Here is a 72,089-nt window from a genome sequence, read left to right as displayed (position 1 = left end):
ATTAACGAGTTCATATAATCAATGCATTTCGAAAAAATTGCACCTTCTTAGATTTAGACTCAAAGTCGATTTTCTTCCAAATTGTCTATTAACGACTTCAATAAGGTACCGCTTATTCTGAAAACTAAAAATTATTACTGAACTGCTCTTCTAAGAAAAACTTTGTATGTTATTACAATATTAACAAATTCATATTATCAATTAATTTCGAAAAAATTGCACTTCCTTATATTTTGAACTCAAAATCGATTTTCTTGCAAATTGTATATTAACGGTTTCAATAAGGTACCGCTTATTCTGAAAACTAAAAATTTTTACAGAACTGCTTTTTTAAGGAAAAATTTGTGTGTTATTACAATATTAACAAATTCATATAATCAATGTATTTAGAAAAAATTGCACTTTCCTAGATTTAGACTCAAAGTCGATTTTCTTGCAAATTGTACAATATATTAACGACTTTATAAAGGTACCGCTTATTCTGAAAACTAAAAAGTATTACTGAACTGCTCTTCCAGGGAAAAATTTGTATGTTATTACAATATTAACAAATTCATGTAATCAATGCATTTCGAAATAATTGCACTTTCCTAGATTTAGACTTAAAGTCGATTTTATTGCAAATTGTATATTAGCGACTTCAATAAGGGACCGCTTATTCTGAAAAACAAAATGTTTACTGAACTGCTCTTCTGAGGAAATATTTGTATGTTGTTACCGTATTAACAAATTCATATAATCAATGCGTTTCGAAAAAATTGCAATTTCTTAGAATTAGATCCAAATTCGGTTTTTTTTTTTTGCAAATTGTATATTAACGACTTCAATAAGGTACCGCTTATACCGCTGAAAAATATAAATTTTACTGATCTGCGCTAAGGAAAAATTTGCATGTTATAACAATATTAGCAAATTCATACAATCTAAGCATTTCGTAAAAATTGCACTTTCTCAGATAAGACTCAACTCGATTTTCTTGCTAATTGGATATTAAGGAATTTAATAAGGTACCGCTTATTCTGAAAATCATCAATTTTACTGATCTGCTCTTCTAAGGAAAATTTTGCTTGTTATTACAATATTAACAAATTCATATAATCAATGCATTTCGAAAAAATTGCACTTCCTTATATTTAGAACTCAAAATCGATTTTCTTGCAAATTGTATATTAACAACTTCAATAAGGTACCGCTTATTCTGAAAATCATAAATATTGGTGATCTGCTCTTCTAAGGAAAAATTTGTATGTTATTACAATATTAACAAATTCATGTAATCAATGGATTTCGAAAAAATTGCACCTTCTAAGGAAAAATTTGTATGTTATTACAATATTAAAAAATTCATATAATCAATGCATTTAGAAAAAATTTCACTTTCCTAGATTTAGACTCAAAGCCACCACTTCAATAAGGTACCGCTTATTCAGAAAACTAAAAAATTTAACTCAACTGCTCTTCTAAGGTAAACTTTGCATGTTATTACAATATTAACGAGTTCATATAATCAATGCATTTCGAAAAAATTGCACCTTCTTAGATTTAGACTCAAAGTCGATTTTCTTCCAAATTGTCTATTAACGACTTCAATAAGGTACCGCTTATTCTGAAAACTAAAAATTATTACTGAACTGCTCTTCTAAGAAAAACTTTGTATGTTATTACAATATTAACAAATTCATATTATCAATTAATTTCGAAAAAATTGCACTTCCTTATATTTTGAACTCAAAATCGATTTTCTTGCAAATTGTATATTAACGGTTTCAATAAGGTACCGCTTATTCTGAAAACTAAAAATTTTTACAGAACTGCTTTTTTAAGGAAAAATTTGTGTGTTATTACAATATTAACAAATTCATATAATCAATGTATTTAGAAAAAATTGCACTTTCCTAGATTTAGACTCAAAGTCGATTTTCTTGCAAATTGTACAATATATTAACGACTTTATAAAGGTACCGCTTATCTGAAAACTAAAAAATATTACTGAACTGCTCTTCTGAGGAAAAATTTGCATGTTATTACAATATTAACGATTTCATATAATCAATGCATTTCGAAAAAATTGCACACTCCTAGATTTAGACTCAAAGTCGATTTTCATGCAAATTGTTTATTAACGACTTTAATAAGGAACCGCTTTTTCTGTAAAACATAAATATTACTGATCTGCTCTTCTAAGGAAAATTTTACATGTTATTACAATATTAACAAATTAATATAATCAATGCATTTTGAAAAAATTGCACTTCCTTAGATTAAGACTTAATTTCGAGTTTCTAGCAGATTCGTTATTAACGACTTCAATAAGGTACCGCTTATTCTGAAAACTAAAATGTACTACTGAGCTGCTCTTCCAAGGAAAAATTTGTATGTTATTACAATATTTACGAATTCATATAATCGAAGCATTTCGAAAAAATTGCACTTTCCTAGATTTAGACTCAAAGTCGATTTTTATGCAAATTGTTATTAGCGACTTTAATAAGGTACCGCTTATTCTGAAAACTAAAAACTTTTACTGAACTGCTCTTCTAATTAAAAATTTTCATGTTATTACAATATTAACGAATTTATATAATCAATTCATTTCGAAAAAATTGCAACTTCTTAGGTTTAGACTCAAAGTCGATTTTCTTCCAAATTGTCTATTAACGACTTCAATAAGGTACCGCTTATTCTGAAAACTAAAAAGTACTACTGAGCTGCTCTTCCAAGGAAAAATTTGTATGTTATTACAATATTAACAAATTCATATAATCAATGCATTTCGAAAAAATTGCAATTTCTTCGATTTAGGCCAAAAGTCGGTTTTTTTTGTGCAAATTGTCTATTAACGACTTTAATAACGTACCGCTTATTCTGAAAACTAAAAATTATTACTGAACTGCTCTTCCAAGGAAAAACTTGTATGTTATTACAATATTAACAGATTCATATAATCAATGTATTTCGAAAAAATTGCACTTTCCTAGATTTAGACTCAAAGTCGATTTTCTTGCAAATTGTATATTAACAACTTCAATAAGGTACCGCTTATTCTGAAAATCATAAATATTGGTGATCTGCTCTTCTAAGGAACAATTTGTATGTTATTACAATATTAACAAATTCATGTAATCAATGCATTTCGAAATAATTGCACTTTCCTAGATTTAGACTTAAAGTCGATTTTCTTGCAAATTGTATATTAGCGACTTCAATAAGGGACCGCTTATTCTGAAAAACATAATGTTTACTGAACTGCTCTTCTGAGGAAATATTTGTATGTTGTTACCGTATTAACAAATTCATATAATCAATGCGTTTCGAAAAAATTGCAATTTCTTAGAATTAGATCCAAATTCGGTTTTTTTTTTTTGCAAATTGTATATTAACGACTTCAATAAGGTACCGCTTATTCTGAAAACTAAAAAGTACTACTGAGCTGCTCTTCCAAGGAAAAATTTGTATGTTATTACAATATTAACAAATTCATATAATCAATGCATTTCGAAAAAATTGCAATTTCTTCGATTTAGGCCAAAAGTCGGTTTTTTTTGTGCAAATTGTCTATTAACGACTTTAATAACGTACCGCTTATTCTGAAAACTAAAAATTATTACTGAACTGCTCTTCCAAGGAAAAATTTGCATGTTATAACAATATTAGCAAATTCATACAATCTAAGCATTTCGTAAAAATTGCACTTTCTCAGATAAGACTCAACTCGATTTTCTTGCTAATTGGATATTAAGGAATTTAATAAGGTACCGCTTATCCTGAAAATCATAAATTTTACTGATCTGCTCTTCTAAGGAAAATTTTGCTTGTTCTTACAATATTAACAAATTCATATAATCAATGCATTTCGAAAAAATTGCACTTCCTTATATTTAGAACTCAAAATCGATTTTCTTGCAAATTGTATATAATATTAACGACTTCAATAAGGTATCGCTTATAATGAAAAACATAAATTTTACTGTTCTGTGCTAAAGAAAAATCTGCACGATATAACAATATTAACAAATTCATGTAATCAATGGATTTCGAAAAAATTGCACCTTCTAAGGAAAAATTTGTATGTTATTACAGTATTAAAAAATTCATATAATCAATGCATTTAGAAAAAATTTCACTTTCCTAGATTTAGACTCAAAGCCACCTCTTCAATAAGGTACCGCTTATTCAGAAAACTAAAAAATTTAACTGAACTGCTCTTCTAAGCTAAACTTTGCATGTTATTACAATATTAACGAGTTCATATAATCAATGCATTTCGAAAAAATTGCACTTCCTTATATTTAGAACTCAAAATCGATTTTCTTGCAAATTGTATATTAACGGTTTCAATAAGGTACCGCTTATTCTGAAAACTAAAAAATTTAACTGAACTGCTCTTCTAAGCTAAACTTTGCATGTTATTACAATATTAACGAGTTCATATAATCAATGCATTTCGAAAAAATTGCACCTTCTTAGATTTAGACTCAAAGTCGATTTTCTTCCAAATTGTCTATCGACTTCAATAAGGTACCGCTTATTCTGAAAACTAAAAATTATTACTGAACTGCTCTTCTAAGAAAAAATTTGTATGTTATTACAATATTAACAAATTCATATTATCAATTAATTTCGAAAAAATTGCACTTCCTTATATTTAGAACTCAAAATCGATTTTCTTGCAAATTGTATATTAACGGTTTCAATAAGGTACCGCTTATTCTGAAAACTAAAAATTTTTACTGAACTGCTCTTCTAAGGAAAAATTTGTGTGTTATTACAATATTAACAAATTCATATAATCAATGTATTTAGAAAAAATTGCACTTTCCTAGATTTAGACTCAAAGTCGATTTTCTTGCAAATTGTACAATATATTAACGACTTTATAAAGGTACCGCTTATCTGAAAACTAAAAAATATTACTGAACTGCTCTTCTGAGGAAAAATCTGCATGTTATTACAATATTAACGATTTCATATAATCAATGCATTTCGAAAAAATTGCACATTCCTAGATTTAGACTCAAAGTCGATTTTCATGCAAATTGTTTATTAACGACTTTAATAAGGAACCGCTTTTTCTGTAAAACATAAATATTACTGATCTGCTCTTCTAAGGAAAATTTTACATGTTTTTACAATATTAACAAATTCATATAATCAATGCATTTTGAAAAAATTGCACTTCCTTAGATTAAGACTTAATTTCGAGTTTCTAGCAAATTCGTTATTAACGACTGTAATAACCGCTTTTTCTGTAAAACATAGATATTACTGATCTGCTCTTCTAAGGAAAAATTTGCATGTTATTACAATATTAACAAATTCATATGATCAAAGCATTTCGAAAAAATTGCACTTTCCTAGACTTAGACTCAAAGTCGATTTTCATGCAAATTGTTTATTAACGACTTTAATAAGGAACCGCTTTTTCTGTAAAACATAAATATTGCTGATCTGCTCTTCTGAATAAAAATTTGCATGTTATTACAATATTAACAAATTAATATAATCAATGGATTTAGAAAAAATTTCACTTTCCTAGATTTAGACTCAAAGCCACCACTTCAATAAGGTACCGCTTATTCAGAAAACTAAAAAATTTAACTGAACTGCTCTTCTAAGCTAAACTTTGCATGTTATTACAATATTAACGAGTTCATATAATCAATGCATTTCGAAAAAATTGCACCTTCTTAGATTTAGACTCAAAGTCGATTTTCTTCCAAATTGTCTATCGACTTCAATAAGGTACCGCTTATTCTGAAAACTAAAAATTATTACTGAACTGCTCTTCTAAGAAAAAATTTGTATGTTATTACAATATTAACAAATTCATATTATCAATTAATTTCGAAAAAATTGCACTTCCTTATATTTAGAACTCAAAATCGATTTTCTTGCAAATTGTATATTAACGGTTTCAATAAGGTACCGCTTATTCTGAAAACTAAAATTTTTACTGAACTGCTCTTCTAAGGAAAAATTTGTGTGTTATTACAATATTAACAAATTCATATAATCAATGGATTTCGAAAAAATTTCACTTTCCTAAATTTAGACTCAAAGTCGACTTTCTTGCAAATTGTATATTAACGACTTTATAAAGGTACCGCTTATCTGAAAACTAAAAAATATTACTGAACTGCTCTTCTGAGGAAAATTTTGCATGTTATTACAATATTAACAAATTCATATAATCAATGCATTTCGAAAAAATTGCACTTCCTTATATTTAGAACTCAAAATCGATTTTCTTGCAAATTGTATATAATATTAACGACTTCAATAAGGTATCGCTTATAATGAAAAACATAAATTTTACTGTTCTGTGCTAAAGAAAAATCTGCACGATATAACAATATTAACAAATTCATGTAATCAATGGATTTCGAAAAAATTGCACCTTCTTAGATTTAGACTCAAAGTCGATTTTCTTCCAAATTGTCTATCGACTTCAATAAGGTACCGCTTATTCTGAAAACTAAAAATTTTTACTGAACTGCTCTTCTAAGGAAAAATTTGTGTGTTATTACAATATTAACAAATTCATATAATCAATGCACTTTCCTAGATTTAGACTCAAAGTCGATTTTCTTGCAAATTGTACAATATATTAACGACTTTATAAAGGTACCGCTTATCTGAAAACTAAAAAATATTACTGAACTGCTCTTCTGAGGAAAAATCTGCATGTTATTACAATATTAACGATTTCATATAATCAATGCATTTCGAAAAAATTGCACATTCCTAGATTTAGACTCAAAGTCGATTTTCATGCAAATTGTTTATTAACGACTTTAATAAGGAACCGCTTTTTCTGTAAAACATAAATATTACTGATCTGCTCTTCTAAGGAAAATTTTACATGTTATTACAATATTAACAAATTCATATAATCAATGCATTTTGAAAAAATTGCACTTCCTTAGATTAAGACTTAATTTCGAGTTTCTAGCAAATTCGTTATTAACGACTGTAATAAGGAACCGCTTTTTCTGTAAAACATAGATATTACTGATCTGCTCTTCTAAGGAAAAATTTGCATGTTATTACAATATTAACAAATTCATATGATCAAAGCATTTCGAAAAAATTGCACTTTCCTAGACTTAGACTCAAAGTCGATTTTCATGCAAATTGTTTATTAACGACTTTAATAAGGAACCGCTTTTTCTGTAAAACAAAAATATTGCTGATCTGCTCTTCTGAATAAAAATTTGCATGTTATTACAATATTAACAAATTCATATAATCAATGGATTTCGAAAAAATTTCACTTTCCTAAATTTAGACTCAAAGTCGATTTTCTTGCAAATTGTATATTAACGACTTTATAAAGGTACCGCTTATCTGAAAACTAAAAAATATTACTGAACTGCTCTTCTGAGGAAAAATTTGCATGTTATTACAATATTAACAAATTCATATAATCAATGCATTTAGAAAAAATTGCACATTCCTAGATTTAGACTCAAAGTCGATTTTCTTGCAAATTGTATATTAACGACTTTATAAAGGTACCGCTTATCTGAAAACTAAAAAATATTACTGAACTGCTCTTCTGAGGAAAAATTTGTATGTTATTACAATATTTACGAATTCATATAATCAAAGCATTTCGAAAAAATTGCACTTTCTTAGATTTAGACTCAAAGTCGATTTTCATGCAAATTGTTTATTAGCGACATTAATAAGGAACCGCTTTTTCTGTAAAACATAAATTTTACTGATCTGCTCTTCTAAGGAAAATTTTGCATGTTATTATAATATTAACAAATTTATATAATCAATGCATTTTCCAATAATTGCACTTTCTTAGATTTAGACTTAAAGTCGATTTTCTGGCAAATTGTATATAATCGACTTCAGTAAGGTACCGCTTATTCTAAAAAACATAAACTTTACTGATATGCTCTTCTAAAGAAAAATTTCCATGTTATTACAATATTAACTGTTGAGAATAATAATATTACTGGCAACGCTGCATGTCCCCTATTATAAAATAATAACGTCTGGCAACCCCTGACTAGATCTTCGCTTTTGTGTAATAGATAAATTCTTTACTTTGTCCTAATTAATTGACCTCAAACAGGTTATGGGCCCAGTCACGTGTAAAAAAGAGTGCTTGTGAAATTGAATAATTCATCGGGAGAATATTCTGGAGTTTCATGTACATATATCAAATCTTGTGAAAGTGAATTGTTCGTGCGCGATTATTCTGGACTTTCTGATCAAGTGATGCTTAAGATGAATTCGAGAATGTTCGCCATAGAAAAGCTAGACGATGACAATTATAGTGCATGGGCTATTCAAATGAAAAGCGTTTTGATACATACTGAACTATAGCCAGTTGTATGTGGTCACTTAACAAAAAGCGAAAATGGGAGCAAAGAACAAAATGCACAGTTCGACGCCAAAGACGAGAAAGCGCTTGCGAGCATCATGCTGTGAATAAAGCCGTCACAAATAAATATTGTGAGCACTGTAAAAGAGCGTTGAAATTCATGTAATCAATGGATTTCGAAAAAATTGCACCTTCTTAGATTTAGACACAAAGTCGATTTTCTTCGAAATTGTATATTAACGACTTCAATAAGGTACCGCTTATTCTGAAAACTAAAAATTATTGCTGAACTGCTCTTCTAAGGAAAAATTTATATGTTATTACAATATTACAAAATTCATATAATCAATGCATTTAGAAAAAATTTCACTTTCCTAGATTTAGACTCAAAGTCGATTTTCTTCCAAATTGTATATAAACCACTTCAATAAGGTACCGCTTATTCTGAAAACTAAAATATTTTACTGAACTGCTCTTCTAAGGAAAAATTTGCCTGTTATTACAATATTAACGAATTCATATAATCAATACATTTCGAAAAAATTGCACCTTCTAAGATTTAGACTCAAAGTCGATTTTCTTCCAAATTGTCTATCGACTTCAATAAAGTACCGCTTATTCTGAAAACTAAAATTTATTACTGAACTGTTCTTCTAAGGAAAAATTTGTATGTTATTACAATATTAACGAATTCATGTAATCAATGCATTTCGAAAAAATTGCACATTCCTAGATTTAGTCTTAAAGTCGATTTTCTTGCAAATTCGTTATTAACGACTGTAATAAGGAACCGCTTTTTCTGTAAAACATACATATTACTGATCTGCTCTTCTAAGGAAAAATTTGCATGTTATTACAATATTAACAAATTCATATAATCAATGCATTTCGAAAAAATTGCACTTTCCTAGACTTAGACTCAAAGTCGATTTTCTTGCAAAATGTATATTAACGACTTCAATAAGGTACCGCTTATTCTGAAAAATATAAAGTTAACTGAATTGCTCTTCTGAGGAAAAATTGGTATGTTATTACAATATTAACAAATTCATATAGTCAATGCATTTCGAAAAAATTGCACCGTCTTAGATTTAGACTCAAAGCCGATTTTCTTCCAAATTGTCTACTAACGACTTCAATAAGGTACCGCTTATTCTGATGACTAAATATTATTACTGTACTGCTCTTCTAAAGAAAAATTTGCATGTTATTACAATATTAACAAACTCATATAATCAATGCATTTTGAAAAAATTGCACTTTCTTAGATCTAGACTCAAAGTCGATTTTCTTGCAAATTGTATATAATCGACTTCAGTAAGGTACCGTTTATTTTAAAAAACATAAGCTTTACTGATATGCTCTTCTAAAGAAAAATTTGCATGTTATAACAATATTAACAATATGTTATAACAATATTAACAAATTCATATGATCAAAGCATTTCGAAAAAATTGCACTTTCCTAGATTTAGACTCAAAGTCGAATTTCATGCAAATTGTTTATTAACGACTTTAATAAGGAACGGCTTTTTCTGTAAAACACAAATTTTACTGATCTGCTCTTCTAAGGAAAATTTAAAATGTTATTACAATATTAAAAATTCATATAATCAATGGATTTCGAAAAAATTGCACTATCTTAGATTTCGAAAATCAATATTTATTCGTTTCACTTCTCACTCACCTTTTTTCACTTTAAAGTAAAAACACGGCGTATACAAAAGGGTAGCACGGGCGGAATATCTCGGACGTCTCGTCGGTTTGATCGCTAACGAAAAAAGGAGCCGTTTTGTCCTCTGTTAGCCCCTTTTGAAGGTTGAGTTGTGTAGAGTTGTGTGATGTGATGTGTATGTGTGGGTGTCTGTGGGGTGTGATGTCTGCGTGGTGTGATGGTGTGTGTTAGTGGGTGGAGTCTTCTTGTGGATCGTGTTGGTGTGGTGTGTTGGCGCTCAGTGGCGCGTATGGAGGTGGGAGGCGTAACTCATTTAGCCATCCCGGCCCCCCTAGGCGAATTTTAGCCTAGCAATCGCTGTAGTTGCTGCAGCGTAGCAACAACACTGCTGAGGCCAGTGGAGCGGCAGTATGTTGGCCTGGGCTGCCGACGCCGCGTTGATGCCTCCTGTCGCCTTGGTCTGGAGGGAGGTGGAGCCGCCTGTCTTCGGGGGCGATCCTGATGGCTGCTCTGCTGCGATCTACGGCTTGGGGCGAGTTGTCGCCCGACGGTCCGCTTTGGGGTGCGGTGCAGAATGGTGTGATGCTGTCTATTGCACAGTTGGCACAGCGTAAACGACGTACACTCCTGTGTCGTGTGGAGCGTAGCCAAACAGTTTAGGCAGTGCCCGTGCGCTTGGGCAACCTGCTGACGTTGTGGTGGCTGCATGCTTCGGAAAATGCTGCAGTGTTGCAGCCGGTGTGTGCGTCGACACAGTGGGCATCGGCTGCGTTGCGGCACCGTTGCCGGTGCTGATGAAGGTGGTAGTGGTCGCGCGCCATTACGGGGAGCGGTTGCAGGGACGATTGCCGCTGCGGTTCGTGGTGTTGGAGCTGCCCCAGGGCGCGGCACATTCATGGCGGACCTCACAGCTGGCGTCGGTGTTGCTGCCATATCTACTTCCATATTGATCTGTATGAAGAAGTTGGAATGATTATACATTTGTGGCATGTAAATGTATGGCGAATGTGCCACGGTATGTGGCAGGAATGGATCGTCAATTTGATCGATCATTGCGGTTAGAATGGTTGGTTTATAACGGTTTTGTCGTTTGCGGGTTTATTGGTTAGTTATACGACTAATTCATTTGCGTCGCGGTAATATCAGCGGATTGTTTGTTGTTTGCGGTTTTGTCATTAGATACGGTTGGCAGAAAACATAATTTCACGAGCGGTCTTGTCAGCGTTCCGCTTTGAGTACGGAGATCAACTACTCGTATATAACCGTCGGAACCGTAATATAGTTTTTCTATGCGGCCAAGCCGCCATTCTGTGGGGGGTAGACAATCATCGTGTATGATAACACAGTCTCCAAGCTGTGGTGCCTTTTCTGGAGTTTTCCATCGGTACCTTTTATGAAGGTCCTTGATGTATTCTTCCTTCCATCGGCAGCTGAAATCATGATGGAGAATTTTGATTCTTTCCCATCGATTTAATAGGGATAGCGACCCCACGCCTGGCTCAGGTATGGCCAGAATGGGTGCTCCTTTGAGAAAATGCCCTGGAGTTAGGGCTGTGAAGTCGGAGGGATCTTGCGAGAGTGTTGTGAGTGGCCGTGAATTGAGAACGGCTTCAATTTGAGTTAATAAGGTAGTGAATTCTTCATAATTGAATTTATAATTTCCAGCTACTTTTTTGAAGTGGGATTTGAAGCTTTTTACAGCTGATTCCCATAAACCACCCATATGAGGAGCGCTTGGGGGGATAAACTGCCAATTAATGCCTTGGGGAGCATACTTCTGAACAATTTCAGGTGATACTTGTTTAATAAAATCCACAAACTGTTTTTCAGTGGCTCTTTGGGCTCCAATGAAGGTTTTGCCGTTATCGCTCATTAGTTTTGATGGGAAGCCGCGTCGTCCGACGAAGCAAGCAAATGCCGCGAGAAAAGCCTCCTTAGTCAGATTTGTACATAGCTCGAGGTGCACTGCTTTTGTCGTAAAACAGACAAAGACAGCCACATAGCCTTTCATTATGGTGGGCGACCTTAGCATGGACGCCTTTATTTGAAAAGGCCCAGCAAAATCGACACCTGTGACTGTGAAAGGCAGAGCGAAGTTACAGCGTTCCGGTGGAAGCGCTGCCATAATCTGCGTGCGCAACTTCTGCTTATGCAGAGTGCAGATCTTGCACATGAAAATGCATTTTTTTATTTTGGGCTTAAGTCGGGGAATATAGAACTCTTGGCGGACTATATGTTGCATTAGGCGATGTTCTGCGTGGAGCATAAGTAGGTGGATATAATTGAGGAGTAAAGTGGCAAGTCGAGATTTCTCTGGTATGATTAGAGGGTGGCGTTCATTATACGTGAGGCTTGAATTGGCAAGCCGACCATTCGCACGAAGCAGACCTTTCGTGTCTAGGAATGGGTTAAGAACTAAGAGTGAACTCCTTTTGTCAATGGGTTTTGATTCTCTTAATAGTGTTATATCGCGGCTGAAGTAGCGCGTTTGAGTTGATGCGATTAGAGCGACCTTTGCCTTTTGCAATTCTAGGTGCGTCAATGTATCGCATTGGGGGTACTCTGAGGGAACTCCCTTAACTTTAATTTTAAGTCGCTCTATGAACTTTAACATATAGGCGATTACTCTGATGGATGTCAGTATCCTCCACTGCTGTGTGAAAGGAGTCGATTTTTCGACTTTCTGGGGCTATTATATTGCGCATGGGTGATTGTGGCCAAGAATCGGGAGATTCTGTTAACCATCGGGGACCATTCCACCAGAGGGTGGTGGTGGTAAGGTGCAGCGGTTTGCACCCTCTTGTATCTAGATCGGCAGGATTGTCAGCACTGGCTACATGTCGCCAAGTGGCTGATCCCACTAGGTCAAGTATTTGAGACGTTCGATTGGAAATATACGTCTTCCATGCATGTGGTGGTTTTTCTAACCAGGCTAGTACAATTTCAGAATCGGACCACAGATACAATTTGTATTTTGCCATATTTAAATGCATTTGCACCATGGATACTAGTTTGGCTAGTAGTAGCGCTCCGCACAGTTCAAGTCGTGGCAGACTTATTGTTTTTAACGGAGCTACTTTTGCTTTTGCTACTAGCAAGTGGCTTGTGGTCGCAAAGTCGCTTTGCGTGCGAACATATATAGTTGCGCAATATGCCTTTTCAGAAGCGTCACAGAAGCCGTGTAGTTCGACTTTGTGCTCTGGGGCATAATTTACTCATCGTGGGATTTGTATCTGTGAGATATCGTTTAGATTGTTTGCAAACTGGGACCACTTTTCTAAACGAAGTGGTTTTACTTGTTCGTCCCAGTCGGTTCCATCTAGCCATAATTCTTGTATTAGAATTTTTGCTTGTATCATAACTGGCGAAAGCCATCCTGCGGGGTCGAAAAGTTTCGCCACAGAGGATAGAATTTGTCTCTTCGTTATGGCGGATAATGCAGATATTGACTCTGTAGTGTATGAAAACTGGTCAGATATCGCATTCCATTGGATCCCCAGAGTTTTTGTTGTACTTTCCTTTTCGAATTTAAGGAAATTGGTATCCAACAGATTTTCTTTAGGTATGTCCTTTAAGATATTAGGGTGGTTCGCCGTTATCTTTTTCAACGGAAACCCTGCGGTTTTGAGGGCTTTTACCACTTGTGAGAGTGACTCGTATGCTTGTGGAAGACTGTGACTTCCAGACAAGATATCGTCTACATATGTTTGTGTTTTTAACACTTTGGTTGCCAGAGGAAATTCTGACCTTGTGTTTTCTGCCAGTTCGTGGAGTGTTCGAATGGCTAAATATGGAGCACAGTTGACGCCAAAGGTAACTGTTTTAAGTTTATAGTCGCGTAGTGGACTATTGGGAGATTTTCGGAAAATAATTCGCTGAAAATCTTGATCGTCTTTATGTACGACTATTTGCCTATACATTTTTTCGACGTCTCCGTTAAATACGTATTTGAATATACGCCAATTTAAAATGAGTAGCATTAAATCTGGTTGGAGCGTGGGTCCCGTAAATAGAATATCATTTAGGGAATTCCCCGAGCTAGTAGATCTTGATGCATTAAAGACAACTCTTACTTTAGTTGTTTTTTTGTCTGGCTTTACTACTGCGTGATGAGGCAAGTAAAATGAGTAATATTTGCCATTTATGATTTTTTCGCATGGGCTTACTTCCTCCATGTGATCTAAATGGAGGTATTCTTCTAACACGCCATCGTATTCTGGCTTAAGCTCACCTTTTTTAAGTAAGTTTTTTTCCATACTTAAAAACTGCTGTATTGCAGAGGTGCGAGAGTGACCTAAGGCGAGTGTGTTAGGAAATTGTTGTTTTAGTGGTAGTCGTACGACGTACCGACCAATATCTGATCTAGTAGTTGTGGCTTTGTAAAAGTCTTCACAATACTGATCTTCAGGGGTTGTGATTGATATGGGGGGGAGTTCTTCTAACTCCCAAAATTTTTTTAATTGTGAATTGAGGTATTCGTTTGAGATTTCCTCAACCTGAGTGGTCATGGTGGTAACTGGTTCCGAAACTAGTCCACTTAGGATCCATCCAAAAATAGTATTTTGTGCCAGAAGTGTATTTGAAATTTTTTCAATACCTTCGAGTATTATCTGTGGTATGAGATCGCTGCCTAATAGAAGGTCTATTTGAGCGGGAGTGTTGCAGTTGGGATCTGCTAGCTTAAGGTGTGAAACCTTTTGCCAATGCTTGCTATTTATATGATAGCTTGGAAGCATATTTGTAAGTTGCGGTAAGACTATAGCTTCTGCTTGTATGTGCTTATCCGCTTGGGGGGAAATTAAGGTAATGGAGCAGATTTTATTAGAGTTTTGAACTACTCTTCCGCCCATTCCTGTAATTTCAAAGTTGGCTTGTTTTGTTGGCAGTTGTAGCCTATTTTGTGCCCTAGACGCTATGAAGGATCGTTGTGATCCTTGGTCTATTAAGGCCCTAAGTTTAAACAGTTCTCCTCGGTGTTCGATGGAGACAACTGCTGTGGGTAGTAGTACTCTACTTTGATTTTCGCTGTGTAGCGTTTGGGTTTTTAATGCCTTTGAGCAGCATGGTGCTTCTTGGCAATTTTCGGGATTTCGCACTTCGGGATTTGCTGTTGCAACTAAACCCGTGGCTCTTTTCATATTTGCGCTGTTTGGGGATGAGCTGGTAAATGTGCTTTAATGCAGCATTGAATGATGTCGTTTATGACAATAAACGCAATTAAATTTGCTTTCGCACTCTTTAAGTGTATGTGCATGTGAAAGGCAATTTGTACAAAGCCTTTTTGTTCGTACATAATTGTTTCGATCGGTAATATTAATTTTTTTGAATTTCTCGCAAGATTTGAGCTTATGCCCCCCTGTACACAGTTCGCATGACGTTTGCTTGTACTGTTCGGATGTGAACGTTTGATTTTTGAAGAAGCTTCTATTTAAATTGTTGTTGCTACTGGCTTGGGGTCTGTGGAAGCTTCTATTTAGGTCATGTTGAACGGGGTTCGTTCTGACCATTTTTTTATCTACCCTTTCTGCGATTTCATATTGGGTAGTTAGGAAATCTTTCATTTGTTGCCACGTGGGGCATTTTCTTCGTGATGAGAGCGATTGTTCCCATAGAAGTAATGATTTTTCTGGTAATGCGGCAGTGCATATGTTTACCAGTATTGGATCCCAGCTGTCTGTGGGAATATTTTGTGTCGATAAAACCGACAAACAATTTGAAACAGTGGATTGAAGTTTGATAAATTCCTCACTAGTTTCCCTTTGAATTTTTGGCAAGTTCATTAATATCGATATTTGTTTATCGACCAATATTCTTTCGTTTTCGAATCTTGATTTAAGAGCTTCCCAAGCCAAATTGAAATTATCGTCATTTAGTGCGAACTGTTTTACTATAACGCCTGCTTGACCTTTTGTTTTGTATCGGAGGTGATACAATTTTTGTGCATTTGTTAATTTTGGATGGTTTATGTAAACGGCAGTAAACATGTACCGGAAGGACGGCCATTGTTCATAACCACCATGAAAGATTTCTGTATCACATGTGGGCACCCTGAGATGGATGCCTGAACTTGCTTCATGACTTTGGATTTGTGGCAGCTCTACTCTTGGCTGTGGAGTAGGTGCAATTGCTTTGATTAATTTTAATTGATCAGAAATCATTGCTTTTGTTTCTTCGAACTGGTCTAAGCAGTTTTCGTATTTGGCGTAAGCCGAGGATTTAAAATTTTCAGGTAGATCTGAGTCGTCAGATTCTACTATTGCGTCATATGCAGCTTGGAGACGTGTCCAAAAATTATCAAGATTGTCTTTTTTAATTTCTAATACCGATTCAGAATTGTCCTGAATCGGCGAAGATGAAAATCGAGTGCAGTATCGTATTAGACTGTCACTCTCAGAGATAAATTTGGTGTATGAAATATCTTTCACCCGTTTTTGTTTTGTAGCACCTTGTTTTGAGCGTGTAGCTTCTGCAGGTGTACATGGACTCTTTTCTTCAGAAATCATTTTTGGAACTTTAAGCAACTGAGTTGTTTTCGAATCTTTCGAGTCTGAGCTCATTTAAGAGATGTGCCGAAATAAAATAAAATATTTAATGTAAGAAATATATGTATATGTATATTTGAAACCTCTTTTAAGAAAATAAGGGTTTTGGTTAACAAATTAATATCGTTTTTTAAACACGTTTGAGTAACTAACTCTTTTATGATAGTAAGAGTTTTTATTTAATTAAATGAATATATTACGCGTATTTCGGGTTTTTATCGTTTTTTTTTTTTTTTTATTATTTAATTAATTAATATTAATCGCAAATGTTTTCATTTTTACTTTTATTTGTATGTATAATGTGTCCGTAATTCCTATAGGGTATACCTATAAGCGGATCAGCTGATACATATGTACTTGTCGTTATGCACAATTGAGAGCTCGTCTTAGAGATCAATGCACTTTGTACATAAAGTATGTATGTAATATTGTATTTTAATATGCTTTGCGCAATCCTGCTTGTTTTTGTTGGTCAAAGAACAAGGGGTATTGCGAGTATGTGCCAATGTGGACTTAGAATATTATATGTATATATATGCAATCCTACTTGTTTTTGTTTAACAAAGAACAAGGGGTATTGCGGAATATTTGCCAATGTGGACTTTGAAGCGAAGTACTTATGTATGTTTGTATACCGGTGCGTGTATATATGTACGCAGTGCGAAAAGACCGCGAAAAGGAAAAAATATACCGCAGGTATTCTTGTACAATTTATGTATATATGTACATATGTATTTCACGTAATATATTTGTACGGAATATATGTACGCAGTGCGAAAAGACCGCGAAAAGTAGAAAAATTTACCGCAGGTATAGGATTAAAATTTATGTATATACGTATGTATTTCACGTAATATATTTGTACGGAATATATGTACGCAGTGCGAAAAGACCGCGAAAAGTAGAAAAATGTACCGCAGGTATACGATTGAAATTTATGTATATACGTATGTATATCAATTATTAATAATATATGTATATATAGCAAGTATTAGTATTATATGTATGTTGTAGGTTTTTCTCTTAATATAGTATGTATGTATATATTTATATATGTTAAATATAATATGTATATGTATGTTTAAATTTATTTTGTATGTTTTCGCTGTTTTTTTTTTTTTTTTTTTTTTTTTTTTTTGCTTTTGATTGCCTTTGCTTATTTTACGCAATCCTGCTTATACTTGATAAAGTATAAGGGGTATTGCTGGAAATTTGTGCAAGTAAATACTTGAATTATTTGTTTTAGAGATATTTTGTGTATTTGAACACAACGGTAAGCAGTTAGGCAATCAAGAGTTCGTTCGATATATATTTTTTACCAAACTGTTTTATCTTGTAGCGGTATTTCGGTTTTTACCGGAAAATAAACCGAAATATAGAAACAGTTTGGTAACCGCTCTTTTTTGTTATTGCCTTTATTAAGATGGGTTTTTGTAAAAAATAAACCGCAAAGGCATAAATTTCAACATACATACAAAAAGAGAATATATACATATGCAAAATGGAATCGATACAACTCACTTTGTACCGCCTCAAGGGTATTTGGGGGTATTTGTATGCGTATGTGCTTGTGCGTGTGCTTTCTGTGGCCCAGTCCTCTGCTGCTTGGCTGCGCTGACTATGTTGAGCTGGTGTGGTTGTTATTGTAGAGTGGCATGTTTTTTTTTTTTTAATTTAATTCGCGCCCGTTTTTTTTTTTTGTATGTAATTTTGTTGTTTTTTTTTTTTTTTTTTGTTGAAATTCGCGCCCGTTCGTAATTTTTTTTTTTTTTATTATTTCGCGCACGTTGTTGGTTTTGTTTTTTTTTTTCTATGTGTGTATGTATTATATGTATGCCACTCTGCACCGCACTTCTTTCATATATGTTTATATATGTATATATATATATATATCTTTTTTTTTTTTTTTCTTTTTTGTTTTTTTGTATGTGTATATGTTTTTCCACTGCACTGCACAGCACTTATGTTTTTTTTTTTTTTTATAGCTATGTATATATGTATGTTTGTGTCACTGCACTGCACTATATGTGTTTGTTACTTTTTTTTTTTTTTTTGTTTCTCACACTTTTTTCGTTTTTGTTCACTTTGTCACTGCACTTTGTTGTTTTTTTTTTTTTTTTTATGTTTAATTGCCCATAGTGCCGTCCACTAGGGCTCGAAGGACCAATATTTATTCGTTTCACTTCTCACTCACCTTTTTTCACTTTAAAGTAAAAACACGGCGTATACAAAAGGGTAGCACGGACGGAATATCTCGGACGTCTCGTCGGTTTGATCGCTAACGAAAAAAGGAGCCGTTTTGTCCTCTGTTAGCCCCTTTTGAAGGTTGAGTTGTGTAGAGTTGTGTGATGTGATGTGTATGTGTGGGTGTCTGTGGGGTGTGATGTCTGCGTGGTGTGATGGTGTGTGTTAGTGGGTGGAGTCTTCTTGTGGATCGTGTTGGTGTGGTGTGTTGGCGCTCAGTGGCGCGTATGGAGGGGGGAGGCGTAACTCATTTAGCCAAGTCGAGTTTCTTGCAAATCGTTTACCAAAGACTTTAATAAGGAACCGCTTTTTCTGTAAAACTAAAAATTATTACTGAACTGCTCTTCTAAGGAAAAATTTGCATCTTGTTACAATATTAACAAACTCATATAATCAATGCATTTTGAAAAAATTGCACTTCCTAAGATTAAAACCCGAAGTCGGTTTTTTTTTGCAAATTGTATATAATCGACTTCAGTATGGGACCGTTTATTTTAAAAAACATAAACTTTACTGATATGCTCTTCTAAAGAAAAATTTGCATGTTATAACAATATTAACAATATGTTATAACAATATTAACAAATTCATATGATCAAAGCATTTCGAAAAAATTGCACTTTCCTAGATTTAGACTCAAAGTCGATTTTCTTGCAAATTGTATATAATCGACTGCAGTAAGGTATCGCTTATAATGAAAAACATAAATTTAACTGTTCTGTGCTAAAGAAAAATCTGCATGTTATAACAATATTAACAAATTCATCTAATCAATGGATTTCGAAAAAATTGCACTTTCTTAGATCCAGAATCAAAGTCGATTTTCTTCCAAATTGTATATAAACGACTTCAATAAAGTACCGTTTATTCTGAAAACTAAAAAATTTTACTGAACTGCTCTTCCAAGGAAAAATTTGAATGTTATTACAATAGTAACAAATTCATATAATCAATGTATTTCGAAAAAATTGCACCTTCTTAGATTTAGACTCAAAGTCGATTTTCTTGCAAATTGTATATTAACGACTTCAATAAGGTACCGCTTATTTTGAAAAAGATAAAGTTTACAGATCTGCACTAAGGAAAAATTTGCATGTTATTACAATATTAACGAATTCATATAATCAATGCATTTCGAAAAAATTGCACCTTCTTAGATTTAGACTCAAAGTCGATTTTCTTCCAAATTGTCTATCGACTTCAATAAGGTACCGCTTATTCCGAAAACTAAATATTATTACTGAACTGCTCTTCTAAGGAAAAATTTGTATGTTATTACAATATTAACAAATTCATATAATCAATGTATTTCGAAAAAATTGCAATTTCTTAGATTTAGACACAAAGTCGGTTTTTTTTTGTGCAAATTGTATATTTACGGCTCCAGTAACCATTACTGAACTGCTCTTCTAAGGAAAAATCTGAATGTTATTACAATAGTAACAAATTCATATAATCAATGCATTTAGAAAAAATTTCACTTTCCTAGATTTACACTCAAAGTCGATTTTCTTGCAAATTGTATATTAACGACTTCAATAAGGTACCGCTTATTTTGAAAAAGATAAAGTTTACAGATCTGCACTAAGGAAAAATTTGCATGTTATTACAATATTAACGAATTCATATAATCAATGCATTTCGAAAAAATTGCACCTTCTTAGATTTAGACTCAAAGTCGATTTTCTTCCAAATTGTCTATCGACTTCAATAAGGTACCGCTTATTCCGAAAACTAAATATTATTACTGAACTGCTCTTCTAAGGAAAAATTTGTATGTTATTACAATATTAACAAATTCATATAATCAATGTATTTCGAAAAAATTGCAATTTCTTAGATTTAGACACAAAGTCGGTTTTTTTTTGTGCAAATTGTATATTTACGGCTCCAGTAACTATTACTGAACTGTTCTTCTAAGGAAAAATTTGTATGTTATTACAATATTCACAAATTCATATAATCAATGCATTTCGAAAAAATTGCAATTTCTTAGATTTAGACCCAAATTCGGTTTTTTTTTATTGAAAATTGTATATTAACGACTTCAATAAGGTACCGGCTATACCGCTAAAAATATAAAATTCATCTGATCTGCGCTAAGGAAAAATTTGCATGTTATTATAATATTAACAAATTCATATGATCAAAGCATTTCGAAAAAATTGCACTTCCTTATATTTAGAACTCAAAATCGATTTTCTTGCAAATTGTATATAATCTACTTCAGAAAGGAACCGCTTATTCTGAAAACTAAAAAATTTTACTGAACTGCTCTTCTAAGGAAAAATTTGTATGTTATTACAATATTAACAAATTCATATAATCAATGCATTTAGAAAAAATTGCACTTTCTTAGATTAGACTCAACTCGATTTTCTAGCTAATTGGATATTAAGGACTTCAATAAGGTACCGCTTATTCTGAAAATCATAAATATTGCTGATCTGCTCTTCTGAGTAAAAATTTGCATGTTATTACAATATTTACAAATTCATATAAACAATGGATTTCGAAAAAATTGCACTACCTTAGATTTAGACTTAAAGTCGAGTTTCTTGCAAGTTGTTTACTAAAGACTTTAATAAGGAACCGCTTTTTCTGTAAAACTAAAAATTATTACTGAACTGCTCTTCTAAGGAAAAAATTGCATCTTATTACAATATTAACAAATTCATATGATCAAAGCATTTCAAAAAAAATTGCACATTCCTAGATTTAGACTCAAAGTCGGTTTTCTTGCAAATTCGTTATTAACGACTGTAATAAGGAACCGCTTTTTCTGTAAAACATAGATATTACTGATCTGCTCTTCTATGGAAAAATTTGCATGTTATTACAATATTAAAAAATTCATATGATCAAAGCATTTCGAAAAAATTGCACTTTCCTAGATTTAGACTCAAAGTCGATTTTCATGCAAATTGTTTATTAACGACTTTAATAAGGAACCGCTTTTTCTGTAAAACATAAATTTTACTGATCTGCTCTTCTAAGGAAAATTTTGCATGTTATTATTGTACAATATTAACAAATTTATATAATCAATGCATTTTCAATAAATTGCACTTCCTTAGATTTAGACTTAAAGTCGAGTTTCTTGCAAATTGTTTACTAAAGACTTTAATAAGGAACCGCTTTTTCTGTTAACCTAAAAATTATTACTGAACTGCTCTTCTAAGGCAAAATTTGCATCTTATTACAATATTAACAAATTCATATGATCAAAGCATTGCGCTTTCTTAGATCTAGACTCAAAGTCGATTTTCATGCAAATTGTTTATTAACGACTTTAATAAGGAACCGCTTTTTCTGTAAAACATAAATTTTACTGATCTGCTCTTCTAAGGAAAAATTTGCATGTTATTACAATATTAACAAATTCATATGATCAAAGCATTTCGAAAAAATTGCACCTTCTTAGATTTAGACTCAAGGTCGATTTTCTTCCAAATTGTCTATCGACTTCAATAAGGTACCGCTTATTCTGAAAACTAAAAATTATTACTGAACTGCTCTTCTAAGGAAAAATTTGTATGTTATTACAATATTAACAAATTCATATAATCAATGCATTTCGAAAAAGTTGCAATTTCTTAGATTTAGACACAAAGTCGGTTTTTTTTTGTGCAAATTGTATATTAATATCAATAATCATATAATCAATGCATTTCTTAAAAAGTGCACTTTCTTAGATTAGACTCAACTCGATTTTCTAGCTAATTGGATACTAAGGACTTCAATAAAGTACCGCTTATTCTGAAAATCATAAATATTGCTGATCTGCTCTTCTAAGGAAAAATTTGCATGTTATTACAATATTAACAAATTCCTATAATCAATGGATTTCGAGAAAATTGCACTACCTTAGATTTAGACTTAAAGTCGAGTTTCTTCTTTTTCTGTAAAACTAAAAATTATTACTGAACTGCTCTTCTAAGGAAAAATTTGCATCTTATTACAATATTAACAAATTCATATGATCAAAGCATTTCGAAAAAATTGCACTTTCCTAGACTTAGACTCAAAGTCGATTTTCTTGCAAAATGTATATTAACGACTTCAATAAGGTACCGGCTATACCGCTTAAAAATAAAAAATTTATCTGATCTGCGCTAAGGAAAAATTTGCATGTTATTACAATATTAACAAATTCATATGATCAAAGCATTTCGAAAAAATTGCACTTCCATATATTTAGAACTCAAAATCGATTTTCTTGCAAATTGTATATAATCTTCTTCAGAAAGGAACCGCTTATTCTGAAAACTAAAAAGTTTTACTGAACTGCTCCTTCAAGGAAAAATTTGTATGTTATTACAATATTAACAAATTCATATGATCAAAGCATTTCGAAAAAATTGCACTTTCCTAGATTTAGACTCAAAGTCGATTTTCATGCAAATTGTTTATTAACGACTTTAATAAGGAACCGCTTTTTCTGTAAAACATAAATTTTACTGATCTGCTCTTCTAAGGAAAATTTTACATGTTATTACAATACAGAAAGGAACCGCTTATTCTGAAAACTAAAAAATTTTACTGAACTGCTCTTCTAAGGAAAAATTTGTATGTTATTACAATATTAACAAATTCATATAATCAATGCATTTTCAATAAATTGCACTTTCTTAGATTTAGACTTAAAGTCGAGTCTCTTGCAAATTGTTTACTAAAGACTTTAATAAGGAACCGCTTCTTCTGTTAAACTAAAAATTATTACTGAACTGCTCTTCTAAGGAAAAATTTGCATCTTATTACAATATTAACAAATTCATATGATCAAAGCATTGCACTTTCTTAGATCTAGACTCAAAGTCGATCTTCATGCAAATTGTTTATTAACGACTTTAATAAGGAACCGCGTTTTCTGTAAAACATAAATTTTACTGATCTGCTCTTCTAAGGAAAATTTTACATGTTATTACATTATTAACAAATTCATATAATCTATGCATTTTGAAAAAATTGCACTTTCTTAGATCTAGACTTAAAGTCGAGTTTCTTGCAAATTGTTTACTAAAGACTTTAATAAGGAACCGCTTTTTCTGTAAAACTAAAAATTATTACTGAACTGCTCTTCTAAGGAAAAATTTGCATCTTATTACAATATTAACATCTTCATATGATCAAACCATTTCGAAAAAACTGTAATAAGGAACCGCTTTTTCTGTAAAACATAGATATTACTGATCTGCTCTTCTAAGGAAAAATTTGCATCTTATTACAATATTAACAAATTCATATGATCAAAGCACTTCGAAAAAATTGCACATTCCCAAATTTAGAATCAAAGTCGATTTTCTTGCAAATTCGTTATTAACGATTGTAATTAGGAACCGCTTTTTCTGTTAAACATAGATACTACTGATCTGCTCTTCTAAGGAAAAATTTGCATGTTATTACAATATTAACAAATTCATATGACCAAAGCATTTCGAAAAAATTGCACTTTCCTAGATTTAGACTCAAAGTCGATCTTCATGCAAATTGTTTATTAAAGACTTTAATAAGGAACCGCTTTTTCTGTAAAACTAAAAATTATTACTGAACTGCTCTTCTAAGGAAAAATTTGCATCTTATTACAATATTAACATCTTCATATGATCAAACCATTTCGAAAAAATTGCACATTCCTAGATTTAGACTCAAAGTCGATTTTCTTGCAAATTCGTTATTAACGACTGTAATAAGGAACCGCTTTTTTTGTAAAACATAGATATTACTGATCTGCTCTTCTAAGGAAAAATTTGCATCTTATTACAATATTAACAAATTCATATGATTAAAGCATTTCGAAAAAATTGCACATTGCCAAATTTAGACTCAAAGTCGATTTTCTTGCAAATTCGTTATTAACGATTGTAATAAGGAACCGCTTTTTTTGTAAAACATAGATACTACTGATCTGCTCTTCTAAAGAAAAATTTGCATGTTATTACAATATTAACAAATTCATATGATCAAAGCATTTCGAAAAAATTTCACTTTCCTAGATTTAGACTCAAAGTCGATTTTCATGCAAATTGTTTATTAACGACTTTAATAAGGAACCGCTTTTTCTGTAAAACATAAATTTTACTGATCTGCTCTTCTAAGGAAAATTTTACATGTTATTACATTATTAACAAATTCATATAATCTATGCATTTTGAAAAAATTGCACTTTCTTAGATCTAGACTTAAAGTCGAGTTTCTTGCAAATTGTTTACTAAAGACTTTAATAAGGAACCGCTTTTTCTGTAAAACTAAAAATTATTACTGAACTGCTCTTCTAAGGAAAAATTTGCATCTTATTACAATATTAACATCTTCATATGATCAAACCATTTCGAAAAAATTGCACATTCCTAGATTTAGACCCAAAGTCGATTTTCTTGCAAATTCTTTATTAACGACTGTAATAAGGAACCGCTTTTTTTGTAAAACATAGATATTACTGATCTGCTTCTCTAAGGAAAAATTTGCATCTTATTACAATATTAACAAATTCATATGATTAAAGCATTTCGAAAAAATTGCACATTCCCAAATTTAGACTCAAAGTCGATTTTCTTGCAAATTCGTTATTAACGATTGTAATAAGGAACCGCTTTTTCTGTAAAACATAGATACTACTGATCTGCTCTTCTAAGGAAAAATTTGCATGTTATTACAATATTAACAAATTCATATGATCAAAGCATTTCGAAAAAATTGCACTTTCCTAGATTTAGACTCAAAGTCGATTTTCATGCAAATTGTTTATTAACGACTTTAATAAGGAACCGCTTTTTCTGTAAAACATAAATTTTACTGATCTGCTCTTCTAAGGAAAATTTTACATGTTATTACATTATTAACAAATTCATATAATCTATGCATTTTGAAAAAATTGCACTTTCTTAGATCTAGACTTAAAGTCGAGTTTCTTGCAAATTGTTTGCTAAAGACTTTAATAAGGAACCGCTTTTTCTGTAAAACTAAAAATTAATACTGAACTGCTCTTCTAAGGAAAAATTTGCATCTTATTACAATATTAACAAATTCATATGATCAAACCATTTCGAAAAAATTGCACATTCCTAGATTTAGACTCAAAGTCGATTTTCTTGCAAATTCGTTATTAACGACTGTAATAAAGAACCGCTTTTTCTGTAAAACATAGATATTACTGATCTGCTCTTCTAAGGAAAAATTTGCATCTTATTACAATATTAACAAATTCATATGATCAACGCATTTCGAAAAAATTGCACATTCCCAAATTTAGACTCAAAGTCGATTTTCTTGCAAATTCGTTATTAACGATTGTAATAAGGAACCGCTTTTTCTGTAAAACATAGATACTACTGATCTGCTCTTCTAAGGAAAAATTTGCATGTTATTACAATATTAACAAATTCATATGATCAAAGCATTTCGAAAAAATTGCACTTTCCTGGATTTAGACTCAAAGTCGATTTTCACGCAAATTGTTTATTAACGACTTTAATAAGGAACCGCTTTTTCTGTAAAACATAAATTTTACTGATCTGCTCTTCTAAGGAAAATTTTACATGTTATTACAATATTAACAAATGCATATATTCAATGCATTTTGAAAAAATTGCACTTTCTTAGATCTAGACTCAAAGTCGATTTTCATGCAAATTGTTTATTAACGACTTTAATAAGGAACCGCTTTTTCTGTAAAACATAAATTTTACTGATCTGCTTTTCTAAGGAAAAATTTGCATGTTATTATTGTACAATATTAACAAATTTATATAATCAATGCATTTTCAATAAATTGCACTTCCTTAGATTTAGACTTAAAGTCGAGTCTCTTGCAAATTGTTTACTAAAGACTTTAATAAGGAACCGCTTCTTCTGTTAAACTAAAAATTATTACTGAACTGCTCTTCTAAGGAAAAATTTCCATCTTATTACAATATTAACAAATTCATATGATCAAAGCATTGCACTTTCTTAGATCTAGACTCAAAGTCGATATTCATGCAAATTGTTTATTTACGACTTTAATAAGGAACCGCTTTTTCTGTAAAACATAAATTTTACTGATCTGCTCTTCTAAGGAAAATTTTGCATGTTATTATTGTACAATATTAACAAATTTATATAATCAATGCTTTTTCAATAAATTGCACTTCCTTAGATTTAGACTTAAAGTCGAGTTTCTTGCAAATTGTTTACTAAAGACTTTAATAAGAAACCGCTTTTTCTGTTAAACTAAAAATTATTACTGAACTGCGCTTCTAAGGAAAAATTTGCATCTTATTACAATATTAACAAATTCATATGATCAAAGCATTGCACTTTCTTAGATCTAGATTCAAAGTCGATTTTCTTGCAAATTGTATATTAACGACCTCAAAAAGTATCGCTTATAATGAAAAACATAAATTTTACTGATCTGGTCTTCTAAGGAAAATGTTACATGTTATTACAATATTAACAAACTCATATAATCAATGGATTTTGAAAAAATTGCACTTCCTTAGATTTAGACTTAAAGTCGAGTTTCTTGCAAATTGTTTACTAAAGACTTTAATAAGGAACCGCTTTTTCTGTAAAACTAAAAATTATTAGTGAACTGCTCTTCTAAGGAAAAATTTGCATCTTATTACAATATTAACAAATTCATATGATCAACGCATTTCGAAAAAATTGCACATTCCTAGATTTAGACTTAAAGTCGATTTTCTTGCAAATTCGTTTTTAACGACTGTAATAAGGAACCGCTTTTTCTGTAAAACATAGATATTACTGATCTGCTCTTCTAAGGAAAAATTTGCATGTTATTACAATATTAACAAATTCATATGATCAAACCATTTCGAAAAAATTGCACATTCCTAGATTTAGACTCAAAGTCGATTTTCTTGCAAATTCGTTATTAACGACTGTAATAAGGAACCGCTTTTTCTGTAAAACATAGATATTACTGATCTGCTCTTCTAAGGAAAAATTTGCATCTTATTACAATATTAACAAATTCATATGATCAACGCATTTCGAAAAAATTGCACATTCCCAAATTTAGACTCAAAGTCGATTTTCTTGCAAATTCGTTATTAACGATTGTAATAAGGAACCGCTTTTTCTGTAAAACATAGATACTACTGATCTGCTCTTCTAAGGAAAAATTTGCATGTTATTACAATATTAACAAATTCATATGATCAAAGCATTTCGAAAAAATTGTACTTTCCTAGATTTAGACTCAAAGTCGACTTTCACGCAAATTGTTTATTAACGACTTTAATAAGGAACCGCTTTTTCTGTAAAACATAAATTTTACTGATCTGCTCTTCTAAGGAAAATTTTACATGTTATTACAATATTAACAAATGCATATATTCAATGCATTTTGAAAAAATTGCACTTTCTTAGATCTAGACTCAAAGTCGATTTTCATGCAAATTGTTTATTAACGACTTTAATAAGGAACCGCTTTTTCTGTAAAACATAAATTTTACTGATCTGCTTTTCTAAGGAAAAATTTGCATGTTATTATTGTACAATATTAACAAATTTATATAATCAATGCATTTTCAATAAATTGCACTTCCTTAGATTTAGACTTAAAGTCGAGTCTCTTGCAAATTGTTTACTAAAGACTTTAATAAGGAACCGCTTCTTCTGTTAAACTAAAAATTATTACTGAACTGCTCTTCTAAGGAAAAATTTGCATCTTATTACAATATTAACAAATTCATATGATCAAAGCATTGCACTTTCTTAGATCTAGACTCAAAGTCGATATTCATGCAAATTGTTTATTAACGACTTTAATAAGGAACCGCTTTTTCTGTAAAACATAAATTTTACTGATCTGCTCTTCTAAGGAAAATTTTGCATGTTATTATTGTACAATATTAACAAATTTATATAATCAATGCTTTTTCAATAAATTGCACTTCCTTAGATTTAGACTTAAAGTCGAGTTTCTTGCAAATTGTTTACTAAAGACTTTAATAAGAAACCGCTTTTTCTGTTAAACTAAAAATTATTACTGAACTGCTCTTCTAAGGAAAAATTTGCATCTTATTACAATATTAACAAATTCATATGATCAAAGCATTGCACTTTCTTAGATCTAGATTCAAAGTCGATTTTCTTGCAAATTGTATATTAACGACCTCAAAAAGTATCGCTTATAATGAAAAACATAAATTTTACTGATCTGGTCTTCTAAGGAAAATGTTACATGTTATTACAATATTAACAAACTCATATAATCAATGGATTTCGAAAAAATTGCACTTCCTTAGATTTAGACTTAAAGTCGAGTTTCTTGCAAATTGTTTACTAAAGACTTTAATAAGGAACCGCTTTTTCTGTAAAACTAAAAATTATTAGTGAACTGCTCTTCTAAGGAAAAATTTGCATCTTATTACAATATTAACAAATTCATATGATCAAACCATTTCGAAAAAATTGCACATTCCTAGATTTAGACTTAAAGTCGATTTTCTTGCAAATTCGTTTTTAACGACTGTAATAAGGAACCGCTTTTTCTGTAAAACATAGATATTACTGATCTGCTCTTCTAAGGAAAAATTTGCATGTTATTACAATATTAACAAATTCATATGATCAAAGCATTTCGAAAAAATTGCACTTTCCTAGATTTAGACTCAAAGTCGATTTTCATGCAAATTGTTTATTAACGATTGTAATAAGGAACCGCTTTTTCTGTAAAACATAGATACTACTGATCTGCTCTTCTAAGGAAAATTGTACATGTTATTACTATATTAACAAATTCATATAATCAATGCATTTTGAAAAAATTGCACTTTCTTAGATCTAGACACAAAGTCGATTTTCATGCAAATTGTTTATTAACGACTTTAATAAGGAACCGCTTTTTCTGTAAAACATAAATTTTACTGATCTGCTTTTCTAAGGAAAAATTTGCATGTTATTATTGTACAATATTAACAAATTTATATAATCAATGCATTTTCAATAAATTGCACTTCCTTAGATTTAGACTCAAAGTCGATTTTCATGCAAATTGTTTATTAACGACTTTAATAAGGAACCGCTTTTTCTGTAAAACATAAATTTTACTGATCTGCTTTTCTAAGGAAAAATTTGCATGTTATTATTGTACAATATTAACAAATTCATATAATCAATGCATTTTGAAAAAATTGCACTTTCTTAGATCTAGACTCAAAGTCGATTTTCATGCAAATTGTTTATTAACGACTTTAATAAGGAACCGCTTTTTCTGTAAAACATAAATTTTACTGATCTGCTCTTCTAAGGAAAAATTTGCATCTTATTACAATATTAACAAATTCATATGATCAAAGCATTGCACTTTCTTAGATCTAGATTCAAAGTCGATTTTCTTGCAAATTGTATATTAACGACCTCAAAAAGTATCGCTTATAATGAAAAACATAAATTTTACTGATCTGGTCTTCTAAGGAAAATGTTACATGTTATTACAATATTAACAAACTCATATAATCAATGGATTTCGAAAAAATTGCACTTCCTTAGATTTAGACTTAAAGTCGAGTTTCTTGCAAATTGTTTACTAAAGACTTTAATAAGGAACCGCTTTTTCTGTAAAACTAAAAATTATTAGTGAACTGCTCTTCTAAGGAAAAATTTGCATCTTATTACAATATTAACAAATTCATATGATCAAACCATTTCGAAAAAATTGCACATTCCTAGATTTAGACTTAAAGTCGATTTTCTTGCAAATTCGTTTTTAACGACTGTAATAAGGAACCGCTTTTTCTGTAAAACATAGATATTACTGATCTGCTCTTCTAAGGAAAAATTTGCATGTTATTACAATATTAACAAATTCATATGATCAAAGCATTTCGAAAAAATTGCACTTTCCTAGATTTAGACTCAAAGTCGATTTTCATGCAAATTGTTTATTAACGATTGTAATAAGGAACCGCTTTTTCTGTAAAACATAGATACTACTGATCTGCTCTTCTAAGGAAAATTGTACATGTTATTACTATATTAACAAATTCATATAATCAATGCATTTTGAAAAAATTGCACTTTCTTAGATCTAGACTCAAAGTCGATTTTCATGCAAATTGTTTATTAACGACTTTAATAAGGAACCGCTTTTTCTGTAAAACATAAATTTTACTGATCTGCTCTTTTAAGAAAAATTTTACATGTTATTACAATATTAACAAATGCATATATTCAATGCATTTTGAAAAAATTGCACTTTCTTAGATCTAGACTCAAAGTCGATTTTCATGCAAATTGTTTATTAACGACTTTAATAAGGAACCGCTTTTTCTGTAAAACATAAATTTTACTGATCTGCTTTTCTAAGGAAAAATTTGCATGTTATTATTGTACAATATTAACAAATTTATATAATCAATGCATTTTCAATAAATTGCACTTCCTTAGATTTAGACTTAAAGTCGAGTCTCTTGCAAATTGTTTACTAAAGACTTTAATAAGGAACCGCTTCTTCTGTTAAACTAAAAATTATTACTGAACTGCTCTTCTAAGGAAAAATTTGCATCTTATTACAATATTAACAAATTCATATGATCAAAGCATTGCACTTTCTTAGATCTAGACTCAAAGTCGATATTCATGCAAATTGTTTATTAACGACTTTAATAAGGAACCGCTTTTTCTGTAAAACATAAATTTTACTGATCTGCTCTTCTAAGGAAAATTTTGCATGTTATTATTGTACAATATTAACAAATTTATATAATCAATGCTTTTTCAATAAATTGCACTTCCTTAGATTTAGACTTAAAGTCGAGTTTCTTGCAAATTGTTTACTAAAGACTTTAATAAGAAACCGCTTTTTCTGTTAAACTAAAAATTATTACTGAACTGCTCTTCTAAGGAAAAATTTGCATCTTATTACAATATTAACAAATTCATATGATCAAAGCATTGCACTTTCTTAGATCTAGATTCAAAGTCGATTTTCTTGCAAATTGTATATTAACGACCTTAAAAAGTATCGCTTATAATGAAAAACATAAATTTTACTGATCTGGTCTTCTAAGGAAAATGTTACATGTTATTACAATATTAACAAACTCATATAATCAATGGATTTCGAAAAAATTGCACTTCCTTAGATTTAGACTTAAAGTCGAGTTTCTTGCAAATTGTTTACTAAAGACTTTAATAAGGAACCGCTGTTTCTGTAAAACTAAAAATTATTACTGAACTGCTCTTCTAAGGAAAAATTTGCATCTTATTACAATATTAACAATTTCATATGATCAAACCATTTCGAAAAAATTGCACATTCCTAGATTTAGACTTAAAGTCGATTTTCTTGCAAATTCGTTTTTAACGACTGTAATAAGGAACCGCTTTTTCTGTAAAACATAGATATTACTGATCTGCTCTTCTAAGGAAAAATTTGCATGTTATTACAATATTAACAAATTCATATGATCAAAGCATTTCGAAAAAATTGCACTTTCCTAGATTTAGACTCAAAGTCGATTTTCATGCAAATTGTTTATTAACGACTTTAATAAGGAACCGCTTTTTCTGTAAAACAAAAATTTTACTGATCTGCTCTTCTAAGGAAAATTTTACATGTTATTACTATATTAACAAATTCATATAATCAATGCATTTTGAAAAAATTGCACTTTCTTAGATCTAGACTCAAAGTCGATTTTCATGCAAATTGTTTATTAACGACTTTAATAAGGAACCGCTTTTTCTGTAAAACATAAATTTTACTGATCTGCTCTTTTAAGAAAAATTTTGCATGTTATTATTGTACCAATTAACAAATTTATATAATCAATGCATTTTCAAAAAATTGCACTTCCTTAGATTTAGACTTAAAGTCGAGTTTCTTGCAAATTGTTTACTAAAGACTTTAATCAGGAACCGCTTTTTCTGATAAACTAAAAATTATTACTGAACTGCTCTTCTAAGGAAAAATTTGCATCTTATTACAATATTAACAAATTCATATGATCAAAGCATTTCGAAAAAATTGCACTTACCTAGATTTAGACTAAAAGTCGGTTTTCATGCAAATTGTTTCTTAACGACTTTAATAAGGAACCGCTTTTTCTGTAAAACATAAATTTTACTGATCTGCTCTTCTTAGGAAAATTTTACATGTTAATACATTATTAACAAATTCATATAATCTATGCATTTTGAAAAAATTGCACTTTCTTAGATCTAGACTCAAAGTCGATTTTCTTGCAAATTGTACATAATCGACTTCGGTAAGGTACCGTTTATTTTAAAAAACATAAATTTTACTGATATGCTCTTCTAAAGAAAAATTTGCATGTTATAACAATATTAACAATATGTTATAACAATATTAACGAATTCATGTAGTCAAAGCATTTCGAAAAAATTGCAATATCTTAGATTTATACTCAAAATCGATTTTCTTCTAAATTGTATATTAACGACTTCAATAAGGTACCGCTTATTCTGAAAAACATAAAATTTACTGATCTGCACTAAGGAAAAATTTGCATGTTATTACAATATTAACAAATTCATATGATCAAAGCATTTGAAAAAATTGCACTTCCTTATATTTAGAACTCAAAATCGATTTTCTTGCAAATTGTATATAATCTACTTCAGAAAGGAACCGCTTATCCTGAAAACTAAAAAATTGTACTGAACTGCTCTTCTAAGGAAAAATTTGTATGTTATTACAATATTAACAAATTCATATAATCAATGCATTAAAAAAAATTGCACTTTCCCCGACTTAGACTCAAAGTCGATTTTCTTGCAAAACGTATATTAACGATTTCATTAAGGTAGCGCTTATTCAGAAAAACATAAAGTTTACTGAATTGCTCTTCTGAGGAAAAATTTGTATGTTATTACAACATTAACAAATTCATATAATCAATGCATTTCGAAAAAATTGCACTTTCTTAGATCTAGACTCAAAGTCGATTTTCATGCAAATTGTTTATTAACGACTTTAATAAGGAACCGCTGTTTCTGTAAAACATAAATTTTACTGATCTGCTCTTCTAAGGAAAAATTTGCATGTTATTATTGTACAATATTATCAAATTTATATAATCAATGCATTTTCAATAAATTGCACTTCCTTAGATTTAGACTTAAAGTCGAGTCTCTTGCGAATTGTTTACTAAAGACTTTAATAAGAAACCGCTTTTTCTGTTAAACTAAAAATTATTACTGAGCTGCTCTTCTAAGGAAAAATTTGCATCTTATTACAATATTAACAAATTCATATGATCAAAGCATTGCACTTTCTTAGATCTAGACTCAAAGTCGATTTTCTTGCAAATTGTATATTAACGACGTCAAAAAGTATCGCTTATAATGTAAAACATAAATTTTACTGATCTGGTCTTCTAAGGAAAATGTTACATGTTATTACAATATTAACAAACTCATATAATCAATGGATTTCGAAATAATTGCACTTTCTTAGATTTAGACTTAAAGTCGAGTTTCTTGCAAATTGTTTACTAAAGACTTTAATAAGGAACCGCTTTTTCTGTAAAACTAAAAATTATTACTGAACTGCTCTTCTAAGGAAAAATTTGCATCTTATTACAATATTAACAAATTCATATGATCAAAGCATTGCACTTTCTTAGATCTAGACTCAAGTCGATTTTCTTGCAAATTGTATATTAACGACGTCAAAAAGTATCGCTTATAATGTAAAACATAAATTTTACTGATCTGGTCTTCTAAGGAAAATGTTACATGTTATTACAATATTAACAAACTCATATAATCAATGGATTTCGAAATAATTGCACTTTCTTAGATTTAGACTTAAAGTCGAGTTTCTTGCAAATTGTTTACTAAAGACTTTAATAAGGAACCGCTTTTTCTGTAAAACTAAAAATTATTACTGAACTGCTCTTCTAAGGAAAAATTTGCATCTTATTACAATATTAACAAATTCATATGATCAAAGCATTGCACTTTCTTAGATCTAGACTCAAAGTCGATTTTCTTGCAAATTGTATATTAACGACGTCAAAAAGTATCGCTTATAATGTAAAACATAAATTTTACTGATCTGGTCTTCTAAGGAAAATGTTACATGTTATTACAATATTAACAAACTCATATAATCAATGGATTTCGAAATAATTGCACTTTCTTAGATTTAGACTTAAAGTCGAGTTTCTTGCAAATTGTTTACTAAAGACTTTAATAAGGAACCGCTTTTTCTGTAAAACTAAAAATTATTACTGAACTGCTCTTCTAAGGAAAAATTTGCATCTTATTACAATATTAACAAATTCATATGATCAAACCATTTAGAAAAAATTGCACATTCCTAGATTTAGACTCAAAGTCGATTTTCTTGCAAATTCGTTATTAACGACTGTAATAAGGAACCGCTTTTTCTGTAAAACATAGATATTACTAATCTGCTCTTCTAAGGAAAAATTTGCATGTTATTACAATATTAACAAATTCATATGATCAAAGCATTTCGAAAAAATTGCACTTTCCTAGATTTAGACTCAAAGTCGATTTTCATGCAAATTGTTTATTAACGACTTTAATAAGGAACCGCTTTTTCTGTAAAACAAAAATTTTACTGATCTGCTCTTCTAAGGAAAATTTTACATGTAAGGTACCGTTTATTTTAAAAAACATAAACTTTACTGATATGCTCTTCTAAAGAAAAATTTGCATGTTATAACAATATTAACAATATGTTATAACAATATTAACGAGTTCATGTAGTCAAAGCATTTTGAAAAAATTGCAATATCTTAGATTTATACTCAAAATCGATTTTCTTCTAAATTGTATATTAACGACTTCAATAAGGTACCGCTTATTCTGAAAAACATAAAGTTTTCTGATCTGCACTAAGGAAAAATTTGCATGTTATTACAATATTAACAAATTCATATGATCAAAGCATTTCGAAAAAATTGCACTTCCTTATATTTAGAACTCAAAATCGATTTTCTTGCAAATTGTATATAATCTACTTCAGAAAGGAACCGCTTATCCTGAAAACTAAAAAATTTTACTGAACTGCTCTTCTAAGGAAAATCTTGTATGTTATTACAATATTAACAAATTCATATAATCAATGCATTAAAAAAACTTGCACTTTCCCAGACTTAGACTCAAAGTCGATTTTCTTGCAAAATGTATATTAACGATTTCAATAAGGTACCGCTTATTCTGAAAAATATAAAGTTTACTGAATTGCTCTTCTGAGGAAAAATTTGTATGTTATTACAACATTAACAAATTCATATAATCAATGCATTTCGAAAAAATTGCACTTTCTTAGATCTAGACTCAAAGTCGATTTTCATGCAAATTGTTTATTAACGACTTTAATAAGGAACCGCTGTTTCTGTAAAACATAAATTTTACTGATCTGCTCTTATAAGGAAAAATTTGCATGTTATTATTGTACAATATTATCAAATTTATATAATCAATGCATTTTCAATAAATTGCACTTCCTTAGATTTAGACTTAAAGTCGAGTCTCTTGCGAATTGTTTACTAAAGACTTTAATAAGAAACCGCTTTTTCTGTTAAACTAAAAATTATTACTGAACTGCTCTTCTAAGGAAAAATTTGCATCTTATTACAATATTAACAAATTCATATGATCAAAGCATTGCAATTTCTTAGATCTAGACTCAAAGTCGATTTTCTTGCAAATTGTATATTAACGACGTCAAAAAGTATCGCTTATAATGTAAAACATAAATTTTACTGATCTGGTCTTCTAAGGAAAATGTTACATGTTATTACAATATTAACAAACTCATATAATCAATGGATTTCGAAATAACTGCACTTTCTTAGATTTAGACTTAAAGTCGAGTTTCTTGCAAATTGTTTACTAAAGACTTTAATAAGGAACCGCTCTTTCTGTAAAACTAAAAATTATTACTGAACTGCTCTTCTAAGGAAAAATTTGCATCTTATTACAATATTAACAAATTCATATGATCAAACCATTTAGAAAAAATTGCACATTCCTAGATTTAGACTCAAAGTCGATTTTCTTGCAAATTCGTTATTAACGACTGTAATAAGGAACCGCTTTTTCTGTAAAACATAGATATTACTGATCTGCTCTTCTAAGGAAAAATTTGCATGTTATTACAATATTAACAAATTCATATGATCAAAGCATTTCGAAAAAATTGCACTTTCCTAGATTTAGACTCAAAGTCGATTTTCATGCAAATTGTTTATTAACGACTTTAATAAGGAACCGCTTTTTCTGTAAAACAAAAATTTTACTGATCTGCTCTTCTAAGGAAAATTTTACATGTAAGGTACCGTTTATTTTAAAAAACATAAACTTTACTGATATGCTCTTCTAAAGAAAAATTTGCATGTTATAACAATATTAACAATATGTTATAACAATATTAACGAGTTCATGTAGTCAAAGCATTTCGAAAAAATTGCAATATCTTAGATTTATACTCAAAATCGATTTTCTTCTAAATTGTATATTAACGACTTCAATAAGGTACCGCTTATTCTGAAAAACATAAAGTTTTCTGATCTGCACTAAGGAAAAATTTGCATGTTATTACAATATTAACAAATTCATATGATCAAAGCATTTCGAAAAAATTGCACTTCCTTATATTTAGAACTCAAAATCGATTTTCTTGCAAATTGTATATAATCTACTTCAGAAAGGAGCCGCTTATCCTGAAAACTAAAAAATTTTACTGAACTGCTCTTCTAAGGAAAAATTTGTATGTTATTACAATATTAACAAATTCATATAATCAATGCATTAAAAAAACTTGCACTTTCCCAGACTTAGACTCAAAGTCGATTTTCTTGCAAAATGTATATTAACGATTTCAATAAGGTAACGCTTATTCTGAAAAACATAAAGTTTACTGAATTGCTCTTCTGAGGAAAAATTTGTATGTTATTACAGCATTAACAAATTCATATAATCAATGCATTTCGAAAAAATTGCACCTTCTTAGATTTAGACTCAAAGTCGATTTTCTTCCAAATTGTCTACTAACGACTTCAATAAGGTACCGCTTATTCTGAAAACTAAATATTATTACAGAACTGCTCTTCTGAGGAAAAATTTGCATGTTTTTACAATAATAACCAATTCATATAATCAATTAATTTCGAAAAAATTGCACTTCCTTATACTTAGAACACAAAATCGCTTTTCTTGCAAATTGTATATTAACGGTTTCAATAAGGTACTGCTTATTCTGAAAACTAAAAAATTTTACTGAACTGCTCTTCTAAAGAAAAATTTGTATGTTAATACAATATTAACAAATTCATACAATCTAAGCATTTCGTAAAAATTGCACTTTCTTAGATAAGACTCAACTCGTTTTTCTTGCTAATTGGCTATTAAGGACTTCAAAAAGAAACCGCTTATTCTGAAAATCATAAATATTTCTTATCTGCTCTTCTGAGTAAAAATTTGCATGTTATTACAATATTAACAAATTCATATAATCAATTAATTTCGAAAAAATTGCACCTTCTTAGATTTAGACTCAAAGTCGATTTTCTTCCAAATTGTCTATCGACTTCAATAAGGTACCACTTATTCTGAAAACTAAAAATTATTACTGATTTGTTCTTCTAAGGAAAAATTTTGTATGTTATTACAATATTAACAAATTCATATAATCAATGCATTTCGAAAAAATTGCACTACCTTAGATTTAGACTTAAAGTCGAGTTTCTTGCAAATTGTTTACTAAAGACTTTAATAAGGAACCGCTTTTTCTGTAAAACATAGATATTACTGATCTGCTCTTCTAAGGAAAAATTTGCATGTTATTACAATATTAACAAATTCATATGATCGAAGCATTTCTAAAAAATTGCACATTCCTAGATTTAGACTCAAAGTCGATTTTCTTGCAAATTGTATATTAACGGTTTCAATAAGGTACTGCTTATTCTGAAAACTAAATATTATTACAGAACTGCTCTTCTGAGGAAAAATTTTGTATGTTATTACAATATTAACAAATTCATATAATCAATGCATTTCGAAAAAATTGCACTACCTTAGATTTAGACTTAAAGTCGAGTTTCTTGCAAATTGTTTACTAAAGACTTTAATAAGGAACCACTTTTTCTGTAAAACATAGATATTACTGATCTGCTCTTCTAAGGAAAAATTTGCATCTTATTACAATATTAACAAATTCGTATGATCAAAGCATTTCTAAAAAATTGCACATTCCTAGATTTAGACTCAAAGTCGATTTTCTTGCAAATTCGTTATTAACGACTGTAATAAGGAACCGCTTTTTCTGTAAAACATAGATATTACTGATCTGCTCTTCTAAGGAAAAATTTGCATGTTATTACAATATTAACAAATTCATATGATCGAAGCATTTCGAAAAAATTGCACTTTCCTAGATTTAGACTCAAAATCGATTTTCATGCAAATTGTTTATTAACGACTTTAATAAGAAACCGCTTATTCTGAAAACTAAATATTATTACAGAACTGCTCTTCTGAGGAAAAATTTGCATGTTATTACAATATTAACAAATTCATATGATCAAACCATTTAGAAAAAATTGCACATTCCTAGATTTAGACTCAAAGTCGATTTTCTTGCAAATTCGTTATTAACGACTGTAATAAGGAACCGCTTTTTCTGTAAAACATAGATATTACTAATCTGCTCTTCTAAGGAAAAATTTGCATGTTATTACAATATTAACAAATTCATATGATCAAAGCATTTCGAAAAAATTGCACTTTCCTAGATTTAGACTCAAAGTCGATTTTCATGCAAATTGTTTATTAACGACTTTAATAAGGAACCGCTTTTTCTGTAAAACAAAAATTTTACTGATCTGCTCTTCTAAGGAAAATTTTACATGTAAGGTACCGTTTATTTTAAAAAACATAAACTTTACTGATATGCTCTTCTAAAGAAAAATTTGCATGTTATAACAATATTAACAATATGTTATAACAATATTAACGAGTTCATGTAGTCAAAGCATTTTGAAAAAATTGCAATATCTTAGATTTATACTCAAAATCGATTTTCTTCTAAATTGTATATTAACGACTTCAATAAGGTACCGCTTATTCTGAAAAACATAAAGTTTTCTGATCTGCACTAAGGAAAAATTTGCATGTTATTACAATATTAACAAATTCATATGATCAAAGCATTTCGAAAAAATTGCACTTCCTTATATTTAGAACTCAAAATCGATTTTCTTGCAAATTGTATATAATCTACTTCAGAAAGGAACCGCTTATCCTGAAAACTAAAAAATTTTACTGAACTGCTCTTCTAAGGAAAATCTTGTATGTTATTACAATATTAACAAATTCATATAATCAATGCATTAAAAAAACTTGCACTTTCCCAGACTTAGACTCAAAGTCGATTTTCTTGCAAAATGTATATTAACGATTTCAATAAGGTACCGCTTATTCTGAAAAATATAAAGTTTACTGAATTGCTCTTCTGAGGAAAAATTTGTATGTTATTACAACATTAACAAATTCATATAATCAATGCATTTCGAAAAAATTGCACTTTCTTAGATCTAGACTCAAAGTCGATTTTCATGCAAATTGTTTATTAACGACTTTAATAAGGAACCGCTGTTTCTGTAAAACATAAATTTTACTGATCTGCTCTTCTAAGGAAAAATTTGCATGTTATTATTGTACAATATTATCAAATTTATATAATCAATGCATTTTCAATAAATTGCACTTCCTTAGATTTAGACTTAAAGTCGAGTCTCTTGCGAATTGTTTACTAAAGACTTTAATAAGAAACCGCTTTTTCTGTTAAACTAAAAATTATTACTGAACTGCTCTTCTAAGGAAAAATTTGCATCTTATTACAATATTAACAAATTCATATGATCAAAGCATTGCAATTTCTTAGATCTAGACTCAAAGTCGATTTTCTTGAAAATTGTATATTAACGACGTCAAAAAGTATCGCTTATAATGTAAAACATAAATTTTACTGATCTGGTCTTCTAAGGAAAATGTTACATGTTATTACAATATTAACAAACTCATATAATCAATGGATTTCGAAATAATTGCACTTTCTTAGATTTAGACTTAAAGTCGAGTTTCTTGCAAATTGTTTACTAAAGACTTTAATAAGGAACCGCTTTTTCTGTAAAACTAAAAATTATTACTGAACTGCTCTTCTAAGGAAAAATTTGCATCTTATTACAATATTAACAAATTCATATGATCAAACCATTTAGAAAAAATTGCACATTCCTAGATTTAGACTCAAAGTCGATTTTCTTGCAAATTCGTTATTAACGACTGTAATAAGGAACCGCTTTTTCTGTAAAACATAGATATTACTGATCTGCTCTTCTAAGGAAAAATTTGCATGTTATTACAATATTAACAAATTCATATGATCAAAGCATTTCGAAAAAATTGCACTTTCCTAGATTTAGACTCAAAGTCGATTTTCATGCAAATTGTTTATTAACGACTTTAATAAGGAACCGCTTTTTCTGTAAAACAAAAATTTTACTGATCTGCTCTTCTAAGGAAAATTTTACATGCAAGGTACCGTTTATTTTAAAAAACATAAACTTTACTGATATGCTCTTCTAAAGAAAAATTTGCATGTTATAACAATATTAACAATATGTTATAACAATATTAACGAGTTCATGTAGTCAAAGCATTTCGAAAAAATTGCAATATCTTAGATTTATACTCAAAATCGATTTTCTTCTAAATTGTATATTAACGACTTCAATAAGGTACCGCTTATTCTGAAAAACATAAAGTTTTCTGATCTGCACTAAGGAAAAATTTGCATGTTATTACAATATTAACAAATTCATATGATCAAAGCATTTCGAAAAAATTGCACTTCCTTATATTTAGAACTCAAAATCGATTTTCTTGCAAATTGTATATAATCTACTTCAGAAAGGAGCCGCTTATCCTGAAAACTAAAAAATTTTACTGAACTGCTCTTCTAAGGAAAAATTTGTATGTTATTACAATATTAACAAATTCATATAATCAATGCATTAAAAAAACTTGCACTTTCCCAGACTTAGACTCAAAGTCGATTTTCTTGCAAAATGTATATTAACGATTTCAATAAGGTACCGCTTATTCTGAAAAACATAAAGTTTACTGAATTGCTCTTCTGAGGAAAAATTTGCATGTTATTACCATATTAACAAATTCATATAATCGATGCATTTTGAAAAAATTGCACTTCCTTAGATTTAGACTCAAAGTCGATTTTCTTGCAAATTGTATATAATCGACTTCAATAAGGTACCGCTTATTCTGAAAACTAAAAATTATTACTGATTTGTTCTTCTAAGGAAAAATTTTGTATGTTATTACAATATTAACAAATTCATATAATCAATGCATTTCGAAAAAATTGCACTACCTTAGATTTAGACTTAAAGTCGAGTTTCTTGCAAATTGTTTACTAAAGACTTTAATAAGGAACCGCTTTTTCTGTAAAACTAAAAATTATTACTGAACTGCTCTTCTGAGGAAAAATTTGCATGTTTTTACAATAATAACCAATTCATATAATCAATTAATTTCGAAAAAATTGCACTTCCTTATACTTAGAACTCAAAATCGCTTTTCTTGCAAATTGTATATTAACGGTTTCAATAAGGTACTGCTTATTCTGAAAACTAAAAAATTTTACTGAACTGCTCTTCTAAGGAAAAATTTGTATGTTAATACAATATTAACAAATTCATACAATCTAAGCATTTCGTAAAAATTGCACTTTCTTAGATAAGACTCAACTCGTTTTTCTTGCTAATTGGCTATTAAGGACTTCAAAAAGAAACCGCTTATTCTGAAAATCATAAATATTTCTTATCTGCTCTTCTGAGTAAAAATTTGCATGTTATTACAATATTAACAAATTCATATAATCAATTAATTTCGAAAAAATTGCACCTTCTTAGATTTAGACTCAAAGTCGATTTTCTTCCAAATTGTCTATCGACTTCAATAAGGTACCACTTATTCTGAAAACTAAAAATTATTACTGATTTGTTCTTCTAAGGAAAAATTTTGTATGTTATTACAATATTAACAAATTCATATAATCAATGCATTTCGAAAAAATTGCACTACCTTAGATTTAGACTTAAAGTCGAGTTTCTTGCAAATTGTTTACTAAAGACTTTAATAAGGAACCGCTTTTTCTGTAAAACTAAAAATTATTACTGAACTGCTCTTCTAAGGAAAAATTTGCATCTTATTACAATATTAACAAATTCGTATGATCAAAGCATTTCTAAAAAATTGCACATTCCTAGATTTAGACTCAAAGTCGATTTTCTTGCAAATTCGTTATTAACGACTGTAATAAGGAACCGCTTTTTCTGTAAAACATAGATATTACTGATCTGCTCTTCTAAGGAAAAATTTGCATGTTATTACAATATTAACAAATTCATATGATCGAAGCATTTCGAAAAAATTGCACTTTCCTAGATTTAGACTCAAAATCGATTTTCATGCAAATTGTTTATTAACGACTTTAATAAGAAACCGCTTATTCTGAAAACTAAATATTATTACAGAACTGCTCTTCTGAGGAAAAATTTGCATGTTATTACAATATTAACAAATTCATATGATTAAAGCATTTCGAAAAAATTGCACTTTCCTAGATTTAGACTCAAAGTCGATTTTCATGCAAATTGTTTATTAACGACTTTAATAAGGAACCGCTTTTTCTGTAAAACAAAAATTTTACTGATCTGCTCTTCTAAGGAAAATTTTACATGTAAGGTACCGTTTATTTTAAAAAACATAAACTTTACTGATATGCTCTTCTAAAGAAAAATTTGCATGTTATAACAATATTAACAATATGTTATAACAATATTAACGAGTTCATGTAGTCAAAGCATTTCGAAAAAATTGCAATATCTTAGATTTATACTCAAAATCGATTTTCTTCTAAATTGTATATTAACGACTTCAATAAGGTACCGCTTATTCTGAAAAACATAAAGTTTTTTGATCTGCACTAAGGAAAAATTTGCATGTTATTACAATATTAACAAATTCATATGATCAAAGCATTTCGAAAAAATTGCACTTCCTTATATTTAGAACTCAAAATCGATTTTCTTGCAAATTGTATATAATCTACTTCAGAAAGGAGCCGCTTATCCTGAAAACTAAAAAATTTTACTGAACTGCTCTTCTAAGGAAAAATTTGTATGTTATTACAATATTAACAAATTCATATAATCAATGCATTAAAAAAACTTGCACTTTCCCAGACTTAGACTCAAAGTCGATTTTCTTGCAAAATGTATATTAACGATTTCAATAAGGTACCGCTTATTCTGAAAAACATAAAGTTTACTGAATTGCTCTTCTGAGGAAAAATTTGTATGTTATTACAGCATTAACAAATTCATATAATCAATGCATTTCGAAAAAATTGCACCTTCTTAGATTTAGACTCAAAGTCGATTTTCTTCCAAATTGTCTACTAACGACTTCAATAAGGTACCGCTTATTCTGAAAACTAAATATTATTACAGAACTGCTCTTCTGAGGAAAAATTTGCATGTTTTTACAATAATAACCAATTCATATAATCAATTAATTTCGAAAAAATTGCACTTCCTTATACTTAGAACTCAAAATCGCTTTTCTTGCAAATTGTATATTAACGGTTTCAATAAGGTACTGCTTATTCTGAAAACTAAAAAATTTTACTGAACTGCTCTTCTAAGGAAAAATTTGTATGTTAATACAATATTAACAAATTCATACAATCTAAGCATTTCGTAAAAATTGCACTTTCTTAGATAAGACTCAACTCGTTTTTCTTGCTAATTGGCTATTAAGGACTTCAAAAAGAAACCGCTTATTCTGAAAATCATAAATATTTCTTATCTGCTCTTCTGAGTAAAAATTTGCATGTTATTACAATATTAACAAATTCATATAATCAATTAATTTCGAAAAAATTGCACCTTCTTCGATTTAGACTCAAAGTCGATTTTCTTCCAAATTGTCTATCGACTTCAATAAGGTACCACTTATTCTGAAAACTAAAAATTATTACTGATTTGTTCTTCTAAGGAAAAATTTTGTATGTTATTACAATATTAACAAATTCATATAATCAATGCATTTCGAAAAAATTGCACTACCTTAGATTTAGACTTAAAGTCGAGTTTCTTGCAAATTGTTTACTAAAGACTTTAATAAGGAACCGCTTTTTCTGTAAAACATAGATATTACTGATCTGCTCTTCTAAGGAAAAATTTGCATGTTATTACAATATTAACAAATTCATATGATCGAAGCATTTCTAAAAAATTGCACATTCCTAGATTTAGACTCAAAGTCGATTTTCTTGCAAATTGTATATTAACGGTTTCAATAAGGTACTGCTTATTCTGAAAACTAAATATTATTACAGAACTGCTCTTCTGAGGAAAAATTTTGTATGTTATTACAATATTAACAAATTCATATAATCAATGCATTTCGAAAAAATTGCACTACCTTAGATTTAGACTTAAAGTCGAGTTTCTTGCAAATTGTTTACTAAAGACTTTAATAAGGAACCACTTTTTCTGTAAAACATAGATATTACTGATCTGCTCTTCTAAGGAAAAATTTGCATCTTATTACAATATTAACAAATTCGTATGATCAAAGCATTTCTAAAAAATTGCACATTCCTAGATTTAGACTCAAAGTCGATTTTCTTGCAAATTCGTTATTAACGACTGTAATAAGGAACCGCTTTTTCTGTAAAACATAGATATTACTGATCTGCTCTTCTAAGGAAAAATTTGCATGTTATTACAATATTAACAAATTCATATGATCGAAGCATTTCGAAAAAATTGCACTTTCCTAGATTTAGACTCAAAATCGATTTTCATGCAAATTGTTTATTAACGACTTTAATAAGAAACCGCTTATTCTGAAAACTAAATATTATTACAGAACTGCTCTTCTGAGGAAAAATTTGCATGTTATTACAATATTAACAAATTCATATGATTAAAGCATTTCGAAAAAATTGCACTTGCCTAGGTTAAGACTCAAAGTCGATTTTCATGCACATTGTTTGTAAACGACTTTAACAAGGAACCGCTTTTTCTGTAAAACATAAATTTTATTGATCTGCTCTTCTAAGGAAAATGTTACATGTTATTACAATATTAACAAACTCATATAATCAATGCATTTTGAAAAATTGCACTTCCTTAGATTTAGAATCGAAGTCGGTTTTTTTTTTGCAAATTGTATATAACGACTTCAATAAGGTACCGCTTATACCGCTGAAAAATATAAAATTTTACTGATCTTCGCTAAGGAAAATTTGCATGTTATAACAATATTAACAAATTCATACAATCTAAGCATTTCGTAAAAATTGCACTTTCTTAGATAAGACTCAACTCGATTTTCTTGCTAATTTGATATTAAGGACTTCAATAAGGTACCGCTTATTCTGAAAATCATAAATATTTCTGATCTGCTCTTCTGAGTAAAAATTTGCATGTTATTACAATAATAACAAATTCATATAATCAATTAATTTCGAAAAAATTGAACTTCCTTATACTTAGAACTCAAAATCGATTTTCTTGCAAATTGTATATTAACGGTTTCAATAAGGTACTGCTTATTCTGAAAACTAAAAATTTTTACTGAACTGCTCTTCTAAGGAAAAATTTGTGTGTTAATACAATATTAACAAATTCATACAATCTAAGCATTTCGTAAAAATTGCACTTTCTTAGATAAGACTCAACTCGCTTTTCTTGCTAATTGGCTATTAACCCTTGAATGCATAAAGTAGTAAAACTGCAACATACCATTCAAACGACCATAAAATTATTAGTATGAGTTCAATGCATGCTTTTGCAGGATTATTACTATCATGGTGATATATTTAATCGAGTGGCAACACACTTTTTTTCTTCACGACTGTCAAATTTAAATTGACATTGACAAATCAAAGCCGATCGTAATTTTGGAACGGATGAAAATTGTGTATTTGCTTTGCAGTGTAATTATTTGGTTTTCGAAGGTACGTTCAAACAAAATTAGTTATTTTACGTAATAATTCATCTTCTTTTCAGTACAATTTATAAGTTATAAAAAAAACTTTTGGTGTGTTCGGAAATTTTGTTTAGTTTGTTGTTGTAAATCTGCAACAACATGCATTTACTAGAAAATGTCCCTGTTTAGTTACTAACTATCACTTTTATTGGTTTTCAGATGCCATACTTCAATCAAAAGCAAATAGAAGAGTATTTAACTCAAATAAATGATGGAGAGATTTCGGAAGATGATCTTGAGGACTCGGATACAGAAGGTAATGAGAATTTTTATGAAAATGGAGACGATTTGCTTCACGATCTTGAGAGTCAATTAGAAGAGGAAAATGATGACCCCGATAATGATCCATTCATGGCAGGAGACCCGCCATTGATAAATGAAGCTACAGCAAATGATCAAGTGCCACAGGTTCCATTCCCCTCATCAAGTCAAACTAGTCGCCGAGCAACTATGAGAGGACTCGTATGGAAGGTAAAAAAAATTGTTTTGAATTCTGACCAGACAGCTTTTCATGGAGACACTACATACCCACCTGAACTGAAGGATGAGGCTACTACTGGTACTCCCTATAGTATTTTTTCACATTTTATTACATCAGAAATAGTTCAAAGGATTGTGGAAGAGTCTAATTTGTATTCCGTTCAAAAAAATGTGACTAAACCATTAAATTTATCTGAAACTGAGCTAAGAAAGTTTATGGCGATACTGATATACATGTCTGTTATAAAATATCCCAATATACGGCTATACTGGTCAAATACTGTAGGTTTTCAACCAATCAAGGACATAATGACTGTCAACCGATTTGAGATTATTCGTAGATTTCTACATTTCAACAATAACGAGAAACATTTACCCAAGGAAGACCCACAACATGATAGGCTCCATAAGATAAGGCCTATAATTAGCCATCTAAATGAGAAATTTGCTTTAGTTCCTATGGAACAAAAACTCAAAATTGATGAACAGATGTGTGCCACAAAAGTGGCACACTTCATGAAGCAGTATTTACCTAATAAGCCCCATAAGTAGGGGTTTAAATTATATGTGATGTGCAGCGTGAAAGGTTATGCTCATAAATTTGAAATATATACTGGTTAAGAGAATGAACGGCTTCCAGATGAACCAGATTTTGGGCCAGTGGGAAATGTTGTAGTCCGGCTTGCTAGAGGTGTCCCAAGGCATATAAATCATATAATTTATTTTGATAATTTTTACACCTCTGTACCTTTAGTTACCTATCTTGCCAAACAAGGAATCCATAGCCTAGGTACTGTGCAATCTAACAGGCTAGTGAACTGCAAACTGCCGGACAAAAAAACAATGATGAAGAAATCTGTTCCTCGTGGAACTTATGAAGAGCAGATGACTGAATTTGACGGTATTGATTTGACAGCAGTTACTTGGAAGGACAATAAAGTTGTAACTTTTCTATCTTCATATGTTGGAGCTGAACCTGTGGACCAAGTAGAAAGATTTGACAAGGCGAATAAGACTAGAATTAAAATTTCATGCCCATATATAATAAAGGAATATAATGCCCATATGGGCGGAGTGGACCTAATGGATAGCTTTATTGGGAGGTACCGAATTGCAATGAGAAGCCGAAAGTGGTATCTTCGTATCTTTTACCACTTATTGGACATGACGGTAATAAATTCTTGGCTTGTGTATAAAAATTTAAAAACAACTGAAGCCAATTCATCAGTTCTAAACCTATGTAACTATAGACTGGAACTAGCTGAGGTATTAGCCAAAGTAAATAACTCATTTGAACTCTGCAACAAAAGAGGAAGGCCAAGTACCAGCAACAGTGTTGAATACAAGCAAAAAAAAGGAGAGGACCAGCTCAACATATTCCTCCTAAGGACATAAAGACTGATAATGTTGGTCACTGGCCTGGTAATTGTGTTCGCAGCAGATGCAAAATGCCTGGCTGCAAGGGATACACGCAAAACAGGTGTGAAAAGTGTGGAGTAGCTCTTTGTCTTACCACAACCAAAAATTGTTTTAAAAATTTTCATATGTAGTTATTGTCTAGAGAGTGCATAGTGTTGTAGTTCTGCAACAAATGGTTTTTAATAAAAATAGGTATGAAAATAAAAAAAACTATTTTTTTTATTATTTTTCCCTAAATCAGCATATTCATGGCTCCAAAATATATTTTTTCTCGGTCTAAAAATAAAATCATGCATTTAAGGGTTAAGGACTTCAATAAAAAACCGCTTATTCTGAAAATCATAAATATTTCTGATCTGCTCTTCTGAGTAAAAATTTGCATGTTATTACAATATTAACAAATTCATATAATCAATTAATTTCGAAACCATTGCACTTTCTTAGATTTAGACTCAAAGTCGATTTTCTTCCAAATTGTCTATCGACTTCAATAAGGTACCGCTTATTCTGAAAACTAAAAATTATTACTGAACTGTTCTTCTAAGGAAAAATGTGTATGTTATTACAATATTAACAAATTCATATAATCAAAACATTTCGAAAAAATTGCACTTTCCTAGATTTTCATGCAAATTGTTTATTAACGACTTTAATAAGGTATCGCTTATTCTGAAAACTAAATATTATTACAGAACTGCTCTTCTGAGGAAAAATTTGCATCTTATTACAATTTGTATGTTAATACAATATTAACAAATTCATACAATCTAAGCATTTCGTAAAAATTGCACTTTCTTAGATAAGACTCAACTCGCTTTTCTTGCTTATTGGCTATTAAGGACTTCAATAAGAAACCGCTTATTCTGAAAATCATAAATATTTCTGATCTGCTCTTCTGAGTAAAAATTTGCATGTTATTACAATATTAACAAATTCATATAATCAATTAATTTCGAAACCATTGCACCTTCTTAGATTTAGACTCAAAATCGATTTTCTTCCAAATTGTCTACCGACTTCAATAAGGTACCGCTTATTCTGAAAACTAAAAATTATTACTGAACTGTTCTTCTAAGGAAAAATGTGTATGTTATTACAATATTAACAAATTCATATAATCAATGCATATCGAAAAAATTGCAATTTCTTAGACACAAAGTCGGTTTTTTTTCGTGCAAATTGTATATTAACGACTTCAGTAAGGTACCGGCTATACCGCTAAAAAAGATATAAACTTTTACTGATCTACGCTAAGGAAAAATTTGCATATTAAAAAATTATTAAGAAATTCATATAATCAATGCATTTCTTAAAAATTGCACTTTCTTAGATTAGACTCAACTCGATTTTTTAGCTAATTGGATATTAAGGACTTCAATAAGGTACCGCTTATTCTGAAAATCATAAATATTGCTGTTCTGCTCTTCTGAGTAAAAATTTGCATGTTATTACAATATTTACAAATTCATATAATCAATGGATTTCGAAAAAATTGCACTACCTTAGATTTAGACTTAAAGTCGAGTTTCTTGCAAATTGTATTACTAAAGACTTAAATAAGGAACCGCTTTTTCTGTAAAACTAAAAATTATTACTGAGCTGCTCTTCTGAGGAAAAATTTGCATCTTATTACAATATTAACAAATTCATATGATCAAAGCATTTCGAAAAAATTGCACATTCCTAGATTTAGACTCAAAGTCGATTTTCTTGCAAATTCGTTATTAACGACTGTAATAAGGAACCGCTTTTTCTGTAAAACATAGACATTACTGATCTGCTCTTCTAAGGAAAAACTTGCATGTTATTACAATATTAACAAATTCATATGATCAAAACATTTCGAAAAAATTGCACTTCCTTAGATTTAGACCCGAAGTCGGTTTTTTTTTTGCAAATTGTATATAACGACTTCAATAAAGTACCGCTTATACCGCTGAAAAATATAAAATTTTACTGATGTGCGCTAAGGAAAAATTTGCATGTTATAACAATATTAACAAATTCATACAATCAATGCATTTCGAAAAAATTGCACTTTCCTAGATTTAGACTCAAAGTCGATTTTCATGCAAATTGTTTATTAACGACTTTAATAAGGAACCGCTTTTTCTGTAAAACATAAATTTTACTGATCTGCTCTTCTAAGGAAAATGTTACATGTTATTACAATATTAACAAACTCATATAATCAATGCATTTTGAAAAAATTGCACTTCCTTAGATTTAGACCGGAAGTCGGTTTTTTTTTTGCAAATTGTATATAACGACTTAAATAAGGAACCGCTTTTTCTGTAAAACTAAAAATTATTACTGAGCTGCTCTTCTAAGGAAAAATTTGCATCTTATTACAATATTAACAAATTCATATGATCAAAGCATTTCGAAAAAATTGCACATTCCTAGATTAAAACTCAAAGGCGATTTTCATGCAAATTGTTTATTAACGACTTTAATAAGGTACCGCTTATTCTGAAAACTAAATATTATTACAGAACTGCTCTTCTGAGGAAAAATTTGCATCTTATTACAATATTAACAAATTCATATGATCAAAGCATTTCGAAAAAATTGCACATTCCTAGATTTAGACTCAAAGTCGATTTTCTTGCAAATTCGTTATTAACGACTGTAATAAGGAACCCCTTTTTCTGTAAAACATAGACATTACTTATCTGCTCTTCTAAGGAAAAACTTGCATGTTATTACAATATTAACAAATTCATATGATCAAAGCATTTCGAAAAAATTGCACTTGCCTAGGTTTAGACTCAAAGTCGATTTTCATGCACATTGTTTGTTAACGACTTTAATAAGGAACCGCTTTTTCTGTAAAACATAAATTTTACTGATCTGCTCTTCTAAGGAAAATGTTACATGTTATTACAATATTAACAAACTCATATAATCAATGCATTTTGAAAAAATTGCACTTCCTTAGATTTAGACCCGAAGTCGGTTTTTTTTTTGCAAATTGTATATAACGACTTCAATAAAGTACCGCTTATACCGCTGAAAAATATAAAATTTTACTGATGTGCGCTAAGGAAAAATTTGCATGTTATAACAATATTAACAAATTCATACAATCTAAGCATTTCGTAAAAATTGCACTTTCTTAGATAAGACTCAACTCGATTTACTTGCTAATTGGATATTAAGGACTTTAATAAGGTACCGCTTATTCTGAAAATCATAAATATTTCTGATCTGCTCTTCTGAGTAAAAATTTGCATGTTATTACAATAATAACAAATTCATATAATCAATTAATTTCGAAAAAACTGCACTTCCTTATACTTAGAACTCAAAATCGATTTTCTTGCAAATTGTATATTAACGGTTTTAATAAGGTACTGCTTATTCTGAAAACTAAAAAATTTTACTGAACTGCTCTTCTAAGGAAAAATTTGTATGTTTATACAATATTAACAAATTCATACAATCTAAGCATTTCGTAAAAATTGCACTTTCTTAGATAAGACTCAACTCGATTTTCTTGCAAATTGGATATTAAGGACTTCAATAAGGTACCGCTTATTCTGAAAATCATAAATATTTCTGATCTGCTCTTCTGAGTAAAAATTTGCATGTTATTACAATATTAACAAATTCATATAATCAATTAATTTCGAAAAAATTGCACCTTCTTAGATTTAGACTCAAAGTCAATTTTCTTCCAAATTGTCTATCGACTTCAATAAGGTACAGCTTATTCTGAAAACTAAAAATTATTACTGAACTGTTCTTCTAAGGAAAAATTTGTATGTTATTACAATATTAACAAATTCATATAATCAATGCATTTTGAAAAAATTGCAATTTCTTAGATTTAGACACAAAGTCGGTTTTTTTGTGCAAATTGTATATTAACGACTTCAGTAAGGTACCGGCTATACCGCTAAAAAAAATATAAACTTTCACTGATCTACGCTAAGGAAAAATTTGCATATTAAAACATTATTAACAAATTCATATAATCAATGCATTTCTTAAAAATTGCACTTTCTTAGATTAGACTTAACTCGATTTTCTAGCTAATTGGATATTAAGGACTTCAATAAGGTACCGCTTATTCTGAAAATCATAAATATTGCTGATCTGCTCTTCTGAGTAAAAATTTGCATGTTATTACAATATTAACAAATTCATATAATCAATGGATTTCGACAAAATTGCACTACCTTAGATTTAGACTTAAAGTCGAGTTTCTTGCAAATTGTTTACTAAAGACTTTAATAAGGAACCGCTTTTTCTGTAAAACTAAAAATTATTACTGAACTGCTCTTCTAAGGAAAAATTTGCATCTTATTACAATATTAACAAATTCATATGATCAAAGCATTTCGAAAAAATTTCACATTCCTCGATTTAGACTCAAAGTCGATTTTCTTGCAAATTCGTTATTAACGACTGTAATAGGGAACCGCTTTTTCTGTAAAACATAGATATTACTGATCTTCTCTTCTAAGGAAAAATTTGCATGTTATTAAAATATTAACAAATTCATTTAATCAACACATTTCGAAAAAATTGCACTTTCCTAGATTTAGACCCAAAGTCGGTTTATTTTTGTGCAAATTGTATATTAACGACTTCAATAAAGTACCGCTTATACCGCTGAAAAATATAAAATTTTACTGATGTGCGCTAAGGAAAAATTTGCATGTTATAACAATATTAACAAATTCATACAATCAATGCATTTCGAAAAAATTGCACTTTCCTAGATTTAGACTCAAAGTCGATTTTCATGCAAATTGTTTATTAACGACTTTAATAAGGAACCGCTTTTTCTGTAAAACATAAATTTTACTGATCTGCTCTTCTAAGGAAAATGTTACATGTTATTACAATATTAACAAACTCATATAATCAATGCATTTTGAAAAAATTGCACTTCCTTAGATTTAGACCCGAAGTCGGTTTTTTTTTTTGCAAATTGTATATAACGACTTAAATAAGGAACCGCTTTTTCTGTAAAACTAAAAATTATTACTGAGCTGCTCTTCTAAGGAAAAATTTGCATCTTATTACAATATTAACAAATTCATATGATCAAAGCATTTCGAAAAAATTGCACATTCCTAGATTAAAACTCAAAGGCGATTTTCATGCAAATTGTTTATTAACGACTTTAATAAGGTACCGCTTATTCTGAAAACTAAATATTATTACAGAACTGCTCTTCTGAGGAAAAATTTGCATCTTATTACAATATTAACAAATTCATATGATCAAAGCATTTCGAAAAAATTGCACATTCCTAGATTTAGACTCAAAGTCGATTTTCTTGCAAATTCGTTATTAACGACTGTAATAAGGAACCCCTTTTTCTGTAAAACATAGACATTACTTATCTGCTCTTCTAAGGAAAAACTTGCATGTTATTACAATATTAACAAATTCATATGATCAAAGCATTTCGAAAAAATTGCACTTGCCTAGGTTTAGACTCAAAGTCGATTTTCATGCACATTGTTTGTTAACGACTTTAATAAGGAACCGCTTTTTCTGTAAAACATAAATTTTACTGATCTGCTCTTCTAAGGAAAATGTTACATGTTATTACAATATTAACAAACTCATATAATCAATGCATTTTGAAAAAATTGCACTTCCTTAGATTTAGACCCGAAGTCGGTTTTTTTTTTGCAAATTGTATATAACGACTTCAATAAAGTACCGCTTATACCGCTGAAAAATATAAAATTTTACTGATGTGCGCTAAGGAAAAATTTGCATGTTATAACAATATTAACAAATTCATACAATCTAAGCATTTCGTAAAAATTGCACTTTCTTAGATAAGACTCAACTCGATTTACTTGCTAATTGGATATTAAGGACTTTAATAAGGTACCGCTTATTCTGAAAATCATAAATATTTCTGATCTGCTCTTCTGAGTAAAAATTTGCATGTTATTACAATAATAACAAATTCATATAATCAATTAATTTCGAAAAAACTGCACTTCCTTATACTTAGAACTCAAAATCGATTTTCTTGCAAATTGTATATTAACGGTTTTAATAAGGTACTGCTTATTCTGAAAACTAAAAAATTTTACTGAACTGCTCTTCTAAGGAAAAATTTGTATGTTTATACAATATTAACAAATTCATACAATCTAAGCATTTCGTAAAAATTGCACTTTCTTAGATAAGACTCAACTCGATTTTCTTGCAAATTGGATATTAAGGACTTCAATAAGGTACCGCTTATTCTGAAAAACATAAAGTTTACTGAATTGCTCTTCTGAGGAAAAATTTGTATGTTATTACAATATTAACAAATTCATATGATCAAAGCATTTCGAAAAAATTGCACTTGCCTAGGTTTAGACTCAAAGTCGATTTTCATGCACATTGTTTGTTAACGACTTTAATAAGGAACCGCTTTTTCTGTAAAACATAAATTTTACTGATCTGCTCTTCTAAGGAAAATGTTACATGTTATTACAATATTAACAAACTCATATAATCAATGCATTTTGAAAAAATTGCACTTCCTTAGATTTAGACCCGAAGTCGGTTTTTTTTTTGCAAATTGTATATAACGACTTCAATAAAGTACCGCTTATACCGCTGAAAAATATAAAATTTTACTGATGTGCGCTAAGGAAAAATTTGCATGTTATAACAATATTAACAAATTCATACAATCTAAGCATTTCGTAAAAATTGCACTTTCTTAGATAAGACTCAACTCGATTTACTTGCTAATTGGATATTAAGGACTTTAATAAGGTACCGCTTATTCTGAAAATCATAAATATTTCTGATCTGCTCTTCTGAGTAAAAATTTGCATGTTATTACAATAATAACAAATTCATATAATCAATTAATTTCGAAAAAACTGCACTTCCTTATACTTAGAACTCAAAATCGATTTTCTTGCAAATTGTATATTAACGGTTTTAATAAGGTACTGCTTATTCTGAAAACTAAAAAATTTTACTGAACTGCTCTTCTAAGGAAAAATTTGTATGTTTATACAATATTAACAAATTCATACAATCTAAGCATTTCGTAAAAATTGCACTTTCTTAGATAAGACTCAACTCGATTTTCTTGCAAATTGGATATTAAGGACTTCAATAAGGTACCGCTTATTCTGAAAATCATAAATATTTCTGATCTGCTCTTCTGAGTAAAAATTTGCATGTTATTACAATATTAACAAATTCATATAATCAATTAATTTCGAAAAAATTGCACCTTCTTAGATTTAGACTCAAAGTCGATTTTCTTCCAAATTGTCTATCGACTTCAATAAGGTACAGCTTATTCTGAAAACTAAAAATTATTACTGAACTGTTCTTCTAAGGAAAAATTTGTATGTTATTACAATATTAACAAATTCATATAATCAATGCATTTTGAAAAAATTGCAATTTCTTAGATTTAGACACAAAGTCGGTTTTTTTGTGCAAATTGTATATTAACGACTTCAGTAAGGTACCGGCTATACCGCTAAAAAAAATATAAACTTTCACTGATCTACGCTAAGGAAAAATTTGCATATTAAAACATTATTAACAAATTCATATAATCAATGCATTTCTTAAAAATTGCACTTTCTTAGATTAGACTCAACTCGATTTTCTAGCTAATTGGATATTAAGGACTTCAATAAGGTACCGCTTATTCTGAAAATCATAAATATTGCTGATCTGCTCTTCTGAGTAAAAATTTGCATGTTATTACAATATTAACAAATTCATATAATCAATGGATTTCGACAAAATTGCACTACCTTAGATTTAGACTTAAAGTCGAGTTTCTTGCAAATTGTTTACTAAAGACTTTAATAAGGAACCGCTTTTTCTGTAAAACTAAAAATTATTACTGAACTGCTCTTCTAAGGAAAAATTTGCATCTTATTACAATATTAACAAATTCATATGATCAAAGCATTTCGAAAAAATTTCACATTCCTCGATTTAGACTCAAAGTCGATTTTCTTGCAAATTCGTTATTAACGACTGTAATAGGGAACCGCTTTTTCTGTAAAACATAGATATTACTGATCTTCTCTTCTAAGGAAAAATTTGCATGTTATTAAAATATTAACAAATTCATTTAATCAACACATTTCGAAAAAATTGCACTTTCTTAGATTTAGACCCAAAGTCGGTTTATTTTTGTGCAAATTGTATATTAACGACTTCAATAAGGTACCGGCTTTACCGCTGAAAAATATAAAATTTATCTAATCTGCGCTAAGGAAAAATTTGCATGTTATTACAATATTAACAAATTCATATGATCAAAGCATTTCGAAAAAATTGCACTTCCTTATATTTGGAACTCAAATCGATTTTCTTGCAAATTGTATATAATCTACTTCAGAAAGGAACCGCTTATTCTGAAAACTAAAAAATTTTACTGAACTGCTCTTCTAAGGAAAAATTTGTATGTTATTACAATATTAACAAATTCATATAATCAATGCATTAAAAAAAATTGCACTTTCCTAGACTTAGACGCAAAGTCGATTTTCTTGCAAAATGTATATTAACGATTTCAATAAGGTACCGCTTATTCTGAAAAACATAAAGTTTACTGAATTGCTCTTCTGAGGAAAAATTTGTATGTTATTACAATATTAACAAATTCATCTAATCAATGCATTTCGAAAAAATTGCACCTTCTTAGATTTAGACTCAAAGTCGATTTTCTTCCAAATTGTATATTAACGACTTCAATAAGGTACCGCTTATTCTGAAAACTAAAAAATTTTACTGAACTGCTCTTCTAAGGAAAAATTTGTATGTTATTACAATATTAACAAATTCATATAATCAATGCATTTCGAAAAAATTGCAATTTCTTAGATTTAGACTTAAAGTCGATTTTCTTTCAAATTGCCTATCGACTTCAATAAGGTACCGCTTATTCTGAAAACTAAAAATTATTACTGAACTGTTCTTCTTAGGAAAAATTTGTATGTTATTACAATATTAACAAATTCATATAATCAATGGATTTCGAAAAAATTGCACTATTTTAGATTAAGACTTAAAGTCGGTTTTTTTTTGCAAATTGTATATAACGACTTCAATAAGGTACCGGCTATACCGCTGAAAAATATAAAATTTTACTGATCTGCGCTAGGATAAATTGGCATGTTATAACAATATTAACAAATTTATACAATCTAAGCATTTCGTAAAAATTGCACTTTCTTAGATAAGACTCAACTCGATTTTCTTGCTAATTGGATATTAAGGACTTCAACAAGGTACCGCTTATTCTGAAAATCATAAATATTTCTGATCTGCTCTTCTGAGTAAAAATTTGCATGTTATTACAATATTAACAAATTCATATAATCAATTATTTTCGAAAAATTTGCACTTCCTTATATTTAGAACTCAAAATCGATTTTCCTGCAAATTGTATATTAACGGTTTCAATAAGGTACCGCTTATTCTGAAAACTAAAAAATTTTACTGAACTGCTCTTCTAAGGAAAAATTTGTATGTTATTACAATTCTAACAAATTCATATAATCAATGCATTTAGAAAAAATTGCACTTTATTAGATTTAGACTCAAAGTCGATTTTCTTGCAAATTGTATATTAACGACTTTATAAGGGTACCGCTTATCTGAAAACTAAAAAATATTACTGAACTGTTCTTCTGAGGAAAAATTTGCATGTTATTACAATATTAACGAATTCATATAATCAATGCATTTCGAAAAAATTGCACTTTCCTAGATTTAGACTCAAAGTCGATTTTCATGCAAATTGTTTATTAACGACTTTAATAAGGAACCGCTTTTTCTGTAAAACATAAATTTTACTGATCTGCTCTTTTAAGGAAAATTTTGCCTGTTATTACAATATTAACAAATTCATATAATCAATGCATTTCGAAAAAATTGCAATTCCTTAGATTTAGACTCAAAGTCGATTTTCTTGCAAATTGGTTATTAACGACTGTAATAGGAAACCGCTTTTTCTGTAAAACATAGATATTACTGATCTTCTCTTCTAAGAAAAAATTTGCATGTTATTACAATATTAACAAATTCATTTAATCAACACAATTCGAAAAAATTGCACTTTCTTAGATTTAGACCCAAAGTCGGTTTATTTTTGTGCAAATTGTATATTAACGACTTCAATAAGGTACCGGCTATACCGCTGAAAAATATAAAATTTATCTAATCTGCGCTAAGGAAAAATTTGCATGTTATTACAATATTAACAAATTCATATGATCAAAGCATTTCGAAAAAATTGCACTTCCTTATATTTGGAACTCAAAATCGATTTTCTTGCAAATTGTATATAATCTACTTCAGAAAGGAACCGCTTATTCTGAAAACTAAAAAATTTTACTGAACTGCTCTTCTAAGGAAAAATTTGTATGTTATTACAATATTAACAAATTCATATAATCAATGCATTAAAAAAAATTGCACTTTCCTAGACTTAGACGCAAAGTCGATTTTCTTGCAAAATGTATATTAACGATTTCAATAAGGTACGGCTTATTCTGAAAACTAAAAAATTTTACTGAACTGTTCTTCTAAGGAAAAATTTGTATGTTATTACAATTTTAACAAATTCATCTAATCAATGCATTTCGAAAAAATTGCACCTTCTTAGATTTAGACTCAAAGTCGATTTTCTTCCAAATTGTATATTAACGACTTCAATAAGGTACGGCTTATTCTGAAAACTAAAAAATTTTACTGAACTGCTCTTCTAAGGAAAAATTTGTATGTTATTACAATTTTAACAAATTCATATAATCAATGCATTTCGAAAAAATTGCAATTTCTTAGATTTAGACTTAAAGTCGATTTTCTTTCAAATTGCCTATCGACTTCAATAAGGTACCGCTTATTCTGAAAACTAAAAATTATTACTGAACTGTTCTTCTAAGGAAAAATTTGTATGTTATTACAATATTAACAAATTCATATAATCAATGGATTTCGAAAAAATTGCACTATTTTAGATTAAGACTTAAAGTCGGTTTTTTTTTGCAAATTGTATATAACGACTTCAATAAGGTACCGGCTATACCGCTGAAAAATATAAAATTTTACTGATCTGCGCTAATGATAAATTGGCATGTTATAACAATATTAACAAATTTATACAATCTAAGCATTTCGTAAAAATTGCACTTTCTTAGATAAGACTCAACTCGATTTTCTTGCTAATTGGATATTAAGGACTTCAACAAGGTACCGCTTATTCTGAAAATCACAAATATTTCTGATCTGCTCTTCTGAGTAAAAATTTGCATGTTATTACAATATTAACAAATTCATATAATCAATTAATTTCGAAAAATTTGCACTTCCTTATATTTAGAACTCAAAATCGATTTTCCTGCAATTTGTATATTAACGGTTTCAATAAGGTACCGCTTATTCTGAAAACTAAAAAATTTTACTGAACTGCTCTTCTAAGGAAAAATTTGTATGTTATTACAATTCTAACAAATTCATATAATCAATGCATTTAGAAAAAATTGCACTTTATTAGATTTAGACTCAAAGTCGATTTTCTTGCAAATTGTATATTAACGACTTTATAAAGGTACCGCTTATCTGAAAACTAAAAAATATTACTGAACTGTTCTTCTGAGGAAAAATTTGCATGTTATTACAATATTAACGAATTCATATAATCAATGCATTTCGAAAAAATTGCACTTTCCTAGATTTAGACTCAAAGTCGATTTTCATGCAAATTGTTTATTAACGACTTTAATAAGGAACCGCTTTTTCTGTAAAACATAAATTTTACTGATCTGCTCTTCTAAGGAAATTTTTGCCTGTTATTACAATATTAACAAATTCATATAATCAATGCATTTCGAAAAAATTGCAATTTCTTAGATTTAGACCCAAAGTCGGTTTTTTTTTTAACAAATTGTATATTAACGACTTAAATAAGGTACCGCTTATACCGCTGAAAAATATAAAATTTTACTGATGTGCGCTAAGGAAAAATTTGCATGTTTTAACAATATTAACAAATTCATTCAATCTAAGCATTTCGTAAAAATTGCACTTTTTTAGATAAGACTCAACTCGATTTTCTTGCTAATTGGATATTAAGGACTTCAATAAGGTACCGCTTATTCTGAAAATCATAAATATTTCTGATCTGCTCTTCTGAGTAAAAATTGCATGTTTTTACAATAATAACAAATTCATATAATCAATTAATTTCGAAAAAATTGCACTTCCTTATACTTAGAACTCAAAATCGATTTTCTTGCAAATTGTATATTAACGGTTTCAATAAGGTACCGCTTATTCTGAAAACTAAAAAAGTTTACTGAACTGCTCTTCTAAGGAAAAATTTGTATGTTAATACAATATTAACAAATTCATATGATCAAAGCATTTCGAAAAAATTGCACTTTCCTAGATTAAAACTCAAAGGCGATTTTTACGCAAATTCGTTATTAACGACTGTAATAAGGAACCGCTTTTTCTGTAAAACATAGATATTTCTGATCTGCTCTTCTAAGGAAAAATTTGCCTGTTATTACAATATTAACAAATTCATATAATCAATACATTTCGAAAAAATTGCAATTTCTTAGATTTAGACCCAAAGTCGGTTTTTTTTTTGCAATTGTATATTAACGGTTTCAATAAGGTACCGCTTATTCTGAAAACTGAAAAATTTTACTGAATTTCTCTTCTAAGGAAAATTTTACATGTTATTACAATATTAACAAACTCATATAATCAATGCATTTTGAAAAAATTGCACTTCCTTAGATTTAAAACCGAAGTCGGTTTTTTTTTTTGCAAATTGTATATAATCGACTGCAGTAAGGTACCGCTTATTCTGAAAAACATAAATTTTACTGATCTGCACTTCTAAGGAAAATTTTGCCTGTTATTACAATATCAAATAATTCATATAAACAATGCATTTCGAAAAAATTGCACTTCCTTATATTTAGAACTCAAAATCGATTTTCTTGCAAATTGTATATTAACGACCTCAAAGAGTACCGCTTATAATGAAAAACATAAATTTTACTTTTCTGTGCTAAAGAAAAATCTGCATGTTATAGCAATATTAACAAATTCATCTAATCAATGGATTTCGAAAAAATTGCACTTTCCTAGATTTAGACTCAAAGTCGTTTTTCTTGCAAATTGTATATAATCGACTTCAGTAAGGTAGCGCTTATTCTGAGAACTAAAAAATTTTACTGAACTGCTCTTCTAAGGAAAAATGTTTATGTTATTACAATATTAACAAATTTATATAATCAATGCATTTAGAAAAAAATGCACTTTCCTAGATTTAGACTCAAAGTCGATTTTATTGCAAATTGTATATTAACGACTTCAATAAGTTACCGCTTATTCTGAAAATCATAAAGTTTACTGATCTGCACTAAGGAAAAATTTGCATGTTATTACAATATTAACGAATTCATATAATCAATGCATTTCGAAAAAATTGCACCTTCTTAGATTTAGACTCAAAGTCGATTTTCTTCCAAATTGTATATTAACGACTTCAATAAGATACCGCTTATTCTGAAAATCATAAAGTTTACTGATCTGCACTAGGGAAAAATTTGCATGTTATTACAATATTAACGAATTCATATAATCAATGCATTTCGAAAAAATTGCACCTTCTTAGATTTAGACTCAAAGTCGATTTTCTTCCAAATTGTATATTAACGACTTCAATAAGATACCGCTTATTCTGAAAATCATAAAGTTTACTGATCTGCACTAAGGAAAAATTTGCATGTAATTACAATATTAACGAATTCATATAATCAATGCATTTCGAAAAAATTGTACCTTCTTAGATTTGGACTCAAAGTCGATTTTCTTCCAAATTGTCTATCGACTTCAATAAGGTACCGCTTATTCCGAAAACTAAAAATTATTTATGAACTGCTCTTCTAAGGAAAAATTTGTATGTTGTTACAATATTAACAAATTCATAAAATCAATGCATTTCGAAAAAATTGCAATTTCTTAGATTTAGACCCAAAGTCGGTTTTTTTTGTGCAAATTGTATGTAACGACTTCAATAAGGTACCGGCTATACCGCTGAAAAATATTAAATTTTACTGATCTGCGCTAAGGAAAAATTTGCATGTTATAACAATATTAACAAATTCATCAATCTAAGCATTTCGTAAAAATTGCACTTTCTTAGATAAGACTCAACTCGATTTTCTTGCTAATTGGATACTAAGGACTTCAATAAGGTACCGCTTATTCTGAAAATCATTAATATTTCTGAACTGCTCTTCTGCGTAAAACTTTGCATGTTATTACAAAATTAGCAAATTCATATAATCAATTAAATTCGAAAAAATTGCACTTCCTTATATTTAGAACTCAATATCGATTTTCTGGCAAAATGTATATTAACGGTTTCAATAAGGTACCGCTTATTCAGAAAACTAAAAAATTTTACTGAACTACTCTTCTAAGGAAAAATTTGTATGTTATTACAATATTAACAAATTCATACAATCTAAGCATTTCGTAAAAATTGCACTTTCTTAGATAAGACTCAACTCGATTTTCTTGCTAATTGGATACTAAGGACTTGAATAAGGTACCGCTTATTCTGAAAATCATTAATATTTCTGATCTGCTCTTCTAAGGAAAAATTTGCATGTTATTACAATATTAACGAATTCATATAATCAATGCATTTCGAAAAAATTGCACCTTCTTAGATTTAGACTCAAAGTCGATTTTCTTCCAAATTGTCTATCGACTTCAATAAGGTACCGCTTATTCCGAAAACTAAAAATTATTTATGAACTGCTCTTCTAAGGAAAAATTTGTATGTTGTTACAATATTTACAAATTCATAAAATGAACGCATTTCGAAAAAATTGCAATTTCTTAGATTTATACCCAAAGTCGGTTTTTTTTTTGTGCAAATTGTATATAACGACTTCAATAAGGTACCGGCTATACCGCTGAAAAATATTAAATTTTACTGATCTGCGCTAAGGAAAAATTTGCATGTTATAACAATATTAACAAATTCATCAATCTAAGCATTTCGTAAAAATTGCAGTTTCTTAGATAAGACTCAACTCGATTTTCTTGCTAATTGGATACTAAGGACTTCAATAAGGTACCGCTTATTCTGAAAATCATTAATATTTCTGAACTGCTCTTCTGCGTAAAAATTTGCATGTTATTACAATATTAGCAAATTCATATAATCAATTAAATTCGAAAAAATTGCACTTCCTTATATTTAGAACTCAATATCGATTTTCTGGCAAAATGTATATTAACGGTTTCAATAAGGTACCGCTTATTCTGAAAACTAAAAAATTTTACTGAACTACTCTTCTAAGGAAAAATTTGTATGTTATTACAATATTAACAAATTCATACAATCTAAGCATTTCGTAAAAATTGCACTTTCTTAGATAAGACTCAACTCGATTTTCTTGCTAATTGGATACTAAGGACTTGAATAAGGTACCGCTTATTCTGAAAATCATTAATATTTCTGATCTGCTCTTCTAAAGAAAAATTTGCATGTTATTACAATATTAACGAATTCATATAATCAATGCATTTCGAAAAAAATGCACATTCTTAGATTTAGACTCAAAGTCGATTTTCTTCCAAATTGTCTATCGACTTCAATAAGGTACCGCTTATTCTGAAAACTAACAAGTAAGGAAGGGCTAAGTTCGGATGTTACCGAACATTTTATACTCTCGCAAAGTCAAATGGTATACTCGTTTGAGATTTCTTTGTGAATTGACTAATATTTTCTTTAGAAGGTCAACTATAGGCACTGGGGTTCACATATTTAGTACTTAGGGGTTTGAAGGTGGCATACTTTAATTGCATTATTCACGCAAAGTTTTACCCCGATATAATCATTGTTACCTGATTTGCATAGTGGAAAGTGAAAGAATCAGATGGAATTGAAAATGGTGTTACATGGGAAGTAAGCGTGGTTGTAGTCTGATTTCGCCCATTTTCGCACTATGACATAGAAACATTAAAAGAACGTTATGCACCGAATTTGGTTGAAATCGGTTAAGCAGATCTCAAGATATGGGTTTTCACCTAAAAATGGGCTGTGCCACGCCCACTGTCTAATTTTTTTAAAAAAAGTTTTAACTGCAGATGTACCTTCCTAATGTGATCCTGTGTACCAAATAACCGTCTTGTATCTTATTGCGGAGCTTAGTTATGGCAAGTTATTTGTTTTTGATTAATGGCGTTTGTGGGCGTGGCAGTGGTCCGATTACGCCCATCTGCAATACCAACCGTCTCACGGTACCAAGAAACATGTCTACCAAGTTTCATAAAGATATCTCGATTTTTACTCAAGTTAGAGCTTGCACGGACGGACAGACAGTCACGCGGATTTCAACTCGTCTCTTCATCCTGATTTTTTATATATATATAACCCTATATCTAACTCGATTAGTTTTAGGTGATACAAACAACCGTTAGGTGAACAAAACTATTATACTCTGTAGCAACAGGTTGCGAGAGTATAAAAATTATTACTGAACTGTTCTTCTAAGGAAAAATTTGTATGTTATTACAATACTAACAAAATCATATAATCAATGCATTTAGAAAAAATTGCACTTTCCTAGATTTAGACTCAAAGTCGATTTTCTTGCAAATTGTATATTAACGACTTTATAAAGGTAACGCTTATCTGAAAACTAAAAAATATTACTGAACTGCTCTTCTAAGGAAAAATCTGCATGTTATGACAATATTAACAAATTCATCTAATCAATGGATTTCGAAAAAATTGCACCTTCTTAGATTTAGATTCAAAGTCGATTTTCTTCCAAATTGTCTATCGACTTCAATAAGGTACCGCTTATTCCGAAAACTAAAAATTATTACTGAACTGCTCTTCTAAGGAAAAATTTTTATGTTATTACAATATTAACAAATTCATATAATAAGTGCATCTCGAAAAAATTGCAATTTCTTAGATTTAGACACAAAGTCGGTTTTTTTTTTTGTGCAAATTGTATATTAACGACTACAGTAAGGTACCGGCTATACCGCTACAAAAATATAAACTTCTACTGATCTACGCTAAGGAAAAATTTGCATATTATAACATTCTTAACAAATTCATATAATCAATGCATTTCTTAAAAATTGCACTTTCTTAGATTAGACTCAACTCGATTTTCTAGCTAATTGGATATTAAGGATTTCAATAAGGTACCGCTTATTCTGAAAATCATAAATATTGCTGATCTGCTCTTCTGAGTAAAAATTTGCATTGTATTACAATATTAACAAATTCATCTAATCAATGGATTTCGAAAAAATTGCACCTTCTTAGATTTAGACTCAAAGTCGATTTTCTTCCAAATTGTCTATCGACTTCAATAAGGTTTCGCTTATTCTGAAAACTAAAAATTATCACTGAACTGTTCTTCTAAGGAAAAATTTGTATGTTATTACAATATTAACAAATTCATATAATCAATGCATTTCGAAAAAATTGCAATTTCTTAGATTTAGACCAAAGTCGGTTTTTTTTTGTGCAAATTGTATATAACGACTTCAATAAGGTACCGGCTATACTGCTGAAAAATATAAAATTTTACTGATCTGCCCTAAGGAAAAATTTGCTTGTTATTACAATATTAAGGAATTCATATAATCAATGCATTTCGAAAAAATTGCACTTTCTTAGATAAGACTCAACTCGATTTTCATGCAAATTGTTTATTAACGACTTTAGTAAGGAACCGCTGTTTTCTGTAAAACATGGATATTACTGCTCTGCTCTTTTAAGCAAAATTTTACATGTTATTACAATATTAACAAACTCATATAATCAATGCATTTTGACAAAATTGCACTTCCTTAGATTTAGACCCGAAGTCGGTTTTCTTTTTTGCAAATTGTATATAATCGACTGCAGTAAGGTTCCGCTTATTCTGAAAAAAATAAAGTTTACTGATCTGCTCTTCTAAGGAAAATTTTGCCTGTTATTACAATATCAAATAATTCATATAATCAATGCATTTCGAAAAAATTGCACTTCCTTATATTTAGAACTGAAAATCGATTTTCTTGCAAATTGTATATTAACGACCTCAAAAAAAACTGCTTATAATGAAAAACATAAATTTTACTTTTCTGTGCTAAAGAAAAATCTGCATGTTATAACAATATTAACAAATTCATCTAATCAATGGATTTCGAAAAAATTGCACCTTCTTAGATTTAGACTCAAAGTCGATTTTCTTCCAAATTGTATATAAACGACTTCAATAAGATACCGTTTATTCTGAAAACTAAAAAATTTTACTGAACTGCTTTTCTAAGGAAAAATTTGTATGTTATTACAATATTAACGAATTCATATAATCAATGCATTTCGTAAAAATTGCACCTTCTTAGATTTAGACTCAAAGTCGATTTTCTTCCAAATTGTATATTAACGACTTCAATAAGATACCGTTTATTCTGAAAACTAAAAAATTTTACTGAACTGCTTTTCTAAGGAAAAATTTGTATGTTATTACAATATTAGCGAATTCATATAATCAATGCATTTCGTAAAAATTGCACCTTCTTAGATTTAGACTCAAAGTCGATTTTCTTCCAAATTGTATATTAACGACTTCAATAAGATACCGTTTATTCTGAAAACTAAAAAATTTTACTGAACTGCTTTTCTAAGGAAAAATTTGTATGTTATTACAATATTAACGAATTCATATAATCAATGCATTTCGTAAAAATTGCACCTTCTTAGATTTAGACTCAAAGTCGATTTTCTTCCAAATTGTATATTAACGACTTCAATAAGATACCGTTTATTCTGAAAACTAAAAAATTTTACTGAACTGCTTTTCTAAGGAAAAATTTGTATGTTATTACAATATTAGCGAATTCATATAATCAATGCATTTCGTAAAAATTGCACCTTCTTAGATTTAGACTCAAAGTCGATTTTCTTCCAAATTGTATATTAACGACTTCAATAAGGTACCGCTTATTCTGAAAATCATAAAGTTTACTGATCTGCACTAAGGAAATTTTGCATGTTATTTCAAAATTAACGAATTCATATAATCAATGCATTTCGAAAAAATTGCACCTTCTTAGATTTAGACTCAAAGTCGATTTTTTTCCAAATTGTCTATCGACTTCAATAAGGTACCGCTTATTCCGAAAACTAAAAATTATTAATGAACTGCTCTTCTAAGGAAAAATTTGTATGTTGTTACAATATTAACAAATTTATAAAATCAATGCATTTCGAAAAAATTGCAATTTCTTAGATTTAGACACAAATTTTTTTTTTTTTTTTGTGCAAATTGTATATTAACGACTTCAGTAAGGTACCGGCTATACCGCTAAAAAAATATAAACTTTTACTGATCTACGCTAAGGAAAAATTTGCATATTTTAACATTATTAACAAATTCATATAATCAATGCATTTCTTAAAAATTGCACTTTCTTAGATTAGACTCAACTCGATTTTCTAGCTAATTGGATATTAAGGATTTCAATAAGGTACCGCTTATTCTGAAAATCATAAATATTGCTGATCTGCTCTTCTGAGTAAAAATTTCCATGTTATTACAACATTAAGAAATTCATATAATCAATGGATTTCGAAAAAATTGCACTATCTTTAATTTAGACTTAAAGTCGATTTTTTTCCAAATTGTCTATTAATCACTTCAATAAGATACCGCTTATTCTGAAAACTAAAAAGTTTTACTGAACTGCTCTTCTAAGGAAAAATTTGGATGTTATTACAATATTAACGAATTCATATAATCAATGCATTTCGAAAAAATTGCACATTCTTAGATTTAGACTCAAAGTCGATTTTCTTCCAAATTGTCTATCGACTTCAATAAGGTACCGCTTATTCTGAAAACTAACAAGTAAGGAAGGGCTAAGTTCGGATGTAACCGAACATTTTATACTCTCGCAAAGTCAAATGGTATACTCGTTTGAGATTTCTTTGTGGATTGACTAATATTTTCTTTAGAAGGTCAACTATAGGCACTGGGGTTCACATATTTAGTACTTAGGGGTTTGAAGGTGGCATACTTTAATTGCATTATTCACGCAAAGTTTTACCCCGATATAATCATTGTTACCTGATTTGCATAGTGGAAAGTGAAAGAATCAGATGGAATTGAAAATGGTGTTACATGGGAAGTAAGCGTGGTTGTAGTCTGATTTCGCCCATTTTCGCACTATGACATAGAAACATTAAAAGAACGTTATGCACCGAATTTGGTTGAAATCGGTTAAGCAGATCTCAAGATATGGGTTTTCACCTAAAAATGGGCTGTGCCACGCCCACTGTCTAATTTTTTTAAAAAAAGTTTTAACTGCAGATGTCCCTCCCTAATGTGATCCTGTGTACCAAATAACCGTCTTGTATCTTATTGCGGAGCTTAGTTATGGCAAGTTATTTGTTTTTGATTAATGGCGTTTGTGGGCGTGGCAGTGGTCCGATTACGCCCATCTGCAATACCAACCGTCTCACGGTACCAAGAAACATGTCTACCAAGTTTCATAAAGATATCTCAATTTTTACTCAAGTTAGAGCTTGCACGGACGGACAGACAGTCACCCGGATTTCAACTCGTCTCTTCATCCTGATCATTTATATATATATAAACCTATATCTAACTCGATTAGTTTTAGGTGATACAAACAACCGTTAGGTGAACAAAACTATTATACTCTGTAGCAACAGGTTGCGAGAGTATAAAAATTATTACTGAACTGTTCTTCTAAGGAAAAATTTGTATGTTATTACAATACTAACAAATTCATATAATCAATGCATTTAGAAAAAATTGCACTTTCCTAGATTTAGACTCAAAGTCGATTTTCTTGCAAATTGTATATTAACGACTTTATAAAGGTAACGCTTATCTGAAAACTAAAAAATATTACTGAACTGCTCTTCTAAGGAAAAATCTGCATGTTATGACAATATTAACAAATTCATCTAATCAATGGATTTCGAAAAAATTGCACCTTCTTAGATTTAGATTCAAAGTCGATTTTCTTCCAAATTGTCTATCGACTTCAATAAGGTACCGCTTATTCCGAAAACTAAAAATTATTACTGAACTGCTCTTCTAAGGAAAAATTTGTATGTTATTACAATATTAACAAATTCATATAATAAGTGCATCTCGAAAAAATTGCAATTTCTTAGATTTAGACACAAAGTCGGTTTTTTTTTTTGTGCAAATTGTATATTAACGACTACAGTAAGGTACCGGCTAAACCGCTACAAAAATATAAACTTTTACTGATCTACGCTAAGGAAAAATTTGCATATTATAACATTCTTAACAAATTCATATAATCAATGCATTTCTTAAAAATTGCACTTTCTTAGATTAGACTCAACTCGATTTTCTAGCTAATTGGATATTACGGATTTCAATAAGGTACCGCTTATTCTGAAAATCATAAATATTGCTGATCTGCTCTTCTGAGTAAAAATTTGCATTGTATTACAATATTAACAAATTCATCTAATCAATGGATTTCGAAAAAATTGCACCTTCTTAGATTTAGACTCAAAGTCGATTTTCTTCCAAATTGTCTATCGACTTCAATAAGGTACCGCTTATTCGGAAAACTAAAAATTATTACTGAACTGTTCTTCTAAGGAAAAATTTGTATGTTATTACAATATTAACAAATTCATATAATCAATGCATTTCGAAAAAATTGCAATTTCTTAGATTTAGACCCAAAGTCGGTTTTTTTTTGTGCAAATTGTATATAACGACTTCAATAAGGTACCGGCTATACTGCTGAAAAATATAAAATTTTACTGATCTGCCCTAAGGAAAAATTTGCTTGTTATTACAATATTAAGGAATTCATATAATCAATGCATTTCGAAAAAATTGCACTTTCTTAGATAAGACTCAACTCGATTTTCATGCAAATTGTTTATTAACGACTTTAGTAAGGAACCGCTGTTTTCTGTAAAACATGTATATTACTGCTCTGCTCTTTTTTAGCAAAATTTTACATGTTATTACAATATTAACAAGCTCATATAATCAATGCATTTTGAAAAAATTGCGCTTCCTTAGATTTAGACCCGAAGTCGGTTTTCTTTTTTGCAAATTGTATATAATCGACTGCAGTAAGGTTCCGCTTATTCTGAAAAAAATAAAGTTTACTGATCTGCTCTTCTAAGGAAAATTTTGCCTGTTATTACAATATCAAATAATTCATATAATCAATGCATTTCGAAAAAATTGCACTTCCTTATATTTAGAACTGAAAATCGATTTTCTTGCAAATTGTATATTAACGACCTCAAAAAAAACTGCTTATAATGAAAAACATAAATTTTACTTTTCTGTGCTAAAGAAAAATCTGCATGTTATAACAATATTAACAAATTCATCTAATCAATGGATTTCGAAAAAATTGCACCTTCTTAGATTTAGACTCAAAGTCGATTTTCTTCCAAATTGTATATTAACGACTTCAATAAGGTACCGTTTATTCTGAAAACTAAAAAATTTTACTGAACTGCTTTTCTAAGGAAAAATTTGTATGTTATTACAATATTAACGAATTCATATAATCAATGCATTTCGTAAAAATTGCACCTTCTTAGATTTAGACTCAAAGTCGATTTTCTTCCAAATTGTATATTAACGACTTCAATAAGATACCGTTTATTCTGAAAACTAAAAAATTTTACTGAACTGCTTTTCTAAGGAAAAATTTGTATGTTATTACAATATTAACGAATTCATATAATCAATGCATTTCGTAAAAATTGCACCTTCTTAGATTTAGACTCAAAGTCGATTTTCTTCCAAATTGTATATTAACGACTTCAATAAGATACCGTTTATTCTGAAAACTAAAAAATTTTACTGAACTGCTTTTCTAAGGAAAAATTTGTATGTTATTACAATATTAACGAATTCATATAATCAATGCATTTCGTAAAAATTGCACCTTCTTAGATTTAGACTCAAAGTCGATTTTCTTCCAAATTGTATATTAACGACTTCAATAAGATACCGTTTATTCTGAAAACTAAAAAATTTTACTGAACTGCTTTTCTAAGGAAAAATTTGTATGTTATTACAATATTAGCGAATTCATATAATCAATGCATTTCGTAAAAATTGCACCTTCTTAGATTTAGACTCAAAGTCGATTTTCTTCCAAATTGTATATTAACGACTTCAATAAGGTACTGTTTATTCTGAAAACTAAAAAATTTTACTGAACTG

The sequence above is a fragment of the Bactrocera oleae genome, chromosome X (genome assembly GCF_042242935.1).
Source record: "Bactrocera oleae isolate idBacOlea1 chromosome X, idBacOlea1, whole genome shotgun sequence".
Lineage (NCBI taxonomy): Eukaryota > Metazoa > Arthropoda > Insecta > Diptera > Tephritidae > Bactrocera > Bactrocera oleae.
Note: the sequence above shows the minus strand (reverse complement) of the source record.